Here is a 70,014-nt window from a genome sequence, read left to right as displayed (position 1 = left end):
GTAAACACCCCTACGCGGCGTCGCCGATCCGCCAAGTAGACGGCGACGACGCATGCTTTGCGCGCACGACATGAGCGAGCGAGCTGAGGGTGATCGAGACCGAGATGGAGATGGCTGATGCAGCAGCTGGGGATGTGCATGGGATCATGTGCGGCCGGGCCGGGGGGAGGGGACAGCGGCAATAGCGTCAAGCAACAAACTTCATGCTGCCCGGCCGGTGCCCCTGCCATGCACGCACTCTAAGCTCCTATAAAACCTAGCTAGCTAGCTAATCCCGTCTCGCTCACTTTTAGTCTCGATCGCTCAGTACTGTACTGATCCGATCCCACAGTAGTCGAATTAATTAAATAATTAATTAACAACCCCCAGCTTGCATTGCTCATTGGTCGGCGAAAGAATTGAGTAGGAGTGGAGAAGAAGACATCAGTGGAGATCAAGGAATGTGCGGACTCCGAGGAGCGAGCATTCGGATTTGTAAATGAGCTCCGTGCACGGACACACGCGCGCATGTGGATCCTTCGATGCCAATAGAATAGCGAGAGGGGATTTCGGTTATCCCCGCGGGCCCGGCGCGTTAGTAAATTGATCCCGAGGGAATTATAGTTAATTAGTGGCGCGCTAGCTAGCTTGCGAAGCATGTACGTACCCGTAGCTAGCTTTCCTTCACTGGCACTCATTTCTTCATGCCCTCCAAGACAATGCAAGGCCGGCCGGCCGGCCGTATGATCTTCAGTTAGCACTTAGCTGCTGTGTTTAGTATTTGTTTATGCACTGAATATACGTTGCTCAGCAGTCTGCAGCTTGAGTTATTCATGGATCGGAGGAGAGCCCTGCAGTAGTTTGAATTCCCGTCAAAGCAAGCAGCTTACTTGTAGGCTTTGAACGGATCAAACTTCAAGTAGTTCTGCATGCCAGCCCTCTGAAAGAAACGCGTGCAAAGAAAGTATGCACATGCAGCATGAGAGAGTTTAATTTCTTGCGCGCTCGGATATGAATGATGGGGATTGCTCACCGGTCTTTGTCTGAATAATTTCGACAGAGTTGGAGGAGTATATTTTTTTCCAGCAGAGATGTAGACAGTGGCGCCTTCGTTCGTTCCTTCTCGTACTACAGCTTGTGAAAACGAAAGCGGCTGCTTCCACCGTTCTACATAACTTCATCTGCTTCAACGCGTGCTTACTATATATACAGTTGAATACCCCGCGCGTTGCTGCGGGATTTCAGGGCAAAAATGTTGAAGTTGAGTGTGTTGAAAAGATAGAGTTATGAAGTTGCAGCCAATTTTAACATTGCAGATATATGGCATGTTTGTATATAAGAAATACTTAAATATGGAAGTCGATGTACATATAAGAAGTTCTAGTTGCATAAACTGATAAAAAGAGGAACCATAATAGTTATGATAAGGATGCGTAAATTTTATTCCGGGAGGAAATGGAAATATCTGCATCATTTTGTGAAGCAAGAGATTGGACTTTGTATTGACTCTCTTGGATAACTGAAGTTTCTGAATTTTTAAAAAAAATTAAGTGTGAGCAACGCAATTGTGTGAAATGTTGATAATCGGAAAGAATATATTTTGTTTAATAGTTTTATTAGTACCTATGTTTCATTGGACCAATGTAGATATTTTGAATTGGTTATGGATTCTCCACCATCGTGATCTGTATTACTGTAGTATAATAGGATGTTAGGAATGAGTGTGACAAAAATGCATAAGGGATGTCAGCACTTACATTATTTTTTTAATATTTTGTTGCTAATTCTGTCATAAAAATTGTTCATATGGCAATATAAAACCAAGTAAAAAGGTAAGAAATCTTAATGGGTTGCGGAAGGCCAAGATATGAGCTTTCATTCAGATCCAATGGTTGAAATAAAATGATGATGTGGCTTCACCACAAGTGAGAGAAATAGCTATTAATGACTCTTAGTGGGTTGCACTTATATTAGATATATAGATATATATATTCCAAGGTTGTGTTCTGAACAGAATTTTTATTTGATAGAAATTATTAATATTGTGCTAATAATGGACGTCGTCGACGGCAAAGACAAATTGTGGCATTGCTGGTCAGGTTGTGATCTGATCAGATTTTTTTATTTGATACATATGATTGTATATAATTAATTAAACTGACCATTTAATTTGTGTATATAGTACTATGTATCAGTTGGCATTTAAGGCGGCCTTGTGCGGTTTCGATAACGTAAACGCAGGAACATCCGTCAAGATGAGGGCATATATAGAATGAATGCTCTAGCATATATATATATATATATATATATATATATATATATATATATATATATATATATATATATATATATATATATATATATATATATATATATATATACGCCCCTCGCTGACAAAGCAATCACATGGCAAAGGGAAGGCACTGTCGGTACCCTGCAACTGGGGTACCCACTCCTACTATGCTAAGACTCGCGTAGTTATCCGTAACTACGCCCTAAGGAGCTGAGCAGCCGGACCCCTGGGATCCGACTCCATCTCACCGGACCAACGGTCCCGGACCCGCTTCCCGCTCGGGGACGGGTCCGGTGTCACCACGTGTCCTAGAGGTGGAAATGCTCAGTACCTGTGGCCGCGGACCCGGACCCCCGCAGGTGGGTCCGGGACTTCCACGTGCCATCCGGACTCCCGCAGATGGGTCCGGGACCTCCACGTGCCATCCGGACTCCCGCAGATGGGTCCGGGACCTCCACGTGCCTATCCGGACCCCCGTGAGCTCTCGGCTCAGCTAGCTGATCGGGAGGGGTCCGGAGCCGCCACGTGTCACGCAGACGCGGGCGCAAGCCTTCCGCTGGAAGACTTGGCCACCTACCGCATTCAATGCGGGAGGCGTTAAGAGCGCTCTGCCACAGCAGAGCCCGAGGAGACTTTCGCCAAGCTGTACTGTTGACCGCGCGTTACCAAGGTACACTGTACAGCCACTGGCGCCACTCACGCCACGCACGTCAGTCTGCTACACCAGTTAGACATGACAACTCGGCGATAGAGTATTATAACGCCTACACGGTAGACCCAACAGTCTACGCCGCAACCTACACTGCCTCAACGGGCGCCTCGCCGATGAGACAGGAGAAGACCCCCCTCGGCCAGAGAGTCTACAGGACGATGAAGTGTATCCGGCAAGAGATTCTCCATCACTATAGCACCACTACTGTCTAGTAAAATATACATCCTTGTTGGGCCCACCTGTTGGGGTCTGACGCCGGTGTACGCGTCCTCCTTGCTCTATAAAAGGGAGACGCCCGTTAGAGGAAGGCTCAAGTCCAGAGAGAGATCGCTCAGAAGGACAAGCTCTCCAGAAGCTCTCCAAAGACACACGACACACAAGCTCTCGCGGACTCTCTCGAGGCAAGGCAATACAACACATAGTGGACGTAGGGTATTACGCTCCGGCGGCCCGAACCACTTTAATCGTGTTCTTGAGCGAGATTGAACTAGTCACTAGCTAACCCCCGAGTACTCACCCTCTGGGCTTAGGCGGGTGCCTTCCGCCACCCGGCTGTGGTTTGCCGCACCACGAGCCGCCGTAGCGTAATACCCTACGTTCACTGTGTGTTGTATTGCCTTGCCTCAAGAGAGTCCGCGAGAGCTTGAGTGTCGTGTGTCTCTGGAGAGCTTTTGGAGAGCTTGTCCTTCTGAGCGATCTCTCCGTTAGAAGGAGGGCGTGCTCTCCCTTTTATATGTCCAAGGGGAGCACGTACACTGAGCGGGGCCCCGACATGTGGACCCGGCGATGTATTATACACTACACTTTGGCCTTCAATGCCTCAGATCCGGAGATCTTGTCGTCGGCTTCTGTGCGTAGCTTCTGACTAGGGATGGTCTTGAGCTGTCCTGTCAGAGTAGAGTCTAGCCTCTGCAGCCGCGCGTCGAGGTTATGATGAAGCGCCGAACTACTGACTCAGTCTACTGTAGCAGCGTGCACTGTTGCTCCAGTCAGTAGCTGGTCATCATGACTCGTCGCCCATGCACACGGCGCTGAGTCTTTAATGCTTGTCTTGGTAACTGACGAGCCGCCTCGGTAACTGGCGATCCACAGTGTGGATTGACAAAAGCTACCCGTGCCCAGAGGCAGCAGAGCCTGCCTCGACCACACGCACTTAATGCGGGTGGGTGAGGGAGCTTCCAGCGGAAGGCTTGCGCCCGCGCCCGCGTCTGCGTGACACGCGGCGGCTCCGGACCCCTCCCGATTAGCTAGCTGAGCCGAGAGCTCACGGGGGTCCGGATAGGCACGTGGAGGTCCCGGACCCATCTGCGGGAGTCCGGATGGCACGTGGAGGTCCCGGACCCACCTGCGGGGGTCCGGGTCCGCGGCCACAGGTACTGAGAATTTCCACCTCTAGGACACGTGGTGACATCGGACCCGTCCCCGAGCGAGAAGCGGGTCCGGGACCGTTGGTCCGGTGAGATGGAGTCGGACCCTAGGGGTCCGGCTGCTCAGCTCCTTAGGGCGTAGTTACGGATAACTACGCGAGTCTTGACACAGTAGGAGTGGGTACCCCAGTTGCAGGGTACCGACAGAGGCCCCCGGGCCCACATCGGGAGAGGCAACGAACCCGCAGGTGGGGGCCACTACTGTGAGCAACTTGGCTGCTTCTGGCGCCCAGCGGTGCACGCCACAAGGGTCTTGTCCTGCATCGTCCATCCTTTGGGTCACCTGCTGCATCATCACGTTTGGACCTGCACATGACTCAAGGTAGATGCTTAGTAGCGTGCCCACGGGTCCCAAATCTTGTTGGCTGTAATTCTTTGAGATAGACAGCTAGGTTCAGTGAATGGAGCTCAAGGGGCCGGCCTTTAGGTTAAGAGAAAGTCCGGACCTCCAGGTTCCCAGTCCTAGGTACTACGGCACTCATTCACAGGAGGTGGTGCGTGCAGGCTTACGGTACGGAACCAGGCTAAGCGGCTACACGGCTCCGGACCTCCCCGGAGAACGAGTGCGCTTCCCTGAACCTGCAGGTTCCCAGGGGTCCGAACCCCTCTCTTCCATGAGGGGTCTCGAGCTAAGTCACTAACTAGCCAACTCAATTCGGACCACAATCACCACACAAGAGTAAGAAGCCACGTGGGGGTTAGCGCAAACAGAATGCGTAGATTGAAATTGGAATGTAACATCCTTAGAGGCGAACTGAGAATAAACTTTTCCTCTATAACTAGATGTACATGAGATGTGCGATGTAAGCCAGAACACGGGTTTATGAGGCCGGAGCTGTCCAGACCTCCGGGCCCCCAGTCTTAGGTACTACGGTACTCGCCCTAGGGAGGTAGAGCATGCAGGCTTAGGGTACGGAACCAGGCTAAGTGGCTACACGACTCCGGACCTCCCCGGAGGGTGAATACGCTTCCCTGAACCTGGTTCGCAGAGGTCCGGACCCCTCCACGGGGGAGGCTCACCGGACTGGACCACCCGGAAGTACTACCTAGTTACAAAGGAAAATGCTTTATTCCCTGCTGGGCCTCTAAGGGTAGGACTTACAGAGATGTAGAGTCGGGGGTGCAACTGGAGTCGGCTTTCCGCCGGAGCGGGCTTTGGTGCGACCGGAGTCAGCTTTCCGCCGGAGCGGGCTTGGTGCGACCGGAGTCGGCTTTCCGCCGGAGCGGGCTTCCTCACATGAGTGAGGTATGCTACGAGCTAGGATTTGTCTCTCCGCCGCTCGAAGCTTGTGAGGGGGCCCTTGATGTGTGCCCTGACTCTTGCCGGTGAGCAGCGCGCGCCGTCGCCGACGGTGGCTACTCCACAGGCACGGTTGCCCTTGGAGCAGAAAGGCGAGAGGCGTGTGGCGCGGATGATGCCACACCCTCTGTCATCTCCACGTCGTCCACACGAATCATGGAGACGAGGAAGAGATGAACTGCGACTAGCTAAATACCCCTACCTGGCGTGCCAAATGTCGTGGTGTGGCAAACCACAGCCGGGTGGCGGAAGACAACCGCCTAAGCCCAGAGGGTGTATACTCGGGGGTTAGCTAGTTCCAGTTCGATCTCCGAGGAAGAACCCGCAGGTGGGGCCATTACTGTGAGCAACTTGGCTGCTTCTGGCGCTCAGCGGTGCGCGCTGCAAGGGTCTTGTCCTGCGTCGTCCATCCTTTGGGTCACCTGCTGCATCATCACGTTTGGACCTGCACATGACTCAAGGTAGATGCTTAGTAGCGTGCCCACGGGTCCCAAATCCTGTTGGATGTAATTCTTTGAGATAGACAGCTAGGTTCAGTGAACGGAGCTCAAGGGGCCGGCCTTTAGGTTAAGAGAAAGTCCGGACCTCCAGATTCCCAGTCCTAGGTACTACGGCACTCATTCACAGGAGTTGGTGCGTGCAGGCTTATGGTACGGAACCAGGCTAAGCGGCTACACGGCTCCGGACCTCCCCGGAGAACGAGTGCGCTTCCCTGAACCTGCAGGTTCCCAGGGGTCCGAACCCCTCTCTTCCATGAGGGGTCTCGAGCTAAGTCACTAACTAGCCAACTCAATTCGGACCACAATCACCGCACAAGAGTAAGAAGCCACATGAGGGTTAGCGCAAACAGAATGCGTAGATTGAAATTGGAATGTAACATCCTTAGAGGCGAACTGAGAATAAACTTTTCCTTTATAACTAGATGTTCATGAGATGTGCGATGTAAGCCAGAACACGGGTTTATGAGGCCGGAGCTGTCCGGACCTCCGGGCCCCCAGTCTTAGGTACTATGGTACTCGCCCTAGGGAGGTAGAGCATGCAGGCTTAGGGTACAGAACCAGGCTAAGCGGCTACACGACTCCGGACCTCCCCGGAGGGTGAATATGCTTCCTTAAACCTGGTTCGCAGAGGTCCAGACCCCTCCACGGGGAGGCTCACCGGACTGGACCACACGGAAGTACTACCTAGTTACAAAGGAAAATGCTTTATTCCCTGCTGGGCCTCTAAGGGTAGGACTTACAGAGATGTAGAGTCGGGGGTGCAACCGGAGTCGGCTTTCCGCCGGAGCAGGCTTTGTTGCGACCGGAGTTGGCTTTCCGCCGGAGCGGGCTTGGTGCGACCGGAGTCGGTTTTCCGCCGGAGCGGGCTTGGTGCGACCGGAGTCGGCTATCAGCCGGAGCGGGAGAGGCAACGAACCCGCAGGTGGGGCCACTACTGTGAGCAACTTGGCTGCTTCTGGCGCCCAGCGGTGCGCGCCGCAAGGGTCTTGGCCTGCGTCGTCCATCCTTTGGGTCACCTGCTGCATCATCACGTTTGGACCTGCACATGACTCAAGGTAGATGCTTAGTAGCGTGCCCATGGGTCCCAAATCCTGTTGGCGGTAATCCTTTGAGATAGACAGCTAGGTTCACCGAACGGAGCTCAAGGGGCCGGCCTTTAAGTTAAGAGAAAGTCCGGACCTCCAAGTTCCCAGTCCAAGGTACTACGGCACTCATTCACAGGAGGTGGTGCGTGCAGGCTTAGGGTACGGAACTAGGCTAAGCGGCTACACGGCTTCGGACCTCCTCGGAGAATGAGTGCGCTTCCCTGAACCTGCAGGTTCCCAGGGGTCCGAACCCCTCTCTTCCATGAGGGGTCTCGAGCTAAGTCACTAACTAGCCAACTCAATTCGGACCACAATCACCGCACAAGAGTAAGAAAGCCACGTGGGGGTTAGCGCAAACAGAATGCGTAGATTGAAATTGGAATGTAACATCCTTAGAGGCGAACTGAGAATAAACTTTTCCTTTATAACTAGATGTACATGAGATGTGCGATGTAAGCCAGAACACGGGTTTATGAGGCCGGAGCTGTCCGGACCTCCGGGCCCCCAGTCTTAGGTACTACGGTACTCGCCCTAGGGAGGTAGACCATGCAGGCTTAGGGTACGTAACCAGGCTAAGCGGCTACACGGCTCCGGATCTCCCCGGAGGGTGAATACGCTTCCCTGAACCTGGTTTGCAGAGGTCCGGACCCCTCCACGGGGGAGGCTCACCGGACTGAACCACACGGAAGTACTACCTAGTTACAAAGGAAAAGGCTTTATTCCCTGCTGGGCCTCTGAGGGTAGGACTTACAGAGATGTAGAGTCGGGGGTACGACCGGAGTCGGCTTTCCGCCGGAGCGGGCTTGGTGCGACCGGAGTTGGCTTTCCGCTGGAGCGGGCTTGGTGCGACCGGAGTCGGCTTTCCCCCGGAGCGGGCTTGGTGCGACCGGAGTCGGCTTTCTGCCGGAGCGGGCTTCCTCACATGAGTGAGGTATGCTGCGAGCTAGGATTTGTCTCTCCGCCGCTCGCAGCTTGTGAGGGGGCCCTTGATGGGCGCCCTGACTCTTGCCGGCGAGCAGCGCGCACCGCCGCCGACGGTGGCTGCTCCACAGGCACGGTTGCCCTTGGAGCAGGAAGGCGAGAGGCGTGTGGCGCGGATGATGCCACACCCTCTGTTATCTCCGTGTCGTCCACACGAACCATGGAGACGAGGAAGAGATGAACTGCGACCAGCTAAATACCCCTACATGGCACACCAAATGTCGTGGTGCTGCAAACCACAGCCGGGTGGCGGAAGGCACCCGCCTAAGCCCAAAGGGTGAGTACTCGGGGGTTAGCTAGTGACTAGTTCAATCTCGCTCAAGAACACAATGAACACAGCAGTTTAGAGTGGTTCGGGCCGCCGGAGCGTAACACCCTACGTCCACTATGTGTTATATTGCTGGAGTGTGAAGAGTTGGAGCTGAGTCCAGCGTGTGTCTGAGTATGCTCTGGAGAGCCTGTCCTTCTGAGCGATCTCTCCGTTAGAAGGAGGGCGTGCTCTCCCTTTTATATGTCCAAGGGGAGCACGTACACTGAGCGGGGCCCCGACATGTGGACCCGGCGATGTATTATACACTACACTTTGGCCTTCAATGCCTCAGATCCGGAGATCTTGTCGTCGGCTTCTGTGCGTAGCTTCTGACTAGGGATGGTCTTGAGCTGTCCTGTCAAAGTAGAGTCTAGCCTCTGCAGCCGCGCGTCGAGGTTATGATGAAGTGCCGAACTACTGACTCAGTCCACTGTAGCAGCGTGCACTGTTGCTCCAGTCAGTAGCTGGTCATCATGACTCGTCGCCCATGCACACGGCGCTGAGTCTTTAATGCTTGTCTTGGTAACTGACGAGCCGCCTCGGTAACTGGCGATCCACAGTGTGGATTGACAAAAGCTACCCGTGCCCAGAGGCAGCAGAGCCTGCCTCGACCACACGCACTTAATGCGGGTGGGTGAGGGAGCTTCCAGCGGAAGGCTTGCGCCTGCGCCCGCGTCTGCGTGACACGCGGCGGCTCCGGACCCCTCCCGATTAGCTAGCTGAGCCGAGAGCTCACGGGGGTCCGGATAGGCACGTGGAGGTCCCGGACCCATCTGCGGGAGTCCGGATGGCACGTGGAGGTCCCGGACCCACCTGCGGGGGTCCGGGTCCGCGGCCACAGGTACTGAGAATTTCCACCTCTAGGACACGTGGTGACATCGGACCCGTCCCCGAGCGAGAAGCGGGTCCGGGACCGTTGGTCCGGTGAGATGGAGTCGGACCCTAGGGGTCCGGCTGCTCAGCTCCTTAGGGCGTAGTTACGGATAACTACGCGAGTCTTGACACAGTAGGAGTGGGTACCCCAGTTGCAGGGTACCGACAGAGGCCCCCGGGCCCACATCGGGAGAGGCAACGAACCCGCAGGTGGGGGCCACTACTGTGAGCAACTTGGCTGCTTCTGGCGCCCAGCGGTGCACGCCACAAGGGTCTTGTCCTGCATCGTCCATCCTTTGGGTCACCTGCTGCATCATCACGTTTGGACCTGCACATGACTCAAGGTAGATGCTTAGTAGCGTGCCCACGGGTCCCAAATCTTGTTGGCTGTAATTCTTTGAGATAGACAGCTAGGTTCAGTGAATGGAGCTCAAGGGGCCGGCCTTTAGGTTAAGAGAAAGTCCGGACCTCCAGGTTCCCAGTCCTAGGTACTACGGCACTCATTCACAGGAGGTGGTGCGTGCAGGCTTACGGTACGGAACCAGGCTAAGCGGCTACACGGCTCCGGACCTCCCCGGAGAACGAGTGCGCTTCCCTGAACCTGCAGGTTCCCAGGGGTCCGAACCCCTCTCTTCCATGAGGGGTCTCGAGCTAAGTCACTAACTAGCCAACTCAATTCGGACCACAATCACCACACAAGAGTAAGAAGCCACGTGGGGGTTAGCGCAAACAGAATGCGTAGATTGAAATTGGAATGTAACATCCTTAGAGGCGAACTGAGAATAAACTTTTCCTCTATAACTAGATGTACATGAGATGTGCGATGTAAGCCAGAACACGGGTTTATGAGGCCGGAGCTGTCCAGACCTCCGGGCCCCCAGTCTTAGGTACTACGGTACTCGCCCTAGGGAGGTAGAGCATGCAGGCTTAGGGTACGGAACCAGGCTAAGTGGCTACACGACTCCGGACCTCCCCGGAGGGTGAATACGCTTCCCTGAACCTGGTTCGCAGAGGTCCGGACCCCTCCACGGGGGAGGCTCACCGGACTGGACCACCCGGAAGTACTACCTAGTTACAAAGGAAAATGCTTTATTCCCTGCTGGGCCTCTAAGGGTAGGACTTACAGAGATGTAGAGTCGGGGGTGCAACCGGAGTCGGCTTTCCGCCGGAGCGGGCTTTGGTGCGACCGGAGTCAGCTTTCCGCCGGAGCGGGCTTGGTGCGACCGGAGTCGGCTTTCCGCCGGAGCGGGCTTCCTCACATGAGTGAGGTATGCTGCGAGCTAGGATTTGTCTCTCCGCCGCTCGAAGCTTGTGAGGGGGCCCTTGATGTGTGCCCTGACTCTTGCCGGCGAGCAGCGCGCGCCGTCGCCGACGGTGGCTACTCCACAGGCACGGTTGCCCTTGGAGCAGAAAGGCGAGAGGCGTGTGGCGCGGATGATGCCACACCCTCTGTCATCTCCACGTCGTCCACACGAATCATGGAAACGAGGAAGAGATGAACTGCGACTAGCTAAATACCCCTACCTGGCGTGCCAAATGTCGTGGTGTGGCAAACCACAGCCGGGTGGCGGAAGACAACCGCCTAAGCCCAGAGGGTGTATACTCGGGGGTTAGCTAGTTCCAGTTCGATCTCCGAGGAAGAACCCGCAGGTGGGGCCATTACTGTGAGCAACTTGGCTGCTTCTGGCGCTCAGCGGTGCGCGCTGCAAGGGTCTTGTCCTGCGTCGTCCATCCTTTGGGTCACCTGCTGCATCATCACGTTTGGACCTGCACATGACTCAAGGTAGATGCTTAGTAGCGTGCCCACGGGTCCCAAATCCTGTTGGCTGTAATTCTTTGAGATAGACAGCTAGGTTCAGTGAACGGAGCTCAAGGGGCCGGCCTTTAGGTTAAGAGAAAGTCCGGACCTCCAGATTCCCAGTCCTAGGTACTACGGCACTCATTCACAGGAGTTGGTGCGTGCAGGCTTATGGTACGGAACCAGGCTAAGCGGCTACACGGCTCCGGACCTCCCCGGAGAACGAGTGCGCTTCCCTGAACCTGCAGGTTCCCAGGGGTCCGAACCCCTCTCTTCCATGAGGGGTCTCGAGCTAAGTCACTAACTAGCCAACTCAATTCGGACCACAATCACCGCACAAGAGTAAGAAGCCACGTGAGGGTTAGCGCAAACAGAATGCGTAGATTGAAATTGGAATGTAACATCCTTAGAGGCGAACTGAGAATAAACTTTTCCTTTATAACTAGATGTACATGAGATGTGCGATGTAAGCCAGAACACGGGTTTATGAGGCCGGAGCTGTCCGGACCTCCGGGCCCCCAGTCTTAGGTACTACGGTACTCGCCCTAGGGAGGTAGACCATGCAGGCTTAGGGTACGGAACCAGGCTAAGCGGCTACACGGCTCCGGATCTCCCCGGAGGGTGAATACGCTTCCCTGAACCTGGTTCGCAGAGGTCCGGACCCCTCCACGGGGGAGGCTCACCGGACTGAACCACACGGAAGTACTACCTAGTTACAAAGGAAAAGGCTTTATTCCCTGCTGGGCCTCTGAGGGTAGGACTTACAGAGATGTAGAGTCGGGGGTACGACCGGAGTCGGCTTTCCACCGGAGCGGGCTTTGTTGCGACCGGAGTTGGCTTTCCGCCGGAGCGGGCTTGGTGCGACCGGAGTCGGTTTTCCGCCGGAGCGGGCTTGGTGCGACCGGAGTCGGCTATCAGCCGGAGCGGGAGAGGCAACGAACCCGCAGGTGGGGCCACTACTGTGAGCAACTTGGCTGCTTCTGGCGCCCAGCGGTGCGCGCCGCAAGGGTCTTGGCCTGCGTCGTCCATCCTTTGGGTCACCTGCTGCATCATCACGTTTGGACCTGCACATGACTCAAGGTAGATGCTTAGTAGCGTGCCCATGGGTCCCAAATCCTGTTGGCGGTAATCCTTTGAGATAGACAGCTAGGTTCACCGAACGGAGCTCAAGGGGCCGGCCTTTAAGTTAAGAGAAAGTCCGGACCTCCAAGTTCCCAGTCCAAGGTACTACGGCACTCATTCACAGGAGGTGGTGCGTGCAGGCTTAGGGTACGGAACTAGGCTAAGCGGCTACACGGCTTCGGACCTCCTCGGAGAATGAGTGCGCTTCCCTGAACCTGCAGGTTCCCAGGGGTCCGAACCCCTCTCTTCCATGAGGGGTCTCGAGCTAAGTCACTAACTAGCCAACTCAATTCGGACCACAATCACCGCACAAGAGTAAGAAAGCCACGTGGGGGTTAGCGCAAACAGAATGCGTAGATTGAAATTGGAATGTAACATCCTTAGAGGCGAACTGAGAATAAACTTTTCCTTTATAACTAGATGTACATGAGATGTGCGATGTAAGCCAGAACACGGGTTTATGAGGCCGGAGCTGTCCGGACCTCCGGGCCCCCAGTCTTAGGTACTACGGTACTCGCCCTAGGGAGGTAGACCATGCAGGCTTAGGGTACGGAACCAGGCTAAGCGGCTACACGGCTCCGGATCTCCCCGGAGGGTGAATACGCTTCCCTGAACCTGGTTCGCAGAGGTCCGGACCCCTCCACGGGGGAGGCTCACCGGACTGAACCACACGGAAGTACTACCTAGTTACAAAGGAAAAGGCTTTATTCCCTGCTGGGCCTCTGAGGGTAGGACTTACAGAGATGTAGAGTCGGGGGTACGACCGGAGTCGGCTTTCCGCCGGAGCGGGCTTGGTGCGACCGGAGTTGGCTTTCCGCTGGAGCGGGCTTGGTGCGACCGGAGTCGGCTTTCCCCCGCAGCGGGCTTGGCGCGACCGGAGTCGGCTTTCCGCCGGAGCGGGCTTCCTCACATGAGTGAGGTATGCTGCGAGCTAGGATTTGTCTCTCCGCCGCTCGCAGCTTGTGAGGGGGCCCTTGATGGGCGCCCTGACTCTTGCCGGCGAGCAGCGCGCACCGCCGCCGACGGTGGCTGCTCCACAGGCACGGTTGCCCTTGGAGCAGGAAGGCGAGAGGCGTGTGGCGCGGATGATGCCACACCCTCTGTTATCTCCGCGTCGTCCACACGAACCATGGAGACGACGAAGAGATGAACTGCGACCAGCTAAATACCCCTACATGGCACACCAAATGTCGTGGTGCTGCAAACCACAGCCGGGTGGCGGAAGGCACCCGCCTAAGCCCAAAGGGTGAGTACTCGGGGGTTAGCTAGTGACTAGTTCAATCTCGCTCAAGAACACGATGAACACAGCAGTTTAGAGTGGTTCGGGCCGCCGGAGCGTAACACCCTACGTCCACTATGTGTTATATTGCTGGAGTGTGAAGAGTTGGAGCTGAGTCCAGCGTGTGTCTGAGTATGCTCTGGAGAGCCTGTCCTTCGGAGCGATCTCTCTGTTAGAAGGAGGGCGTGCTCTCCCTTTTATATGTCCAAGGGGAGCACGTACACTGAGCGGGGCCCCGATATGTGGACCCGGCGATGTATTATAAACTACACTTTGGCCTTCAATGCCTCAGATCCGGAGATCTTGTCGTCGGCTTCTGTGCGTAGCTTCTGACTAGGGATGGTCTTGAGCTGTCCTGTCAGAGTAGAGTCTGGCCTCTGCAGCCGCGCGTCGAGGACATGATGAAGCGCCGAACTACTGACTCAGTCCACTGTAGCAGCGTGCACTGTTGCTCCAGTCAGTAGCTGGTCATCATGACTCATCGCCCATGCGCACGGCGCTGAGTCTTTAATGCTTGTCTTGGTAACTGACGAGCCGCCTCGGTAACTGGCGATCCACAGTGTGGACTAACAAAAGCTGCCCCGTGCCCAGAGGCAACAGAGCCTGCCTCGACCACTCGCACTTAATGCGGGTGGGTGAGGGAGCTTCCAGCGGAAGGCTTGCGCCCGCGCCCGCGTCTGCGTGACACGCGGCGGCTCCGGACCCCTCCCGATCAGCTAGCTGAGCCGAGAGCTCACGGGGGTCCGGATAGGCATGTGGAGGTCCCGGACCCACCTGCAGGGGTCCGGGTCCGCGGCCACAAGTACTGAGCATTTCCACCTCTAGGACACGTGGTGACACCGGACCCGTCCCCGAGCGGGAAGCGGGTCCGGGACCGTTGGTCCGGTGAGATGGAGTCGGACCCCAGGGGTCCGGCTGCTCAGCTCCTTAGGGCGTAGTTAGGGATAACTACGCAAGTCTTGGCACAGTAGGAGTGGGTACCCCAGTTGCAGGGTACCGACAGGCACACGGCAAACGAATTTTTTGCCGTGTGTCACTCTCCAAAACGCACGGCAAACTCCAGGCACACGGCATCCTTGCTTCTTTGACGTGAGCCAGCAGAGGAAACACACGGTGAAAGTTTGGCACACGGCAAACACGTGCGTTTGCCGTGTGCCAAAAATCAAACACTCGGTAAACACACGTTTTGCCGTGTGCCTTAGTGGAGCACACGGCAAACATGTGGGAAAAAATTTGAATTTGCCCTCCAAAATTTTTCTGCTAGACACATATAATGTATGTTACTTCATTTTAAATTTTGCTATATTTCACATGAAGTTTGCCATATTTAGTACTTTAGTTTCATTAATCGAATTTCTTGGTGATTGAACTGGGAGTTTATTAAATAGTGGAATATAGTGCATCAAAAAATCATATTCATGTTATCGAGTACAATGTGAGGATATATGCCTAAAACAAAAGTAAGTTATGAAGATCTTGTTCACGACACATGAGCACAAACGTTCGAAGAATTGTTTTAAATTTTTATTAAAAGCAAATGAATTTTGAAAATTATAAAACTTGTCATGGTATTATGATTTCATGCATGGACGCTATGGTAAAAATTTGGGAAAGTTTTGCACAAGTTTTCAGTACAGATGTTAGAAATCGGAACATCTCTATAGAGGTTCCGTATATTTGTAACTAAGTCTTTACCATTTGAACTCAATGTTTGCAACGAAATGCGTGTTGACTTTCAAATTTTTCCTATTGGCAAACCATCACTTAGTTGATTTCATGCCAAGTTTTGGTTATTTTTTGGATCAGTTTGGTAATTACCAATTTATTTTGCAACTAAATAATCTCATGTGATATATATTGAATTTGAGCTAAAAGTGCATGAAATAATGTTTTGTATTACATAAAACCAGAAAAGATTAACTTTGGCAAAGAATCAAAGAAACTTTGTCAAAGGGACAAAATGTGACAAACAAAATTTACAAACATGAACTTATAGGAAAAATATTGGAACAAAAAAAAAGAGATCGTTGGTTTGTCGTGTGCCCTGCAGGAGGCACACGGTAAACTCAGCGTCGCCGACGTGGCATGTTTGCCGTGTGCCAGATCGGGGACACACGACAAACCTTCCCTTTTTGCCGTGTGCTAGATCGGGGGCACACGGCAAAAAGGGCACCTTGCCCTTATCCAAATCGAGCTCGTCCCGACCGCGCGCCTCCCGACCACACGCTCGTCCCGACCGCCTCGCCCCGCCCCGCGCCACACCGCTCCGCCGCGCCACGCCACCCCGCCGTGCCATCTCGCCCCGCCCCGCCCCGCGCCACGCCCCGTCCCGTCGCGCCACCCCGGCTGGCCGCGCCGTCGCCGCACCTCCCCGCCGCGCCACGCCCCATCGCGCCACTGCCCCGCCACCCCGCCGTGCCACCCCGCTCCACGGCCAACGGCCCCGGCTCGCCGCGCCGCGCTGCCCCGCCGGCACCGGCTCAAGCCAGGAGTACCCGCTCAAGCCCTGCCATACGCCCACGGCCAGACACTGCACAGACTCAGATTGAGGCTGCCAAGGTTATTTCTGTTTCATCCGTCGTTCCTCCATTTTTACATATGTTCACTTTGAATTCTAACCCTGGGATCAAATCCTTTAGGCCCAGATGGAAGCAGCCTTCCAAGCACGGCAGGAGGCGGCAGAGGAGAGGTGGAGGGCCGAGCGGGACGACATCCAGCAAAAATTGGATCAAGCTCTAACATTTATGCAAAGCCTGGGCTCGGCGATGGGTGTTTTGCCTCCACAATTCCCTCCGGCCCCACTTGTTCGTCGTGCAGAAACTCCTCCTACCGTAAGTGGTTTTGACTCCTATCGAGTTTCGGAATGTCTTAGTGACTTAGCATTAACCTAGATTTACTTAAAAATAATATCTTATGATACATCTACAATGACTTAGAACTTAGGCTAATGCTTGTAGTTTCATTCTTATGTAACTCAATATATATTCGCTTATATGCAGAATCAGTCGGTGGCATCCAATGATGGGCCAGTGAATCCTGACTTCTCGCCTCAGGTGCAGCAGACTCAGCAGCCTCAGCAGTTTGTATGGCCACCGCCTCAATGGGTGGCTTGGATTCAGCAGCAGCAGCAGCCAGGTTGGTCGCAGACGCCTACATGGCCGCCCCCGCAGATGTGGCCGCAGCACCCGGCACCGCCGCCACCGCCGTCGGGCCCGTGAGTTATGTTGTATGGACTTGTTTTGTACCATTTTTATGGATTTGTTTGAACTTGATTTGTATGAACTTGTATGAACTCGACCAGTACTTGTGGTTCTCGATGAACGAAACAAGACTTTATTTGTATGTGTGTATCAAATGCCTGTGATGCTTATTCGGATACATGGAATAATCATTATGATATATATGATTTTCTGAGGGTACCATATACGTAATAATCAAAAAAAATTGGTTCCGGCACCTTTGCCGTGTGCAAAAACCATGGCACACGGCAAAGGTGCCAATCTTTGCCGTGTGCAAAAACCATGGCACACGACAAAGATTTGAACTTTGCCGTGTGCCACGCCAGCAGGGCATACGGCAAAGGACTGGCAACGTCATCGTTTCTGGGTGGCAACTTTTTTTGCCGTGGTTCAATAGTTGCACACGGCAAACCCTTTGCCGTGTGCCCAATATATATCACACGGCAAAGGCCAACTTTGCCGATCTCTAGTTGCCGTGTGCGCTTTGCCATGTGCGGCACACGGCAAAGAGTTTGCCGTGAGCTTTTGAGGCTTTACCGTGTGCCCCTGGCACACGGCAAAGGGGGTCTCCCGTAGTGCGGGGTACGTACCTTTGCAAGCAAGCCAAGTAGCAGTTACCAAACGCAACACGAGGGCGCACACGCACCCTGCTGCATGCTTAATTACATCAAAACTAAATAATAAACCTAATTAAACTAATCTCTCTCTCTCTCGTGCGTGACTTCCATGCAGGATCGATCAATCGGAGTCCTGCTGCTGGTAGCTTCATTGGCCTTGGCGTGTGCTTAGCATCCATGCCAGCTGCGCCCGTACGTGTCTGGCGTTCACCAGCCAGCAAAGCATGCGTGTCTGCCAAGCTACGGCCGCCGCCGTGCATGCGATGCGACTCGTCGTCGTCTGCTGGCTGCCGGCTGCACATACAACTCCGCCCCGGTCGACCGGCCGGCCGACCGGTCGCTCTCGCGGCGCCGTGCGAGCAGCGTACGCTGTAGTTTGTTTCCCTTGACAACATCTAGAGACTAGCTAGAGAGGCAATTTTCCTCCTCCTATGTGCACAGCTAGAGAACCGGGCATTAGTACTAGACCGAAACCGTACCCTCGGTTAGTATCGGTCGGGCGCTAAGTACTGATTGGTCGGTACTAAATGTGTTTGAATTTAGTACCGGCCAAAATACCCGGCACTAAAGAGATTATTAACACCGATAGGTACTAAATGGTTTTGTGCTTAAAAATAAAGACAAAAATTAAGGAACAGCCAGGAGGTCACCGCACATGCACAAAGGCACAAGTCACGTGAATTTCACGTGTAATATGCTCATGCGCGGTCCTTGGGATTCAAAATCATGACCTCCGACCTCACACAAACCTTCCTTACCATCCCACCTATAGAGCACTTTGACTAGTTAGGAGATACTTTTCTTTTGAAGTAACCTATGAATGACTATTTATTACCAGGCCAAGACCAGGGCCGTACCGGCAAATCTGGCGAAACTATGAATTGGGCCCCTAGTAACAGACACAGCCACCGAACCAGCCAGGGCACCAGGCCACTCGCGAGCGGGACGCCTGGGCATTGCATCACTCGATCGCCGCTCGGTTGCTGCAGCCTGCGAGTGCCTAGCAAAGTCTAGAAGGCAGAAGTGCAGATGTCGCGACTCACATCATGACTGGCGAGCGGTGACGGCAGAAGCGGAAATGATAGCGTTGCAGTCTGCGGATTGGATCGAAAGACAACAATCGAGCGGCATGTTTCCTCTTCTATGGCATATTTGGGCCAGAGTTTGTTTCGTATTAGGCCAAAAGACAACTAAAATAAAGACTTCTTGAAACGAACATGGCACCATTTATGCCATTTCGAGTGATTTTGGTGATCGAATGATAACACAACACTTGGACTAATATGATTGTTAAGATGATCATTCTCAGGTTTTTAGGTTTAAGTGATGACAAAAAGAAAGAGAAGATAGGCGTACCATGACCCGAAGGGCCGCCCCTACAGGGGTTCCGCTACCCGGTTAGCGGACGGGGGTCGAGGGGGAGCCGCCCCTCGCGGGTCTCAGGGCATCGCCCTGAAAGCTCTTCGGATCAGGAGCACCGGAAGAACCGATGCCTAAGCATCGGTGCATCCGACGCTTGTCGGAAGAACCGACGCTATGATCTTTGGTGCAGGAGGGAATCGAAGCCAAGTCAGCCTATAGGCACCGGTTGAACCGACGGTCCAAGAAAGGGCATCGGTGCATTGGGCGTACTGTGTACCAGAGACGATGTCAAGTGCTCAAGAGAAGTTTCTTCAGCACCAGTTCAACCGACGGTGCATCGGAGTATTGCGTCGGTGCATTGACGTCAGCAGAAGAGAAGAAGGCTGTGAGTGACCGGTTTAACCGACGGGCAAGCATCGGTTCAACCGGTGGTCACTGTGTCAGCAGTCAGAAGTTCAACGACTACTTCGTATCTTAGAGTGACCGGATGAACCGACGCTACCCCTGCTAGAGGTATCGGTTCATCCGATGATACGCAGATTTTCTGCTGACCGTTGGAGCAACGGCTACAAAACTTGGTGGCCTATATATATGCCTCACCCCGGCCATTTGATGATTGCTGGAGTTGCTGGACATCCCACACACACCCAAGAACATCTCCAAGCCATACAAAAGCATCAAGATCATATCCTTAGCCCTTAGCACACTTTGAGAGTGTTGTGTAAAGGATTAGCTCTTAGTGAGTGAGATTGCAAGGCTTCGAGCCTTTGTGTTGTGGTTCATTAGCGAACCAAAATAAGAGCGTGGTGCGCCGGCACCTTGGAGCGTGAAGCTCGCCGGCAACGTCATCGACCCTCCGACTTGGTGTGGAGCGGCGACGACATCTTTGTGCGGGGGACGTGAAGACCTCCATCCTTTGTGGGGAAGCTCCTTAGTGGAACCCGGGGCCAAAGTGACCGTGATTGTGTTCACGGAAGAGACTTGGTGGTCGAGTAGCAATACTCTTAGTGAGTGCTACAACAACGTGGATGTAGGTGTGCCTTTGTGGCTAATCGAACCACGGGATAAACACCCGCGTCAAGAGTTTGCTATCTCCTATCCCGCTCATTAAGCTTCCGCATTTCTTACTAAGCTTTTGTGTGCCTTTACTTTCATAGAATAGTTTCTTGATAGGAAAGGATATAAGTTACTAAACTCTTTTGGGATAGGGGTTTCACACTAGAACAACCTAGTTGCACATCTAGATAGCATGTTTTAGTTTAAGTTTTGTGCAAACTAGTTGGAGCCATATGTCAAAGTTTTTATTAGTGCCTAATTCACCACCTCCCCCTCTTAGGCTAGAGCACCCGATCACTTTCACTACTATATAACTATACCTAGTATACTCATTATATTTTGGGAGCCCTTGAAATTTGGGGGCTTGTGCGGTCGCACGGCCGTACGAGGCTAAAAACGGGCCTGACCAAGACACCGACCGGTACTAAATGTTATTTTTTTAGTATCGGGTGGTGTCAGTGACCGGTACCAAATGGCCACGTTATTTTATTAGTATGGGCCAAAATGCTAGCAGTTCTAAAGGGTGACATTTATTACCAGTTTGTGTCTTGGTCTGTTACTAATGTCCACCAACGAATACTCAGTTTTCAGTTGTGGTGTGTGCTCGCGCGCTATACATGGATTGATATACACGCATGGTCACTTCAGAATCGACGACGAATTGGACGCAGGCAGCTTCGTGGACGCTGATCATCATGTCTTTGCTTGCTTGGACTTCTTGCATATATATTCGCCTGGCTCTATCTAGTTTAAGCATCTTTACATTTTCTCTATCTCTCGTGCTAATCATGCGCGAGCTTATTATTAATTGTTACATGTAGCTAGCAGGTCGATCGACGTCAGTCACGATCATATATATCTGGATGAAAATTTCAGATTTTTTTTCACCAGTTGGTAAAAACAGTGATGAGGTTAGTTGTTATATATGGTCCTCCTATGCTTCTGCGGATAATATAAGCAAAGATTAACGAACGAGTATGCTGACTTCTCCTTGCTTCAGGGGCTGTTGAGTCCCTGTCTGTTTGCCGCCGCGGTCGTCGATCTCAAGATACAGCCGTGCGATTGTGAGGGGTTTTTTGTCAAACGAATTGACACCGTTTGTATTGTTTCAAGATGCAACGACGTCATTTTCGTCAATTTGCCATATATTTACAAAGACAAAGAGTGTTTGACTAGAGCTTGAAGAGCGAGTCCGCTATGGCTTCCAGAGACCTGCCAGACGCGCGCCAATAATTGGAGTGCCATGAACAAGGGAAAACGGGGACTCATCAGAATCTTCGAGCCTGGGCCAGGTCTGCTGGTAAGAGTTGGACCGGCCGAGGAAGAGAGCAAAACAAATGTGTTGGACCGTCGTGACAGGATGCTGTAGCATCCGTATGTGCTTGCCTCCAGCTGATGTCATGATGACCGGTATAAAGCTATTGTTAAAACCCTACTACTTTAAAATTTATTATATATGTTAATCTATATATAATTGCATTTTTCTACGAAAACTTGCGTTTAGAAGAAACAGTATATATCGTGGTAATGAAAAAAATTACCACAATAAATCCATGATCCTGTTTACATGGCAATAAAATCAACGGGCGAGATTGTCACACGATGGACGCATCGGAGCCGTCCATGCCGCCTTTACGGCCGGAGAAGCTAGCTCACACCTCGCTCGCATCGCATGGTAGCCGCCGAACCCGACCCTGCCGCCGCAGCCGGTCGGCCTGGCTGTGAGTTGAACTTTGATCCGGGCGTGGCGTCAAAGCAGCTTTGACCGCACTCGATTGGTCGTCCCTCCCCTCCCCTGATCATCGACCGCGTGCCTGCTCGCCCGCGTCGCACGCAACCCGCCGGGCCAGCTTCGTCCTTGGCCGCACACGTGTACGTCGTCTTGGCTCGATCGAGAGTTAGCACCTCGCACGCCCCTCTGATCAAATCATTCTGGTTAATCAACTGACCAGGACAACGCTGATCAACTAACTCCAGTCATCTAGTAGTAGTGTAGTACTTCCACGTCACCGGCCAGTGGAGGTCAAATTACGCCGCACGGGTTGAGTTGATCATATCAGTCTTAACGCGCGACCGCTCAAAATCATGGAGACACGTTGAAGCCCTGACCCGGTTGACTTTGATGATCATGTTATCGGGTGACTAAATCTTCCTGGCTACACGACACGACCCGGCATCTCCGTGTACACCCCCGAGCTATTTTACAATTAATTATTATTAATTGGAAAGTCATTTTAAAAACTACACATGAAGCCATCTAGAATCCTAAACGAACACTCTAAAAAACAAAAAAAATCTAGAAATTCCCACAAAAAACAGAAACATCCAGCCACAATAATCAGGCAACTCTAATCATAATAATCATTGGATCTGTTATCTTTCCTGATAACTTACCCACCTCTATTATTATGAAAATAGAGTAAAGTAACCCGCTAAACATGTATCTAAATTATCCACATCTACCATTTATACAAAAATATAAAGTAACCCCATAATCTTCATGTAATTATCAACTTATGCCATTAAAAATAATGCAAATAACCTCCTAAATTTGCATATAAATTATACCAATCATGTCATTATTAAAAGTTAAAGCAACCTCTAAATCTAAATATAATTTTATAATAATAATAAAATATTAAAGTGCACCAATAAAAATTCTAAATTGCTATTTCTATCATCATTAATATGTTATTTAAGTTATTGTTTATATAATAATACTACCCACGATATGTGTCATCATGTATTTATGTATATATGATGGAAGAGATAGATAAGAATATCAATTCAATGAAATTTATTGCAACTAGATAATGATAAATATATATTTTATAGTATGTGTTAGAATATCTAATAGATGAAAGAGAGTATGATATAGATAATTATAATTATTAGCTATAAATATTATTTTTATATTAATTCTAATTAGCTTGTGCGGGAGCACAAGTTGATAGGCTAGTAAGTATATGTTAATTGTGCACACAGACTAGCTATACCAAGATTAATTTATCTCTTAAAGTGATTTGACGGATCAACATATATTGAAGAAAAGACGTAACCGCTCAAGAGTCTGACACGGCACATGTATGTGTGTGTTGCAATTTGAGGAAGAGTGGACATGCAAATTTACACTTTTTTGGTACTATACTAATATGTAAAGTTACATGGAGGCTTAGACACGTAACCACTATACGTCTATACCTAATCACTTTTGGCACGGTGACGTACTTCCATCCTAAGGCGCCCCCCTTTGTGATGTTTGTACTAGACACTTAGCGCTTAACTCGAAGAATCCATGTATTTCTATCAACATCAGGCATAAATACGCATCGCTTTACAAAAATCCAAGAAACATCAACGCCATTAAATCTAGGAAAACCCCAGGTACTGTGCGGCTATAGTGGTATACCTTTGTGTACAAGCATGCATTGCGCACGCATTGGCCTCACATTGTCACATTGATTGGTTTACTTGCCAAAGACAGTCGTCGCACAAATATCCCATCCAGCTGCTGGCTTGGCTAGTAGCTTCGCTTGCTGAATCTATCAGCTACTAGCTAGCTAGCTCTATCTCCTCCCTAAGCTACTACCTTGATAGTACGGCGGCGATCGATGGCGATGTACTTACCATGTTTGTTCACACCCAAATTAATTGAAGTGCACTCTAATTAATCATAAACCCACCTAATCAATTAACTATAGGGGAAAAAAAAACAGGCTCCCTGAATGTGCTGTACATGTGTAAGCTTTAGGCCAACATATCTTATTAGAAACGCCTCCAGAGGCACTTAGAGGTGGCAAAATCCATGTCTAAACATACATCTATCATGCAAAGACATCGAATACGCGAACTTTTCGCATCTCTTATGATAGCCGCCAGAGACGGATTTTATTTAGCCTCGCCTCTTATGATCCACATCATTATACTAACTTCAGATAATCACAAATTAATAAATACACCGGCCTCTCAAGAGGACACAACACAAACGTACACTCACTCCATGCATTTTGCAACGTGTGTTCACTCGCAAGAGGAAAAATTTAAACCGTCGTCACTGTATATCTATCTAATCCATCCCTTGAGAAGTATGGACGAACGGTACAACAACTTGTCCGTTAACTAGACTAGGGTCTAGTTTAGTTGCTAGTAAAAAACTTTACACATCAATCACATCAATGTTTGGACACATGCATGTCGTATCAAGTGTCGACGAAAAAAATCGCCTCTAAAAATAAGGGCATAGTATCCCAGCCACCTAGACCACCTAAATGTCTCGTAGTTTATAGACGAGTTTTGTAATTAATTTTGTGATTAGTCCATATTTAATAGTACAAATATGAAAAGATTCTCTTTCAAAAGCTTTAGACAAAGCAACTAAACGAGGTCCTAGATAGAGAAAACTTTAGCTGCAGGAATAGTACACGCCGGCACAACAACCTCGATCCACCCCATATGCCACTACTAGAAAATAGGCCAAAGATCCAGGCCAAAAGTACCACTTGTTGTTTGAACCGGTATTAATATAAGGCATCAGCACCGGCTGCAACACTAGCCGGTACTATTAGCCTGCGCCGAGCGCTGGCAAGATGCGCCACGGCACAAACCGGTGCCAATGCACTGACAAAGGAACCGGGTAATGCTATGAGCCGGTACCAAATGGTCGATGCATCAATGGCACCGGGTGGAGGCACGACCCGGTGCTATTGGTGCAGACATTGGTACCGGGTCACGCCATAACCCGGTGTCAATGCATGCCTTAGATATAGGTACCGGTTGGTGGCAATTGAAAACACATCTTTTGGCACCGGTTGAAATAATTGCCCGGCACCAAAACATGGCCGCCCACTTTGCATCCGCGATATTTTAAGTCGCTGTCCATTCATCTCTCACATCGATCTCTCATTCTCTCGTCTCTCTCATCTCTCATTCTCTACCTCTCATCTCTCCCACCTTATCTCCCGCGGCCGCGGAGAGGGGCGCGGGGGGCGCCGCCACCGCGGGAGCCGGCCGCCGCCGCCGCGGAGAGAGCCGAGCGGGGCGCCGCCGCCGTCGCGGAGGGGCGCGCGGGCCGACGGGGGACGACTCCTCCTCGGGCTCGTCGTCGGACGTGGAGGACCCGCAGCTCGAGCTCCCAGCGCGCGGAGGCGGAGCTCCTCCGTTCACGCACGTCGCGCCTCGTCCGCTCGAGCTCCCGGGCACGCACCCGGCGCGCGGAGGCGGAGCTCCTCCGTTCGCGCGCGCCGCCATGCCTCCTCCGCTCGTCCGGGCGCCCGGCGCCGCCCCCCGCGGCCGGCTCGACCTGGACCCGCGCCGCTTCCGCTTCGAACTCGGGGTCGGCGTTGGCGGCCGCCGACAGGTTCGTGCTCGAGCTCGATTCGGTCAGTCGGGCCATGGGCCACTCCGTCGCCGGTGATGGTTCGCCAACCGTTCCTCGTCTTCTTCTTCCTTGCAGGCTGGTGATGACGAGCGCGGACGGGGTGGCGGCCGCTCTCCCACGGGAGATCTACAACGCGCTCAAGGCGATCCGACCCCACCTGACCCGCGCCGACCTGCTGCGAGCCTACAGCGCGCTCGTCCGCGACGACCGCCAGTTCAGGTCACTCATGGCGCTGCCGGAGGACATGAGGAGGGACTGGCTGCTCATGGAGGTCCCGGACCGGGGGCATTGTTTCTTTTTTTTTCTTATTTTTTTAAATAGAGATGCACGTGGGATTATAGATTGTGAACGATTTTTTGAATGATTTGTCGGATCTATGAGTATTTTTTTGGGATCAATTCAATATTTTGTTGTTGATTCTTTTGAATGAATCTCTACTGCAAGTAGAGGATGGGATGCTAGTGGAGGATGGGAGGGGAATGGGAGAGAGTGCAAACAACAGAACGGGAGATGATGAGAGGGAACGGGCGTAGCTGCCTTACGGGCGTAGCTGCCTTTGGTACCGGTTGGAATTCCAACCGGTACCAAAGGTGGCTTTAGATACCGGGTGATTTACCCGGTGTCAAAGCCAGATCGTATTGGTCTCACTTTGGGGGCACTGGTTGAAAAACCGGTACCTAAGCTTGTTTCCAACCGGTGCTAAGAGCTCTTTTTCTAGTAGTGTGCATTGGATACTTATTTTTGCCCCTTTTTTGCTTTATAAAATAGTTGTCTTGTTGCTTTGGGTTTTTCTCCTTTCAGTTTTACGTGCATGGGACCCGGCTAAAGTGCCAATTGTGTACCAGACACAGGTACAGCGAGAGAGGTTGCTTGTGGAGTTTGCGTGGGTGCGTGCGATCGTCCGCTGTCCAGCCGTCTTAACTCGCTACACATGCGCTCTGCCTGCCCCTTTCCATGTTTACGTGTTTGTGCAGATATAGATGCGCGGGTGGTCCTTGATGATTGCTATGATTGGACATGCTTATCAGTAGGACCATACATATACAGCGACGCTTTCGTAATTACATGCTTGAAATTGGAGTATCTCTTATTATGACCTACATACCCCCAACAGAAGTGTCATGCATGATCCAGATCACCGGATCGGAATTATATTGATGAATTTATAGTTCAAACTTGAGCAACCTTAAGATTTTGTAGAGCAAAACCCCTCCTCCGTACGCAACACCCTTGGAATGGCGCCGTTTCTATTTTGGTGATCGGTGATGAGGGGTCTGTAGCTAGCAAGGTGCCATGGCCACTAGCTAGCAAACTGGGCGTCTGGGCGTAGGTTGGATTCGTTCCTTATGGTGAAACATGTCTTTCTAGGCTCAAGGTTATCTCTGGCTGACTCGCCACATATGGCTGTATATGTCATTTGATTCTTTGAGTGGTGGACGAAAAAGAAATACATACATATGGAGTGGCTTTCTATATATCAATCTCAAGATTCTTGTTGATTATGGTGACAGTTAGCTTTAGATTGGAGCAATTGATTTTTAGAGATTCATCAGCTCGTTTGTTCGTTTCAGTCTTTCAGCTTTTACCTTTTCAGTTAAGAATCCCGAATCAGGGCGTGTTTAGTTCCAAAAATTTTTTTGAAAACTTTTATACTAATTAGGAGTATTAAATATAAACTAATTATAAAACTAATTACACGGATGGACGGGAAATCACGAGACAAATCTATTAAGACTAATTAATCCATCATTAAAGGTTGTTTATTGTAGCACGACATTGTCTAATCACTGTATAATTAGGTTCATTAGATTCGTCTCGCGATTTTATCTGGGGTTATGGAATGAGTTTTGTCAGGTATTCACATTTAATACTCCTAATTAATGGTCAAAATGTTCTAAGTTACTATAACGCGCGAAAAAATTTAGGAACTAAATAGAGCCTCAGCTTAAAAATCGAAACAAACAGGGTCCTTCATAAATCGAGAGATTCTAAATTCTAATCATGGATTTTATTGGGAGAGAGAGACAGAGAGACAGGAAACTTTGGCAGGCTCAAACAGCCATTTCTCCTACTAGATTCAAAGCAGAGTAAGGGCGCGTTTAGTTCCCCCGCCAAAAAATTTTGAATGTCAAATCAGCACTTTGACCGGATGTAGGGAGGACTTTTCGGACACTAATTAAAAAACTAATTTCAGAACTCCAACATGCAGACTTTCAAAACCAGGAGGCGGCTGGTGTTTCGTACGTGTTGTCAGGAACAGAACAGCTGGTGAGCACTAGAGCTATATCTGAAATAATCTGCCACATCGATGTCGTCATCTAGTGAGAACAGGTTGACATTCCCCTGTCTAGTTGGATAGCTTCTAGCCCATGATCCACGTATCCAATACAATATTCCTAGTACAAATTCCTCAAAAACCAACGGCCTTGTTGGGTTCCTTCAATATATATACAATATTCCTAGTACAAATTCCTCAATACCAATTTGGGCGGCTCATAGAATACTTGTACTGTTCCAAGGTTCTCTGAAACAGGGAGATATAATAAACAAGAAACGGAATGGCTTCTTGCACTTTGTGGATGTCAGCCAGCCACTATATTATATTTATATTTATATATATATACAAAGTGTTGTGCAAGTGAGATCTTTCAGGACCAGACAAACAACTGGATATGCATGCATGTTACCACTACTATTCAAGAGGAGGCTCAGCCTAAGCTAGCCACCTAAAGCACATTTGTAGTCTTGGTAAAGCTACGCAAGGTGGGGGCAGTATATTTGGGGGGAAGAACATGATCTTGGCAAGATGTTATTCTACTGGATGCATCCATGGGGAGAGGAGAATAAGATAGATGGCCAAGTTGCCAGAAGATGCATGCCCTTTGACTCGAAACTACCAGCTGATGAAGGTCGGATATAGGTCGCATCCCTGGGTAAGCTAGCAGCCAACAATGCACTCCACTGGGGATCGAGGAACCTTTATTAAAAGAAGATAAGTTCATAGGGGTTGGATGTGCACACACTTGTCCCCTCTTGAAGCAAAGGCAAGGACAAGCCTAACAAGCTTCAACAGTACTGGCCGGTACCAATGGCTGAATTGGACCGGCCAGTCTCTCCCGAAGTGATGACCCAAGTCAAAGCAACTTGTTAATTGTCTGGATTATACATGTATGCTTGCTTAAAAGGAGCAGATAAAGCAATGGCTATATATCACTTGGTGCTTTTTTTTTTTTGGTGAGGGGTGTTGTAGCCGTCCGGGGCACTTTTGCAGACAATGACATAGCTTAATTTCAGGTCGTCAGCCTGAATTCTTTTGTCTCATTTGAACAGTTCATCTAATTTCATGGAAGGAGATGAAATTAATAAAAATTCCCATGCCCAAAAAGGGAGGGTTATACGCAACTAATTCACCTTGATATATAATCATTTTGTACTGTGTCATACCCTATATGTGACAAATTAAACTGATGAGTCGTCGGTTCGAGATTGGATTTGGTTTATTAGTACTTTTTTCTTTTTGTCGATTTATGGGTGGAGGACTACCATTGCAGATAGCTAGAATGATCGGACAATAATTGTATAGGAAAAGGAGATGAGTACGAGTCCTATGATTAACTATGGGAGTTGCTTAATGATCTGGGCTGCCCCCGTGGCGTTTCGCAGCATTGAAGCAAATGTCCGTCGTCCTCATGACAACTGCGGTTTGTTGATGCATGGCCCTTCCGCCAACACATCGTCCTTGGCTCGTTGCCCTTGCCAGCAAAGTCGAGGTCCCGTTGCCATTAAGGACATGCATGCTTATCTTCCTTCAAACTAAGATGCCGATCCAGCAGAAAACTGAATTATTTTGGTAATATGAAATTTTCATTTGATATGATATAAACGTGTGCGTGCGCACGCATGTGTGTTTGTTTGAAGGTAAAAAAAAGATTTGAGACATTATTAACACACTCGAAACAGCAACAAAGTTCAGATATTTCTAAATATAGTTTACCTAGTCAATCTTGATGATTACTGTTTTTCCCACAAAAATATTTTACTTTTATACACATTGATGGTTAATAAGATTTGTAAATCTTAACTAATCAAACATATCCCAGGAAAATTACAAGAAAAAAATAAAAAAACACACGATACCTAATAATAAAACAAAAAAAAACAATTAGAAGTTTCTGCACTGGAAAGCTAGTGAGCACCAAAAGAGTGGCCTACAATAACCCATGCACATATTCAGGTCAGTTGAACAACCAACACCGAAATGTGTTCATTCCTATCCACAACAACAAAAAAAGGTGAGAGGATTTGATCTGAACATTTTCAGTGTCATAATATACAGATATGTGTGTGCCCGGCCGGGTAGTAGGTCAGTTCATTTACTTTTAAGACACACAGCCATGTCACAAAACGAAAACACATCAGTGCATAGAACAGGTCACAGAACCCAAACATACTGAACAGAACTTCGATGCTAGTTTAGAACAGCCACGAGTCATCCATTACAATATATAACAATAGTGACATAGATATGAATTGCAAACTAAATAGATAATAATAGTATTTAGATAATGATAAGCCTTCTGTCATCCTCCTCAGAACTTCATGTCCATAGTTCTCCAAGCAAATCTGTGAAGAAATGAGAATGGGTTAGTTAAGTTGGCAAAACTATACAAGAGGTTAAATTAACAAAATCTGAATGCTTCAGTTTCAAAAACAAAATCTTAATGTATCTTGAACATGAAGGCAGTTTATATGTATATAAAAAATCACAATGCTACTTAATTAGTTCGATTCCCAAACTTTTGCCAAATGTGATCAATCAAATCAGATTGTAGTTGCCTATGAGCTTCACGATCACGAATCTCGGTATCCCTCTGTAGAACATCCTCCATCACCGGATCATGTCCATGAGTAATTGTAGCGGCCTGAACAGTAGACGTGGTTGCTTCTTCGTTCAAGTCAAATGAATCGTTCTCTATATCCTTCTCGACCTCGATTATCATGTTGTGAAGAATTATACAAGCTAACATGATATTATGAAGATCCCCTTGGTCATATAGACGTGCCGGATTACGTAAAATGCGAAAACAAGCTTGTAAAATCCCAAATGCACATTCAACATCTTTTCTTGCCCCCTCTTGATGTTCTGAAAACAGCTTGTGCTCAGCTGATTGTGGTGCACGTATGAACTTGACAAAAACAGCCCACTCTGGGTATATTCCATCTGCAAGATAATAAGGTTTGCTATATTGCCTTCCATTCACAAAGTACTGCACCTGGGGAGCTTCTCCTCTTAACTGATCGACGAACAAAGTAGATTGATTCAGCACATTGATGTCATTGTTGGACCCCGCCACTCCAAAGAAACCATGCCATATCCATCTGTCATGTGAAGCAACAGCCTCTAGAATGATGGTTGGCACACCATGATCACCACGAGTATACTGCCCCTTCCATGCATAGGGACATTTTTCCCAGTGCCAATGCATACAGTCAATGCTCCCTATCATGCCTGGAAAACCACGACGCTCACCGATATCCAACAATCGTTGTACATCTTGTACTGTTGGGCGTCTCAAGTACTCTTCACCGTATACTTCAATGATACCCTGAACAAACTTCTTCAAGCATTCCATACTAGTACTTTCTGCCATCTTCATATGCTCATCATACTGTTCTGCAGGACCGCCAAATGCTAACTGACGCATTGCTACAGTACACTTATGAATTGGTGTGAACACGGGACGATTCAGAGCATCCAACCTTAAGGTGAAATACTCAGACCACCCACTCAAGGCCTCAACAATCTTCAGAAAGAGGGGTTTCCTCATCCTATATCTTCTACGAAAATCTTTCTCATCATAGACTGGATTAGGAGTGAAGTAGTCATCTAATAGTTCCTGTTGGGCTTGTTCACGAGGCCTATCCACATTCCACATATCGCCTAGGACCACGTCGAGTTCTTCCACCAAGTATGACATCAACAACAGACTGCATTTCAGATACTAGATGATCACCAAACTCATCTAGAATTTCTTGCTCTTGAAGATAGTCATCCATGGAGTACAGATCAGCAGGATCGATGCTACCATCTCCATCCATGGCAACAAAGGATCTTGGCAGAATTGTGGGTAGTAGAGGATAGTAGAAAGGGGCGCAGCGAAGAGATAGCGGCCGTGGCTGTTTGTATTCAGATTTCCATTCAGACTTATTGTGGCTGTATGTATTCAGACTTATTATGGCTGTTTGCATTCAAACTTGTGGCTTTATGTATTCAGACTTATTGTGGCTGTATGTATTCACACGTATGAACAAAACAACAAAACAAACTCTTAATTAGCAGGACAAAGTTTGTCGGAAAATGAACAGTCATTCTTTTTTATGATTTTATTATAACTATAAGCACTTGGACGTTTAAGAACATGCATATATTCGCATAGACGACCTTCTACTGTGGTAACAAAACGGAGGACCAATGGCAACAAACATTATTCAGTCTTAGAAACAAACACGTATGAACGTAAGGAATCTTAAAGAAACACATCGAAGGAGTAAGTTGTGGTATGTTTCGAAGAGATGTAAAATTGTAATGACACGGTTTCAAATAGGCGAATTGTAATGACAGATAAGTGAACTAGAAAAATTGTAATGATCTACACTACTAGAAAAAGAGTCATTCGTCCACGTTCAATTAATACCGGTTGCTTTTGAGACGGTACTAATGTCAATTTAGTACCGGTCATATAGCACAGTGTCCCCTGGAACCATTTAGTACGGGTTTGTAACACCACCCGGTACTAAATGTCATCATTTAGTACCGGTTGATGTTACGAGCCGGTACTAAATAGCTCCCAGGCCCCCAGCCATTTAGTACCGGGCTATAACACCACTCGGTACTAAATTGTGGCATTTAGTACCGGTTGGTGTTATGGCTCGGTATTAAATGGTTATGGCCCGGTACTAAATGGTCCCTCTCAGTTACTTTAAAACAATAACATCTTCTATGTATTCACATGTGTTGTGAGAGTGGGATGGTAGAGGAGGCTACTCGAACCCCACGGCGTGCGCATTTTTTGGCTCCACAGCCGGTACTAATGGCCCTTGCGGCCCGGTACAAGTGAGCTTTTTTCTAGCTGTGCTAATTAACCCTAAAAAATAACCACATTAACGAAATACACAAAATTTAAATGTCGGACCTTGAGGTTTAATTTGGTTCTTCTTTAATTAGTGGGCCAGGGCTATAATCACCTCCGCTAGCTAACCATTCGGTTCTCGTACGACGACAAAGCTTGAAGCCTCAGGAGGCAGGCAAGCAAGCGCCGAGGTCAGGCTAGAAAAATTGAAGTTTCGCTTGACCACTCCATTTCCAGAGCAATTAGGGCCGTCAATAACTAGCCTCTTCTATACGTCTGGTCCAAGACGCGCGGTTTCGTCTACACCGTTCAGAGCTGCGTCCAAATCCGAAAGAGAGAGCCGGCCTCTCGCGCATGTACAAAGTAACTGCCATCCTCTCACTTCATTCACCGCTAGTTTTTCCAGTGACATCTTCTAATCCACGAATTCACCTTGTTGGCTCCTCTGCCGGCCGTTACCTTTTCTTTGCAAGGTGGGTTTTGCTTCTTTTTTTTTCCCCATAGGGTTATTAATAATTGCCAATATGGAAAAGGCAAGCCACAAATCACAAATTAAATATCTCTCAGTAATGCAAAATAATGCATTTGCATACTCCTTGAAGATACAGTATCTGGCAGCAGCAGCAGTAATAATAGTCGAATTATAGTAGATTGGAGTAACGACTGAGTAATTAATTCTCTACGTCCTTTTCTTTCCTATGCAGGTGCCAATTTCTATGCATGGTCTAACTCCACGCTTGTCCCCATGTGAATGAGAAATTCCTTTTGGTGTTGAATAATGACTATGCACGCATGGAAAAGCTATTTATTGATTAACAATATTATTATATATAGAGATAATGGCGTACAAGGTGGACGATGAGTTGTATAAAGTAAAAAATATTGTTACAGTAATCACGTGCTTCTACGGCTCTCTTCGATCGCTTTGAGAAGGTATTAGGTTAAAAAAACATGCGGAAAACGAAGATTGAAGCAGCAAAGAAAAGGAAATGATGGCATGTACGTACAAACAAAAGTTCACGTCACGGACCAACTCAATTTGCCTTTTTGAACCCTGTGGACGCTGACGAGTTTTCATATCCCACAGTTTGCAAAGGGCATGCATGAAAACTGCGGGGGTATAGCTGCTGCCTGCCAGCCTCAAAGGGGAAAAAAAAGAGGACTGAGTACTTAATGCAAATCTATCTTCTTTGCCGGATCTTTTCTTTAAAACAAATTATAAATGCGGGTGGATCGAAACAAAATTTCTGGAGAATTATTTAAAGACATTGTTAACCAACAGATCAAGCAACTTAAAATGGGGGCATGTTGTAATTCGTGACTAGTAAACAATTAGCTGTACGGACCAGCCCAATCACAGATGACAGGCGTTCAATCAATCTCTCCTTCCTGGAAAGCACTTCAAAGCGAAGCCAAAACGTCACAAGGGGGAACGAAATTTCCCTGGAGCTGAAAACGTAAGAGCAAGCTCTCACGCACATGTACATGAAAACTCGTCTCTCCTCCTCAAGCATCATTTGCGCGGAACGGACTCCGTTCCGTTGTGCGCAGAAGCAACCACTTCCTTGGAACCAAAACCATCACCAGCAAAGTTATTGTTAACGCATCAAAATTAAGGAGGGGCACCGATCGAATTAGGCAGGCAAAGCTTCAATTGTTAGCAAGATACCAATGCCAATTAATCAAGCAACAAGCAAAGGCTTTTGTTGTGCCAAACCTCAATCCACGAATCAGAGGCCCCCAATGAATCCATCCACATGCGTGCCATGTTGGTGCCATGCCGAAACTATCTCATCCACCGAGTTATCCATGTCACCAACCCCAGTTTTAGTGTTACCAAACCGTGAGGACACAAGGAACAAACCCCCTGGCCCCAGCAGCATCTCTCTCTCTCTCTCTCTCTCTCTCTAGTGTGAGAGAAACAAAACCAGCAACAGATCAAACAAACAACCCAGCAGCCCAAGCAAAGCAAGGCAAAGCCAGGATGCAAATTGCAGATTTTGCATGCAGAGGAGAGAGAGAGGGGGAAGACTTAAAAGGCTGCCAAAGATAGAGCACACACTAACGATAATCATGAATGGGCCCAGTTCCCAGTGTCCCACCACCATCTCTCCATCTCTCTCTGGAGAAACTGGAGGAGGATGCTGGAAAAAACAAAAGAAAATGCCTCAAAAGCGACGAGAGGGAGAGAGCAAGAAAAGCTGAGGAGAGAGAGCGAGGAAAAGGACACGAGCGAGAAGGGTGGGAGAGTATCAAGAAAGGGAGAGGCTTTGCATCCAAGCGTGCTCCACCCAGGGTTTACCTTTTCGTTTTTTTTCCGAATCCCGCCATTTGCCGGAAACGAAATTTCGGCCGAAATTTCGCCGAATTTCGCTAATTCCGAACGGAAAGAGAATTCAAATTCAAAAAATGAAATTTCGGTGAATTCCGACCGAAATTTCGGTGATTTCGACCGAAATTTCGGTGATTTCGACCGGAAAATGATGTCTGTTGTGATTTTCGTATTGTTCCCGAGGTCAAATGAAAAACTTTTGAATATCAACTTTGTTCAGTTTTTCGAGATCTACAACTTTTGTTTCAGGAACTTTTTCATTTGAGCAATGGTTTGAAAGTTATTTAATTATTTCAAAAACTACCAATTAAAAGTCTTGTCATTTCATGTGACAACTTTCATTTTCTCTCTTAGGCCTCAACTGGACTTTTATTATTCTTGTTATGGCGGATATTCCTATAAATTTTTAGGGACATTAGTTGATCCAATTGAAAGTTGTTTTAAATCCAGGACAAACATGATTTGAATTGGTTATCAATTCATGTGACAGTGTTTGAATTTTTTGTTTGATTCAATTTGTATAGAGAATTGTTAAAGCATTCTGAAAGGTGTGTTTTCCGGCAGTTTTCTAACGGAAAGTTTTTCCCTGCTCTATAGATGGTGACAATTCTCTTGTGGCCTAAGATTTTGGTCACATGCATGTTGTGGATGCAAGAATTTGACCTTCTCTTCTTATCCTCGGGACTGGAATGGCGTCGGAGGAAATTCACTGGAATAAGGTTACAGTCACCGACCTACTATTGCAATGCAAAGCTTTCTTCCACGAAGTGGGGGCAGATCAAAGGCCACAACTGACTTAATCTGCAGTTGCCAATGGAATTTAACACGTATCAGCAATGGCCACAACTTCAAAAAAAAACTCCCAAGTCTCCACAGTTACCGGCTACAAAGCTAGAAGAAGAGCCAGATCGAGGGCCTGGTTAAGAATAATAGACTACAGCAGACAGAGGGCTTTAGCTGCCATCTCATTCGATCTCACCGCTACATACAAAAGAAAAGAGCTGCTAGATGATAATATAAAAGCAGATGCAAAAGGCAAAAGCGAAGCAAGATTGACGACGAGCCTAATTGGACAGCACGAGGAAACCAGATCTACTAGTCTACTGATGAGAGTATAGTCCACCCGGGCCGGCGATGGATCATCATCCTAGTTGTAGGTATGCATATGAAATTGAATAGGTACCTCACCAATATCATGATAAACCAAAGTCTAGTTGAAGTCGAGGGGGGAAAATAAATTTTTGCACATGAAATGACGAGTCATTCAAATTACGATTTCAAATGTTAATTTTAGCCTAGCAAATGATCCTAGATTTGAGTGTGTTCTAGTCCTATTTGCTTAGAAAAACACCTAGTTTTTTATCATATTTTTTACATATTTTTTTACAAATTTTTTTGAATTTTTGAATTTTGAAACGAAATTTACCGAAATTTACCGAAATTTCACTTCCAGGTAACTACCGAAAACGAAAAAAATACCGAAATTTCGCCGAAATTTCACCGAAATTTTGAACCCTGGCTCCACCTCAAGCAACCCCCCTCTCTTCCTCCCTCCTCCGGTCAGCGTCCCTGTTGACCGTGCAGCGCCACCCCCGTCGCAACGGAACGGGGGCTCTCTTTCTCTCTCCTCCGCTTCCTCGCGACCACGCAGCCCACGACGGCCCTGTCCTCCGCCTCCTTCCTATATATAACTCCTCCCCGCCCGCCCTCACCATTACGGACACGGACACGGACACGGACACGGACACCCTCCTTTCTCTCCCTCTCTCCCCCCTCACCCAAGAACTGCAACCGCGCACGGCTCGCCACGAGGAGCCTGCGTACGGGGGCGACGCCGCATCCAGACACGCAGGCCATGAGGACGAGGCGCGGCGCGTGCTACTCCTGCCACGCGGAGGCGGCCGACGGCCCAGACGCGCACCGCCGGAAGAGGCGCCGGACGGCAGCGGCCGAGGGGTCGCCGCCGCCGGCCGGCTGCCGCGGCGGCGGCGGCCTAGGAGGCATGTTCGAGGAGCTGCCTGACGATCTCGTCGTGTCGATACTGCGCGACGTCGCGGCGTCCGCCGGCTCGCCGGCCGACCTCGCCGGCGCCATGCTCACGTACGTGGTGCTGGAGTTGAATCGAGGAATCGTTGAATTGCCTGCTGCCTGATGGAGTTCTTACGGTGGGGATGGTGGTGTGCAGGTGCAAGAGGTTCAGGGAGCTCGGGCAGAGCAAGGTGGTGCTCGCGCGGGCATCGCCGCGGTGCCTCGCCGTGCGCGCCGCGGACTGGTCGGACGACGCGCACCGCTTCCTGCAGCGCTGCGCGGACGCCGGCAACCTCGAAGCGTGCTACCTTCTCGGCATGGTAAGGGCGCGTCCTGAACATGACTTAATCTCTGGTCTCTGCCATGGTGGTGGACGGTGCTGACGGTGCTCGTTCGCTCGCGTGTGCTGCAGATCCGGTTCTACTGCCTGGGCAGCCGCGGGTCCGGCGCGGCGCTGATGGCGGCGGCGGCGGCGGTGGGCGGGCACCGCGAGGCGCTCTACTCGCTGGCCGTGATCCAGTTCAACGGCAGTGGCGGCGGCAAGGACGACCGCGACCTGCGCGCGGGCGCCGCGCTGTGCGCGCGCGCGGCGTCGCTGGGCCACGTGGACGCGCTCCGCGAGCTCGGGCACTGCCTCCAGGACGGCTACGGCGTGCGCCGCTCCGTGCTGGACGGGCGCCGCCTCCTCATCCAGGCCAACGCCCGCGAGCTGGCCGCCTCGTCGGCGGCGGCGGCGGCGGCGCCCGGCAGCAACGGAGGCGGGAAGGGGGCCCCGCGGCGGCACTCGTGCCTCCTGAGCGACTTCGGGTGCGGCGCCGCGGCCGCGGCCGCGGCGGGGGAGGCGCACGCGGCGAACCGGTTCCTGGTGGACTGGTTCGCGACGCGGCCGCTCGCCCAGGCGGCGGCCGGCGCAGGCGCCGGGACGGGCGCGGCCTCGCCGGAGGACGACGGCGCGCTGCGGCTGTGCTCGCAGGCGCTGTGCGGGCGGCCCGAGACGCGGCGGCACGAGTTCCGGCGGTGCTCGGTGTGCGGCGTGGTGAACTACTGCTCGCGCGCGTGCCAGGCGCTGCACTGGAAGATGGCGCACAAGGCGGAGTGCACGCCCATGGACCGGTGGCTCGACGCCGCCGGCGCCGCGGCGCACCCCGACGCCAACGCGGCGGCGGCCCCGGCGCTGTGACGCGCCGCCCTGTGGTGGCGTCGTCCGTCCGTTTCCGTTTCCGTTTCCGCTCACTCTTGTTTGCACTAGCAACGCCAGTTTTTACTGCTCCGTTCATTTCTGTCGCTGTCGTTTTTTTGCCCCCTCCCTGAACCGGTTCCTCTGTACGGATGAGTCTGCAGAGAGACTCTCCTACTGACCTGTGACCCGGTTCCCTGCTCGCCCAGCCGAGACGTGACGTGACGTCGAACCCCGCCTGCCTTTCTCGTGCGGCGCTCGGCATGCCTTGCCTGCTTCCCCTCCTGCGCTTTCTGTTGCAAAAGGCGGGGCGAGAAAACGCCTGCTGCAAAAGCGAGTCCGGGACGGCGGCCATCCCGTCCGCCTTTCGCAGCCCACGGCGAAACCTGCGCGCGCGCAGTAGTGATCTCCTCCAGTCCGCTGCCGGCGCCGCTTTGATCGCGTGCTGGTGGTGTGGCTGGCTTCCCGTCGCGTGGCTGCGGAGCCCGGATGTTGGCGACCGGCCGGGACGCATCTGCACCCGCGGCGAGAGACAGACAACGAGGAAAGGGACGGACGGACGGGCACTGGGCACGCGCAGGCTTCCCGTTCCTGTCATCGTCCCTCGCTCTTCCAAAATTCCCAAAATTTAAAGCATGCGCCGTGGAAGTCGTGGGCGGGGACGGCGACGGGTCCCCGCTTTTCACGCCGGCGAGGTGACCACCGTCTCTCGTTGCCACGAGACTAGCGTGATACTGATACCCCACTACGCAGTCGCAACTATGCAGCTGATGCAACCATGCTGTTCCAAGGTCGCTCCATCTCGCGCCCATGCCCTCCCCCATAAAAGCTGCTGCCGGTCGGCCGGGGCCGGTCAGCCGGTGTGCGCCGACCGCGACCGGGGGCACGGCCGTCGCCCGTCGCGTTTCCTTTCCTCCAGCAGTTGCCGAGCAAGGGGTCCATCCAGACCAGGACACAGTGGACGACGGGCTCTGACCGGCACATGGAGGGAGGGGGCCGGGCCGCGTGTGCCCCACCCAGCGACCGACGGTTCCTGGTTGGCTCGCCGGTTGCCGCCGCCGCTGCTGGCCTGCTCCGTCCGGCGCGGCGCAGTCCGCCAGACTGCTGCTGCTGCTGCTGCCACTGCACGCCACGGTGCGTGCCCGGGGCGGTTCGATCTGATTGCTTGCACAGCCGCCGAGCCGGTCCGTGGCCTGGTGAATGGCGGGTGCGTGCACCGGTCGCGGGCGGGAACAGCGGGCCATACCAGTGCTTGTGATGCAGACGCAGCAGCACGTACATGCAGCACGGACCGAAGCCCTCTGCGTACGCTGCAGGCCTCGCGCCGATCGACTCGTCTGTTACTAGAAAGGTGCGCGGCCCGCGCAGGACTCGTAGTTAAGGATGGATATGTATTTGTATCCGCTTAAAACGCGTCATATGAATGTATTCGAATTCGATTTTTAGAATTTTTTTATCCAATTTCATATGCGTATCCGGAATAAATATGGAATATCCAGCTTATCCGTATCCGTAAAGAAAAAGAACTAGTGAAACAATCTTAAATTTATCTCTAAACCTAATTACTTAATGATGTATACTATTTAAATTATTTAAAAAGCAAGATGACAAATAGTATCTTTATTTAAATTAGTAATGATATAAAATTAACTTTACCTATTTAATATATTTATTTAATGTCAAAATTATTTTATATGAGTCAAATTAATTATTTGTTTAATGTTGAATTCTTTATATACATCTTAATTATTAAGTATTTATTTATTTATTTATTTTACAATTAAAATAGCTTTATATATTTAATATAAAAGCTATACATAGATAATTATATTCTTTTTTATTAGCTATCTTCTAATCCTTTACTCCCTACTTGTATAATAATTCAAATCTACTATAAAATTATTGACAAAATAAATTGATACTCGTGATAGTGCTATGTTTCAAATCGACAAGGTATCCGGATTCGAACTATCCATATTCGCATTCGTATCCGAATTAAAATGCGACAAAGGTGACATCCAGATCCGATTCCATCCATATCTGACCCGAATCCATCCTTACCCGTAGTGGTAGTTGGTATTGTAGTGTCATAGATGATTCAGACTTTAGTTTATACACAATATAGTGACTATTGTATATAGGTAAATATACATTCTTTTTAAGCAATGTATGTAAAACAAATATTTCAGTTCGTTATTTTTGCATAGGTATCATAGTCTACAGTCCGTTGTTGCACTAGGTATACACTTTGGGCACTCCAATGTCATGACGCTATTATTTAAGTAACATATAATTTTGTGTATCGAGATGAAACTATGATATTTTTTTGCTATATTTATTGCGGTGGAAGGAGGGGGTAAAATTGTTCATTAGGGAAGGCGGAACATAATTAGCCGGAAGCTTAATGCAATTGCGAGATGACGAGAATTTGGCTCTCAATCATGTGAAAAATAATAGACGTGATGGTATTTATTTGAGGTAGTAGTGGTTATATTAAATTATGATGTGTTATTGTAGAGGTAGAATGAGAAGCCATAGAAGAGCGGTGGCAAGATATTATATTTCTAGCAAAGTAGTATCTTATGTTGCCACGGTACTTTATTTATGAAAATAGTATCAGTTTTAGAAATGATGTATTTCTATAGGGTTCGTACATTTTTTTCGTTATAAGAATAGGGTATCAGATTGTGGCGAGTTAGTTGCGTAAGAATGGAGATTTTTTTGGAGAATAATTTCCTGAACTGCAGGTTGATTTTTAATAAATGATAGGGAGCATTTGTGCAATGAGTTGGGAAAGCGTTTTGAGTTTCAAATATTTCTATATAATAAAATTGTAGTTTTTAAATTTCTGATCAAATTTTATAATGAACAACTTTTGATTTCAACATGTTTTGGTGTTCAAATTATATATATAATGGTGTTCATGTAGAAATACCTGAGAGAGGATCAGGATGGCGGGTTGATTTATGATAACTTAAGGTTTTCTTTGAAAATTTTCCTGAACCGGGAAGGTGGCGTCAGTTCATTGGTACTGGTGTTGTCCAAAGAGCATGTCAAGGACGCAAGAATGAAATGTTCACGAGTCACGACCAGTTGAACCGACAGTGTGTCGGCTCAAGCATCGTGCAATGACTCAAGCAGGAGCTGCTGTCAGAAGGTCTAACAGCTAGCTTGGGTTGTGTGACACGTTGAAATGACGCATGTGGTCGATTAAACCGACACTACTGCAGAATGAATAACAGTCGATTTTGACATGTTTGAGTTGTGATTCTAGCTATTGGGTTTGAATGGCCGATCATCCGTTCTTTGAGAGGATAGTCCGCAATAACTCTGTTTTGTCGGGTTTTTCAGGTAACAGCTAGTTTGTGGCCTTCCTATATAAATAGAAGTGGTGGCCGACCATTTGAAGCTGCGGAGCACCTTGGGGGACTTTAATGTCCTTGTGTGAGAGTGCTTGGGTGCCCTCCAACTCACTTGTGATTAGAGCAAATCATATCCGCAAAGTGAAGAGTGATTCTAGTGTGTTGCATTGAGAGATTGTAAAAGATTGCACTAGGTGATCGAGTTGCAAACTTGTGGTGCTTGTTATTCTTGGAGGTTGTCACCTCCTAGACGGCTTGGTGGTGGTGGTGTCTCCATAAACCTTGCAAGAAGATTGTGCAAGGCTCCGGGACCGTGATTGTGAGGGGTGTTGTGCTCGCCCTGTGGGAGAAGTAAAGAGCAAATCTAGTGGAATCGAGGTGCGAAGAGCACCAAGTGGTCCGGCCGGGTCGAGGGTTAGAGCTTGTGTGAGCACTCCATGCGGGAGAGTGTGACTTGAGAGTCACCACTAGCAAGAGTACCGACGGCATCCTTGAGCTTGCCTCAACGGGGATTAAGTGGTTGGGAAACCACCGAACCTTGGGATAAAAATCACAGTGTCAACTTGTTCTTCCTGTTGGTTTACAATTCCTTTCACTAGCTTGTACTTACTTGCTCATATACTTGTGGTAGTGTCGCTACGGGAAATGGATGACTACAAAACTACTCGATTGCTCGTTTGTTGTGCGCTTGATCGGATATGGTCTAGCATGCAAAGACTCGAGGATTTAGACTGGTTCGGGCCTGAAATGCCCTACGTCCAGTATGGGGGATGGTGTTCTCGCTCTATTGCTCTCGAGCCCGAGTGCTCAAAGTTCAGAGGGGAGCTTACAAACTGGTCAAGCAGTGTCGAACCCGTGGGAGTCCAACCCTTTCCTACGTGGGGGGCTTTCCCTTTTATAGTCCAAGGTGGGGCCCCCGTTTATTTTTATCTAGCGCTGTGTCTTGGCACCGTCGGGGTGCGATTCGTCCTTGTCAGTCGTCGGAGCCCACTCGGTCGGGAGTGGGCAGGCTTGATCCTGGCGATCTTCTCGGGCGACGTGTTCTCCGGTACTGTCCCATCTTGGCTCAGTCGGGACGGCGCGACACCTTGGTTGGTCACTCGGTGGTCTCCTCCGGTCTTGTCCGCCGGAGCCTATGTTCCTTATCCGCGGGGCTATCTCACGCCTCCCCTGCGTACCTCTTGTCAGCTGGACGGCGCTCCTGGTGAGGGGTGTCTTATCGAGGTCTGGCCGGAGACGTCCGGTCACACTCACTGGTGTAATGAGATGGTGCGCAGAGGCAACCATCATTACAGTGAGGGGGGCAGCATCTGTGGATGCCCCCTCCCGTTGTGTTGCGGGGCCTGTGCGAGCGGCGCTGTCCCCTTGTCAGAGAGTCCTGCTGGCTAACCTCTTGCCGCAAGATAAGGAGAGCTGGCTTCTTGGGGCCTGCACGGGGTGCATCTTGGCCGGCACACCTATCAAGAGGTGCGGTGTTCTTGGAGCGCACGTCCTGGGTCTTCGGCACGACTCTGACCCGGGTCGTTTGTCGGTGTTTACCACCAAGCCTGCTCAGGGATACCCTTAGCAGTAGGGTTTGTAGGTAGGGATCAACTGCTCTAAAACTCGATGGTACAAGAAACACAAAGATTTAGATAGGTTCGAGCCGCGAGTTTGCGTAATACCCTACGTCCTGTGTTGTTTGTATTACCTTATGTATTGATGATTGTTTGGAGGGGGTCCCTGCCCACCCTTATATATCCGGGGGGACAGGGTTACATGGAAAGTTCTAGCCGAGTACAGTTGGAGTCCTACTACAATACAATCAGGTAGTTTCCTTTGTACTGCAGCTAGTTCTACGCCTATTCGGGTAGTTACAAAAGAGGTAAGGTACATTCATGAGCTATCCCTTACTCTAGAACATTCTATATCTATAAGCAGTCCCGCTGTCCTGGGTCTGACAAGCCCCCGAGCTCTTCGTAGCCAAGTCCTGCAGGCGTCGAGTACTTGGCTGGGCGTCTTCAAGTACCTCAAGTTGTCAGAACATCCTTCTGGTTGCTTCTAGTCCTTCCTTCAGATACGTCGAGTAGTCCTTCAAGTACTTCCGTTTGCTTCGAGGCTGTGAGGTGCTCAAGCCCCAAAATCTTGATCATATATGGTGCGCGAAGTACTCGCGCTCCATACGAAGTAGCCCCCGAGCCTTAGGTTGAATCGCAGAATCAGGCTGGGGGTCACTTCAGTCTTTTTACTTCTTTATTTTCCAAAAAAATTGAAAAATAAATCTCTGATGCCTATATCCCGCAGCCCCTGAGCCTTAAATCAAAATCCCTTTTGCTGCGAGTAGCCCCCGAGCGTAGATTTGGAATTAAGGATTTAAGACGTGGCATCAGATTTTATCCTTCAAATTATTTACAGGATTCATTAGATCCAAAATCCGAAAAGACCTCTTTTTCGGGTAAAATCCCAGAAAAATGATACAATTAGATCCGCCACACTGATTGCACCCGAAATAACTTCAGGAATAAAACCCGGGATGTACGGCTCTTTATTCAGTGCTCACATGGGACGTTACTATCTGGAGAATCTGCATTATTGCAACTTTGACTGCGTCCGTGAATGCTGCCATGAATGCGTCCGTGAAACGTGCACTATTGATTCACGGGTTCTCCTCAGTAAGCCCCCTTGTGTCTATAAAAGGCAGGGGAGAGGCCCTTAGCCGAAGCACCAAAGTTTAGCAGCTATAGCTTTTCCTTGGTGTTCTTGCTCTCGCCCTCTTGAGATTTGTGTAGTTCTTCCCAGCAAAAGATGCTAGAAGAGAACTTGCGAGTGACAAGAGAAGTCTCTGCTGCCTCCTCCTGCATCCCCAATGTTCTCATTGGATCCATGCTGGACATCATGTCTTTGCATCTTCCAATGAGGCAGATTTGGGGTTGCTGGGTTGAGTCTTGTTGTGTCACATCCTTGGGGTCGCCTGTTTCTGAGTGCCCAAGAACTGACATCTCTGACGGGGAAGCTTAATCTTGTCACAGCATATTCTGGGAGAAGGAGAAGTTTCTCCAGAAGATGCTACAAGAGGACTTGCGAGGTGATTACTGTAATATGCCTCCATACTCTTGAAACTTTTCTCCCAGAATACGAGTATCATTATTCCCTAAATGGGAATAACAAGTTTGTACTTTGTCATGGCCTCGGGCCGATCTAGCTGCAGCAGGCGTCGACTAGAAGCTCTCAAGAGATCCAGGCGTTATGCATGCAAGCCCGAGTCATTTGTAAAAGTAGAAAGAAGTACTCGAGTTGTAATATCGAGTAGTTGCATTGAGTCGAGTACTTTTCCTTATTCTCGAATATAATCCCAGTCGAGGAGTTGACTAGGGATGTGAGTGTTTTCTTTTTCCAGAATGTAATCTTTTGGAGAAAGTAATGTCTCAGAAAATCCCATTTTATCCACAATTTGCAACGGACTGTTGGCCTGTTGGGTGTTTTTACCATGTTGCCACCGCCATTATAAAACGAAACGATAACATAGGTTTTACCCCACCGGCCGCCACTTGTTTTTATTGTTTTAGATCTGTCTTTGCTTTCAAGCTCCCAGATTCAAAGCTCTTATTTCCTTTTGTTCCTCACTTCTGCCCTAGGGTTTCCGCCAGTGTATGCGCGTGAAGCGATCCGTAAATTTCCAGATGGTCCCCAAGAAAGCGACCAAGGGGAAGGGTGTGGCTGCAGAGCCAACCCGTGATGAGGGTTAGAACACAAGTAAGTGTTCTCAATCTGACTTAGATTCTCTGATGTTGCAGGGTCTTTTGGTTCCCAGATCTATTATCCAATGGCGTCCTGCCTTGGGTAAAGATCATCCGTATGAGAATACGGGGGAAATCATGGCTTTTACCTCATACTTGGAACGGGGATTAGGGTTTCCGTGCTCTTCATTCTTTTCTGGGCTCCTGCGCTACTACAGGATCCAGTTGCATCATCTGACCCCAAATTCCTTTGTTCATATTTCCATCTTCGTGCATTTATGCGAAGCTTTTCTGGGCATCGAGCCCCATTTCGAACTCTTTCGCTTTCTTTTTCATTTGAAACCGCAGCCCGACAGATTCGTCTTAGATGTAGTAGGGGGCGTGGGTCTCCAACTTAGGCAAAGAAGAGATAGAGTGTATATCCCTTATGACCATAGTAATAAAGTAATCGAATGGAAACCTAAGTGGTTCTATGTCGAGAACCAGTCGAGAAGTTTTCCATCCATTACTCCCGGCCCTTCAATCCAATGGGTCGAGTGGAATAAAAAACCAGTCGACGAGAGTCAGATCTCTAGACTACTCGAGCGGATTGCCATCTTGAGACAAAACTTGTTAACTGGACAGGCGGTCATATTTGACTGGATGAAGAGAAGGATCTAGCCATTGCAGGCTTGGGAATCGCTTGGATTCCAGTATCAGGGAACAATTGATCCATCAAGATACTCGAAGGAAGAGATCTCGGATGATATAGTTTTTTGTCGAGTACAACGACTTCTGAAGAATGTAAAGAAAATCCCAGTTGTTCCTGGTACATTTTCTGCTGCGAATCCGCCGAAGCAGGTACTTGATAAGAGTAGTCGATACGTAGAAATCGAGTACTTTACTATAGTGTAAATCTGATAGGATTTGCTTTCTGTAGGAGGATGTGGATCGCTTTAAGAGTAGTCCTTCGCTACCAGGCATTTGTTCGCCCTTTTGTTCTTCTAATTTCCTCGATCTGTTAATCAAATCTTAGTATGCTCATATGAGGTTTCATATAAACAGTACTGATGTCCAGACTTGGTTGTGCAGATGAGGCAGCATCTGGGGAAAGGAGTGATGGGGAGCACAGCCCCACTCCAAGTGCTGATACCCAGACCGAGAGCCTAAGGAGTACTCGGTCAGTAGCGAGGAAGCGTAACAGCTCCTCCCACACTGCTAGCGACAGGTAAGTAGCTAGTTGTTTTTGCAATCGAGTACTTTCTAGTTGTCGATTTGCAAGTTTTGATTTGTGTTTTTGCTTTTCCAAGTCTGACAGCTAAGATGCCATGGACCTCAGCATCTGGGGATGATGCTGCTGTGGAACAGACAGTCCCCTCCACCACAGTGGACCCGTCGAGTGGGATCGGGGCTACTCATTCAACGAGTAGTTCTGATGTAAATATTACCGGCGATGCGGGTAAGCAGGCCGTGATCACAAAGCCTGCCCGCAAATTTGGCATCAAGGGGTTTACCCTAATAAGAGCTCCTACGTAAGTTCTTTAGAACTTGTATGTGTAGGATCTGTTTGAATCTAGTAGTTTATAACTACTGTGTCTTTGCAGAGATGCAGTCCTGGGAGAAGACGTGGGGGCTGAGAGCCACTCGGCTTCTCAGCTGGGGCTGGGAAGCCCCCCGAGTACTCCTGAGATGAGTGCTCATGATGCGGAGGCAATGGCCAACGCTGTGCTTCTAGATTCTCCACTGCTCGATCCTGAGAGGGCTAATGAGAAAATCCCAGAAGATGGCGGAAGCGGCAGGCTTCCAGGAGAAGGAGAAGGCGAGAAGCTTCCTGAGAGAGGCGATGATAAATAGTCTGCGGAGACCTCTGCAGGTAAGCTTGTAGTGCCTTATAGAAAGGTATCCTTTTATTTGCCCTTAGTGTGATTAAGTAGCATGTTCTTCCTGTAGATTCCCAAAACACAGGGAATACTGTAGGGAGGATTGACGAGATGCCCAAAAGGGCCATAGCTGAGGTGCTGTCGAGTACTTCCCAGGTCATATTGGGAAGTGTCTTGCCACGAGAGAAGGTGGAGCTTGCTTTCAAACTGCTGGAAATAAGTAGTCGAATACCTCGAGTACTTTTTGTAGTAGATCGAGTGGTATACTGATCTTTTTTGCAGGAAGCATTGGGACGGAAAGGTGGCCAGTCCCAAAATGAGGCAGAGCAGAATGCCCAGAAAGAGAGGGTTAAGACGCTCTCGTCTAAGAAGACTGCTCTTGAGCAAAAGCTGAAGAAGCTCTCCCAGTCTAAGAAAGGTTAGTCTTTAGCACTTGATTTGCATTCGACTAGTAGGTCTGCTTGGTGTTTATAAGTTTTTTCTTTTTAATCGAGTACACAGCTTGTGCCAAATCTTTAGAGATTCAGGAAAGCTTGATACTGGATCTAATGATACTTATGTACCGCAACGCAGATGAAATAGAGAAGCTCAAGAAGATCAAGGAGGACTCTGATCGGGAGGCGGCGTCGACTCTCCAGCAGCTCAAGACCTTGTCGGAATCACGAGACTCGATGCACCGAGAGCTCGAGGAGCTGAGAGAAGTCAAGGATGCCGCACTGGAGGTAGCCGAGGCCATGGATATCCCAGTTAGGGATGCAGATGAACCGCTGACGCTGGCAGGGAGGCTTCGTAGGATGCCTGGAGCCTTCGAGAGGTTTGTCTCCCACATTACCCGTCAGTACGTAAGTCACGTGCTTGGGCTGGTGAAGTCTTATTGGCCAACCACTCGTCTGGATGCCCTTGGACGAGGAGCCAAAGCTGACTATACGGAGGATTAGTTCCGCCAGTATTTGGCGGAAACTTCCAGGGTGGCTGATCAGATAGTAGAATCCTTGAGCAAGGCTGAGTCTCCTTGATCTTTTCTTGTAATTGAAATGGCGTGTGGGCCGGTAGTACTGTGAAACAAATACTGGATATTTGTTGTAATGTTAAGTACTCATTTAGTATTTGGATTATGGAATCCTTTGATGTGTCGAGTAGTTGTACTCGAGGTCCTGAGTGTAGGCAGCATCGGGCCCACTCAGTCATAAAAGCAGATACAAGGAATTGTATCCGTAGGTGTCTTAATAGGCAAGGCATTCTCGATTAGGGTCGAGTTTTTATTATTCTGGACTGAATTCGTGGTGCTAACCGGTTAGGATTGAATCCTTCGGGATTAACCAAGTGGGAATAGCACTTAGAAGGTGAAAGAAGCCGTAGCTTAGAGTAGATTTCCTTTTTTGGAGGAAATTTTCAATTAGCACACAGCTAATGCGGGCTTTGTTGTCCAAATGGGGGAAGAACTCTTATTGAGTATTTAGGAGGTATAAGAAGTTTCCTGATAGATAAGAAGACAGGCAGCTCTCGACAACTACTCAGAGTACTAAGGGAGAACAGGAATTCTCTTTGTATCTCGAGCAAGCGAGTAGTACCCGTCAAGTACTCGAGGTAAAAAGATTCTGTATCGAAGATTCCCATAGTAAACTAAGCAAGCGGGAAACTTGTGTCGACTTATTTTAGAGTATCAAGAACTCATCTGTACTCCTTGAAGGGTTTACGTAGTTGACCAGTTAGGATAGACCTTGTTTGGTTACCCAGATAGTATGCAACTGTTTGCGAGAGTATCCCAAACTATACGATCGTATCGAGTAGTATGTCCTATTAATGGACTGGATTGATTTCTAGAATAGGACTATTAGGATTGAACTTCGTCGAGTTAACCAAGACGTGAATATTCTAGAAACATCCTAAACTTACTCGAGCAGGGCGAGTAAGGTGTCCTACTTGAGGACTTGAGTAACTCTAAGGCAAGTCTGTTAGGTACTAACCCCGTCGAGTTATCCAATATGAAGGTGCCGAAAGAGTATCCAAGACCTACTCTAGCCAGCGAGTTGGGCGTCCTTTAACCAAGGACTGGAGTAATCCGTAAGACAGAACTGTTAGGTACGAACCCCGTTGGGTTGCCCAAGACGTAAATGTCGAAGGGATATCCAAAACTTACTCGAGCAGGGCGAGTAATGTGTCCTTTTAACCAAGGACTGGAGTAATCCGTAAGACAGAACTGTTAGGTACGAACCCCGTTGGGTTGCTCAAGACGTAAATGTCGAAGGGATATCCAAAACTTACTCGAGCAAGGCGAGTAAGGTGTCCTTTTAACCAAGGACTGGAGTAACTCTTAAGGCAAGTTTGTTAGGTACTAACCCCGTCGGGTTGCCCAAGATGAAGGTGCCAAAAGAGTATCCAAGACCTACTCGGGCAGGGCAAGTAGGTTGTCCTTCCGGAGGACTAAAGTGTCTTTTAGGACATAACTGTTAGCTACGAACCCCGTCGGGTTGCCCAAGACGTAAATGCCCAAAAAGCACTCGAGTATGAACCATAAGAACTACTCGATAGCTGCTGTAAAGCTGAGCAAGGCTTTCGAGATGGGGTATTGGTTGTGTGAGCGAGAACCAAGTAGTCGATATATGAGAAATCAACTTTATTTGGATTTGTCGAAATTACGATAACTGTAAAGTGATAGACTTTGACTCTTAAGACCTACCCCTTGCTCGTTGGACGTGAGCAATGGTTTACATAACTGAATAAGACTTTATTCGAAGAAAGAACTTAGTCGATATGATGGTTGACTAAATTCGAGGTAGAACTAGTCGATGTAGAGGTCGACTAGATTATTGGTAGGGTCTCCTTCAGGAGAGGTGCCCCAAGGGCCTTGCGGAGTGAGTCACACTGGAAGATCGTGTGAGAGCTCTTTGGGTGGATGAAGCACTTGCGTAGCAGTACTTTGTTGATCCTGTTTCCGCTCTGAGACGATTCACCTTGATGCTGGGTGCGTGGTTTACCCTGAGGACGGGCACTAATGGTTGCCGGCTTGTGCTTCTTGAAGGATGCGGAAGCCTTTGGCGGGATGCGGTAGTTGGAAGAAGGGCTGTACACCTCGACTTCCTGCCGTTTCTTTCTCCTTGAGATGATGATGTTGCGCGCATCACGCCCAACATTGATCACACTGCGGAGGTCGCAGTTGGAGTAGTCATAGTTGTCGTCTTGTTGTTCTTGTAGGGTGTTAGTGAGGTGCTGATGCCTGAACGCCCTCTTCTGGTTGAGCTGGCGACGACGTTCGTAGAGGTCTTCTGCTGGATTCTGCTCGTCCAGTTGGACGGTGACAGTCACCGCTGGAGGAGGAGGAGGAGCAGGTAGATCCTCATTGGTGGTAGCTTGGGCTTCTGTGATTGTAGGAGGAGTAGTTTCGATGTTGTCAGAAAGATACTCGTCGAAATCATCAGAATTGTAGTCGTCGAGGTTGAGACACTCCGTAGGATCACCCTCAAGTTCTTCGGCGATACAAACCATGAGGATTTCACGGCAAAGGTCTTGAACTTCTTGGTCTTGTTTGCTTGAGGGTGGATCTAGAGGAGTGCTCTGTTGGTAGGGCAGATCCGCTGGCTGTGAGCCGGAGGCGTTGGGATCTTGTGCCTTCCTGAGATGCACCGTCCGTCCTTGCTGCATATATAATCAGGTTAGGGAGGGAGTCCTGATCGGACTTGAGATTCTTAGCCGAGTTGGACTCGACTTGTTTACTGTACTGGATTAGGTTATCCTGCTGATCCTCCGGATCGGAAGAGTACTCGGATTCGGAGTTGGTTAGCCCACCGATTTTAGAGTGTGTATGCATTGGGTGAGCGAGAAGCGGTATGCCCATCTCTACACGGAGAGCGTTCTCGTTCATCCAGTGTAGCCATGATTGGGCATGAGTCAGCCCCTTAGGCTCCTTGATCTAGGGTTTATCATAAATTGAATCACTGGGTTGTTCTGGAGCCTTGACTTTTCCTCTTTTAAGCTTGGCCAGTTCCCAAAGAGCGTCAGCATGCTCGGCTGGTATGGCCATAGCGTCCATGAACAGTTCGACGTTGTCTCACCACTCTTCAAGATCATCGAACGGTTCAAAGTTCTCGAGGCCGTTCATGAAGCGATCAAAGTCCTGATCGAACTTGGACTCAATTGATTTCGGAGTCTGAGTGTGAGCAGGTTTCGGTGAAGGGCTCTGAGGTATCCTGGAGATAGACGGTCCCATCCAAACAAGCCGGGGGTTTGTCTCACCAGCTCTCCCACAGATTCCTCCTCCCGATTTCTGCTCTTTGTTTTGCAGAGTGTTTCAGCCACCTTAATGCAGTCGGCAAGCTTTGAATTTACCCGATCGATCCCTGAGAGCATATCGCCCGACCTCTTTTGCGATGGGTTTAGTGCTTTAGGGTTCTGCTGTGGCGCAGATGGGCTGAGAGCGGTTTCTGCAAGTTTAATGCAGCCCTCTATCGATCGTGAAACTTGATCCACTCCGGCGAGTAGTTCTGAGTTTTTGATCTTAGGGCGTTTGATCGTCTTGAGATGAGCCAGGTATTTTCCAAGAGTTTTGGAAAAGTGAGGCTTTTCAGAATCAGAATTTGTGTCGAACTCGACCAAACCAAGAGTTCGGTTTTGAGTTGTCACGTTGCCCGGGTTGTTCGAGTCGAGTTCGGGTGGAACTGTTTTCTCATCGAGATCCGCGGACTCGCGGATGTCGGCGAGTTGGGAGCAGATTTTCGATCTAGGCGAGTTAGGCGTGACAAGGTGGCTGGAAAAGCCTCCCGTTCCGTCAGCCGTGCAAGCCCAGGAACCGAAAACGAGGGTCGTGCCTTCTGGCACGCTGCTGGCGTTGCTTGATCCGGCCATCGAATTCGTTAGTGAACTCGCCGAATCCCCTACCTGGCGCGCCAGCTGTCGGTGTTTACCGCCAAGCCTGCTTAGGGATACCCTTAGCAGTAGGGTTTGTAAGTAGGGATCGACTGCTCTAGAACTCGATGGTACAAGGAACACAAAGGTTTAGACAGGTTCAGGCCGCGAGTTTATGTAATACCCTACGTCCTGTGTGGTTTGTATTGCCTTAGGTATTGATGATTGTTTGGAGGGGGTCTCTGCCCGCCCTTATATATCCGGGGGGACAGGGTTACATAGAAAGTCCTATCCGAGTACAGTTGGAGTCCTATTACAACACAATCTGATAGTTTCCTTTGTACTGCAGCTAGTTCTACGCCTATTTGGGTAGTTACAAAAGAGGTAAGGTACATCCATGAGCTATCCCTTACTCTAGAACATTCTATATCTATAAGCAGTCCCGCTGCCCTGGGTCTGACAGCGTTAGGTCGGGGGGCTGCCACGTGTCCCGGGAGGCCGGGCTCCCGAACTCGTTGCCTTAGAAGCGAAGGCAGCTTCCCACGCCGGTTAGTGGGCCGTCGCATTTCATGGCCCGGCAAGCCTGCTGGGCTTCCAATCGTACGAGTCTGGCCCACTAGGGATACCAGGTTTATACCCCTGTTAGAGGCCCCCGAGCGGCTCTAGGATTTTTTAATGATCGTGGAGCCGCTAGACTTGGCCTTGATGACTCCTGACCGGGGCGTCCCATCCAACTGCCCGAGCCCTCAGCTTTCGGCGTGCGCAAGAGACGGCGTTATGGGGTCTGGCCCGTCTTGATGGTCGACTGGGGCGCTGGCGCTGTAGAATCTCGAGGCCGGTCGTCGCTTCTTATCGTTGTACCACGGACGCCTCGTTTCCCCCCATTCGGGGCCGCCTCACATTGGCGGGTCGTGCGGCGATCGTGCCCCGAGTGGCGTGGCAGTTGCCTGGCGTGCTGGCGCCCTCCCGTCGGCATTCAAGAGGGGGTTCGGTTAGGTGAGGGCCCTTGGTGTGCCCCATTTTGGCTGACCTGCTGAGCGCTGGGCCCGTTTGCGCCCATGTTTGCCTATAAATAGAGGTACTGTAGATACATGGTTCCACATAAGAAAGCGGATCATGGAAATCCCTTTGGTAGTTTTCTTTCTCATTCCCCACACCCGTCCTCCAGATGAGAGTGGGTACGGCTTATTTCTCTGGTGCTAGAAGAATGCTTGCGAACGGCGGGGGATCTTCCTCAGGCATGAGCTCGCCAACGAGTTCACCCCACCGACCGCTGCCCGACGCCGAGGAGTTTGAGGGCTTGCTGCTGGAGTTAGGCAAGCCAGGCCACTGGTCTGCCGGCTCCCTTGCCAATCGGCAAGGGGCCCTCTCAGCTTCTGGCGGCCTCCTTGGGCTCCTCCCGGCACCGGCTTGGAGACTTGGTGGCGGTGTGGCCCTTCCCTGCCATGGGGGTCGCCCTTCTGCGTCCTTCTTGCGGCTGCCGCTCCCCCGAGATCTCGGGTGGGCATCTCACGCGTCGTCGACGCGGAGTCACGGATCCGCTGCCTCATCTTCCAGCTATGGTTGGAAGGCTGCACAACTCGGTGTTGTGTATCGTGGCAGTGGGGGACAGTTACAGGCTCCTATCTCATCAGGCAGGGTGGTCTTGCAGCCAGGATGGGTCTCCGCGCCTCCCTTTGGTGGCGGGCAGTTAGAGTGGTGCGACTGGAAGGCGCCGTGGCCAACGAAAGGAGATCATGGCCCGTCTTCCAATGCCTGAGGAAGATACCCGGAAGCAGGCGACGGCGGGGGTTTTTGGGCTAACCTCAGCTCCATTAAACTCCCCGTCATCGGCATCATCTGCCTCCACCTCCGCCAGGGGTTTTTCGGCGCGACTGATGCTAGGAGAAGGCTTGCGAGGTGCTACAAGAAGTCTTGCGACGTTCTTTGGCCATGTCCTCCATCTTGCCAGGTAGCAGTTGTTGCCTTAGCCCTCTTTTGTTGCTCCCTTAGTGGGAGTAAATGGATTCGATCCATTGTATCTGTTGTTTCCCTGAGTCGAGGGCAGCTAGTTTTCATTTGATGTATGGCTTTCAGCCGATCGATGTAAAGAGATGGATGATGAAATACCCTCGGGCGTTTTCATTTGTTGGTTTTTCCGCATTGTTTTTTCATTTTCATGCCTCAACGATGAACGACTCCACTGCGATCGGTAGCGATCGGAGGAGGTGAACCCTAACACTTGACCTCGATGGCCCGGAATGGCGGGTTCGGTGAGCTTGGTAACGGGTACGCCCATTTAAGGACAATCCGAGTGAAGTCCGACCCTGCCGCAGACGACCGGGTCGACGGATCCCCATTGGGAGCACTCCACTGCTCTACAGCCTGCATCCCAGTCAGATATCCGAGCCGTCAGCCAGCTCGGGGGGCCTAGTTGGCCTCCCCCCTGGAGGGGATTCCGTGGAACGCTAGAGGCCGGATCGGACAAGAAAATTTGAGATGACCCGACTGCTGCCGGGGCAGGTCGGGCTTGGGCCGCTTGGCGCTCATCTCGGTTTTTCTTCCCTGGCTCTTTGAGTCAAGTCAGCGCGGAGCCCTCAGCGGACTGGCCTTCGAATCTTGAAATCGAATCGTGCGGTTGCGATTCGTTTGAGACATGGAAACATTTCGCCGCCTTCCCTGCAGTTGGAAACGAATTGACAACAGGGATTTAATTGGAACTGTAAAGTACGCACCCGTGGAACCGATGCGTCGGTTGCTGTGGAGAGGCCCATTTGTGGCGGCTCATGTCTCGAGGCGTCGCTTTGCTCGGGAACCGCTGTGGGGTGATGACGATGATCGCCAATTTAATCATCTGCCTCCTGTCGCCTCGTCTCCGTCGTCACTACTGCATGCCAGTTGCTCGGAGGAAAACAGAGAGAAAGAGGGAGAGCAAATGCCATGGTGCCGCCGCCGCATTGGCCTCCGTCCGTCTGTGCACCGGGGTGCACCTCGGAGGAACCGACCCCGGGTTCCTGGAGACGTCCAGCGCGGCGGTTCGTCGGCGGACCATACTGGACTTCGCCGGGTTCGGGCGGGTCATTGCGGCGGAGATGGACGTCGACGACCTACTGCGACGCAGCGCGGACCCGGAGCTAGACGGCGCGTAGGGTCCTGGCGGGACGGTGGCAGAGCGCAGGGCCGGCCGGCAGCCGATCTTTTTATTTTGTTTAATTATAAAAAGTGTGTAAGTGTTGTACCCCGAGCCGTTCGTGCGGCTTGGGTGAACATCTGGGGCGTTCACTATGTGCGTGGCGCCCTTTGCTATGTTTAAATTTGTGTTTTCTTTTCATTTTTTTTCTTCATTTTCCATCTCGCTCAGGTTCACTTTTTCGGAAAAGTTCTGGCGTTTGGTTTTCGATTTGGTTACGAGAGTTTCTGTGTGTTGTGTGATGAGAGAAAACTAGTGTGTGCGTGCTGCACGGTTCGTCCTAGTGAGGCCCCCGAGCGCCTTGGCCTGAGAGTGCTCAGGGCAAGGGGCTGTAGAGACGGGAAACAACGGAAAGTAGGATGGTCGAAGACCATGGTCTGGCCCCCCGAGCGCTCCGAGCCAAATGTGTTGTAGGTGCCTGGTCGGGAAACAACGCCTTGGTCAGAATTTTACCGTCGGAGTCTTTTAGCTTGTAGGTGCCTGGTCGTATCACCTCTGCGATGCTGTAAGGTCCTTCCTGTGGTGGTGAGAGCTTGTGCTTGTCCTTCGTCGTCATGACCCGTCGCAGAACCAGATCTCCGACCTGCAGCGTCCTCTCCCGTATGCACCTCTCGTGGTACCTACGTGAAGTTTGCTGGTAGCGGACCGATCGGCGTAGCGTAGCTAGCCTTGCTTCCTCCAAGACTTCCATGGCGTCCCTCTGAGCTTCCGCTGCCGTTGGCGGGTCAAAGGCTTTGACTCTTGGCGCATCGTAGTCCAGATCGGAAGGCAAGACGGCTTCGGAGTCGTATGTTAGGAAGAAGGGTGTTAGTCCTGTGGACCAGTTAGGTGTGGTTCGCAAGCTCCAGAGCACTGCCGGCAGCTCTTCCACCCAACGACCCGCGAACTTTTTGAGCTTGTCAAAAATGCGCGGTTTGAGCCCTTGGAGGATTGGGCCGTTAGCTCTTTCTACTTGCCCATTTGTGCGCGGGTGTCCAACCGATGCCCAATCAATCCGAATCCCATATCCTTTCGTGAATTCTTGGAAGTAGTGACCTGTGAAGTTGGTCCCGTTGTCGGTGATGATGGAGTTGGGCACGCCGAATCTGTACACGATGTCCAGGAAGAACTTGGCAGCTTCCTTGGAGTCGATCGTGGTTATCGGTTTTTCCTCTATCTTTTTAGTGAACTTGTCAATTGCGACAAGTAGGTGCGTAAACCCTCCTAGTGCCTTCTTGAGTGGCCCCACCATGTCTAGACCCCATACGGCGAATGACCATGTTATGGGAATGGTCTGAAGGGCTTGGGCCGGCAGGTGGGTTTGTTTGGCGTAGAACTGGCAGCCTTTGCATGCATGGATGATGTCTTCCGCATTGCGCAGGGCTGTAGGCCAGTAAAATACTTGTCGGAAGGCCTTTCCGACTAAGGAGCGTGGTGCAGCGTGGTGTCCGCAGATCCCGGCGTGTATCTCGAGAAGGAGCTCCTTACCCTGGGCAATGGGGATGCATTTCATGAGAATGCCAGTCTCTGAGGGGCTGCGTTTGTAGAGCTCGCCGTCGATTACTGCGAAGGTTTTGGCTCGTCGGGCTATCCGGCGGGCTGCGTTGCGGTCCTCAGGGAGGACTTCGTGGAGGAGGTAAGCCAATAGGTCGGCTCTCCAATCTGTGTTGTCTGCCTGGCTTGGGTCGGATTGTTCTGTAGCGAGACAGGTTGGGCCCCCGGGTACCTGGTCAGGGGCTGGGTCGGAGGGAGCGTGCTCTGTTTTTTGCGCATGCTCTGCTTCCTCTGTTTTTGCTCTGCCAACGGCCGGCTGCTTCTCTCGCGCCGACGGCGCGTTCAGGTTGTTGACGAAAATGCCGCTGGGCGCCGGCTTGCGCTCAGCGGCCAATTTTACGAGAGCATTCGCGTCGGGGTTTTGCTTCCGTGGGATGTAGTGGAGCTCAGACCCTGGAATCTCCCTTCTAGCTTGCGGACTTTTTGGCAGTATGCGTCCATGAGAGGGCTCTCGCAGTTGGAGTTCTTCCTGACCTAGTCGACTACGAGCTTGGAGTCGTCGTAGATGTATAGGCGGGTTGCTCCGATGTCGATGGCTATGAGGAGGCCGCTGATGACTGCTTCATATTCTGCAACATTGTTGGATGCGGGAAAGTGGAGGCGAACTACGTACTGGAACGTGCCTCCTTCTGGGGAGACCAGGACGACCCCGGCCCCCGCGTCGGGTCCCATGACCGACCCGTCGAAGTAGAGGGTCCAGTATTCGTGAGAGATTTCTGGGGTCGGAGCTTGGACTTTCGTCCACTCGGCGATGAAATTGGCCAGGGCCTGGGACTTTATCGTCGTGCGTGGCACGAACTTGACGTCGTAGCCCATAAGCTCGACTGCCCATTTGGACGACCGACACCTCGTGCTCGGTGAAGTAGTGTTGCAGCTTCTTGGCCATCATGACGACGGCATAGAGAAGTTTTTGCGTCTGCGGGTACCGTGACTTGGTGTCAGTCAGCACTTCGCTGACGAAGTAAACGGGTCGTTGGACCTTAAGGGCATGCCCCTCTTCTTCCCTTTCGACCACCAGGGCGGCGCTGACCACATGGTTAGTGGCTGCTAAGTCGAGCAAAAGGGGTTCGCAGGGGTCCAGTGCGATGAGCACCGGTGGAGAGGACAAGAGGGCCTTGAGGCGGTCGAGGGCCGCCTGTGCCTCCTCTGTCCAGACAAAAGTGTTGGATTTCTTGAGGAGTTTGTACAGCAGTAAGCCTCGCTCTCCTAGCCGGGCGATGAACCGGCTGAGCGCTGCCAGGCACCCGGTTAACCTCTAGACACCCTTAACACCACGGATGGGCCCTGTGTTGGTGATGGCTGCGATTTTGTCGCGGTTGGCTTCAATGCCACACTCGGACACCATGTACCCGAGAAGTTTGCCCTTGGGCACACCGAATGTGCATTTCTCAGGATTCAACTTGATGTTGAATCTCTTGAGATTTGCAAATGTAGCGCTCAGGGTGGTGACCAGGTCGTCCGCGCGGGGTGTTTTGACGACGACGTCGTCAACGTAGACCGCGGCCGTCGCCCGAGGCGGGTCCGGCCGGTCGGGGTCGATCGGCGGGTTGATCTGGTCGGAAAAGTAGGCTTGCATGCATCGCTGGTATGTTGCCCCTGCATTCTTGAGACCAAAAGGCATCGATACATAGCAGTATGAGCCAAATGGTGTGATGAAGGATGTCGCGAGATGGTTGGATTCCTTCATCACTATTCGGTGATAGCCCAAGTAAGCATCTAGAAAAGACAAGATTTCGCACCCGGAGGTGGAGTCGATTATCTGATCTATCCTAGGTAAAGGAAAAGGGTCTTTGGGGGCAAGCCTTGTTCAGGCTGGTGTAATCAACACACATCCTCCATTGACCGGTTTTCTTTTTTACAAGGACTGGGTTAGATAGCCAGTCGGAATGGTATACTTCTTTTATGAAGCCGGCAGCAAAAAGCTTAGCTATCTCCTCTCCTATGGCCCTGCGCCTGTCGTTGTTGAAGCGGCGCAGTCGTTGCTGGACGGGCTTGGATCCCGGCAAAATGCGGAGCTCGTGCTCGGCGACCTCCCTTGGGATGCCCGGCATGTCGGACGGCTTCCAGGCAAAAGTGTCCTTGTTGGCGCGGAGGAAGTAGATGAGCGCGTGTTCCTATTTGGCCGGCAGCTAGGAGCCGATCCGCACCGTCTTGGTGGGGTCGGTGTCATCGACCGTGACCGACTTGGTCTCGTCGGTTGAGACGAAGGCCGGTGCCTGGCTAGGCTTTCCATGGTCAGGGCGGCACTCGACGGTGGTGGCGCGAAGCTGGCCAAGCTCAACCGAGTTTGCCGCGGTGGTGGCGAGGTCATAGTACTCACAACTGCTTACGTAGGCCTGTTCGAAGGAGCCGCTCACGGTGATGACACCGCTCGGGCCCGGCAGCTTGAGCTTGAGGTAGGTGTAGTTGGGCACCGCCATGAACTTGGCGTAGGCGGGGCGCCCAGGAATGGCATAATACACCCCTTCCAGTCCACCACCTCGAATGTGAGGGTCTCGGTGCGGAAGTTGGATTTGCTGCCAAACGTGACCAGTAAGTCGATGTTGCCGACCGAGTATGCCTTCATGCCCGGCAAGATGCCGTAGAAGGGGAAGAGGGATTCCCGCAAGTAGGCTTGTGGGATTCCCATGGCTTCCAAGGTGTCGATGTAGAGGATGTTGAGACTGCTGGCCCCGTCCATCAGTACCTTGGATAGACGCATGTTGCTGACGACGGGGTCAATGACAAGGGGATAGCTCCCAGGTCGTGGGATGTTTGCCGGATGGTCGTCCTGATCGAAAATAATGGGCGTGGACGCCTATTTCAACTTTCTAGGAATGGAACTTGCGGCAGCACATACCTCGCGGAGCCGAACCTTCTACAGTCGCCTGGAGCACTCGTCCTCCGAGCCACCGATGATCACCAAGCATGGATCCACGTCCGGGAACTCTCCTTCCGCCGGCTTCCCTTTGTCCTGGTCGGCGTCTGGCCTCTTGTCGTGGCCGTCACCGTCGGTCTTGGCTGTCCTGCGGAGGAGGCGCTTCATCATATCACAATCCTTGAACTTGTGGTTCACCGGATAGCCATGGTTGGTACACTGCTTGTCCTGGCGCTCAGTCGCCGCGACCTCGCCAGCGGCAGGTGATCGGCGGTTCTTCTTGTTCTTCCTGTCCTCGCAGCTCGAGGAGGGCCTGTCGCGGTCACGCCACTTCTCTTTCGCCGCGTGCTGGTCGCGTTCGAAGACGGCCCCGACTGCTTCCTCGCCGGAGGCGTGGTTGGTGGCGATCTCCAGGATGTCGTGTGCAGTGCGCAGCTTCTAGCACCCCAGTTTGTGGACCAGGGCCTTGCAGTGCGTCCCGCTGAGGAATGTGCCGATGACGTCGGCGTCGACGACGCCCGGCAGTGAGTTGCACTGCTTGGAGAAGCGCCGGATGTAGTCGCGCAAGGACTCGTCGGGCTCCTGTTTGCAGTTCTTGAGGTCCCAAGAGTTGCCAGGATGTACGTACGTGCCTTGAAAGTTACCGATGAACACTTTCCGTAGATCTGCCCGGCTACCGATGGAGTCGGTGGGCAAGAAATCCAGCCAAGCGCGGACGTTCTCTCCCAAGCATATAGGGAGGTACTGGATGATGAAGCGGTCGTCGCTTGCTCCTCCGACCCGGCATGCAAGCCGGTAGTCTTCCAGCCACACGCCGGGGTTCGTATCCCCAGTATACTTCACGAGGTTCGCCGGCGGTCGGAAGCGTTGGGGGAAAGGCGCCCCCCAGATCGCTCTGGAGAAGGCGTTTGGCCCAGTTGGGTCCGGGCTCGAACTTCGGCCACGATCCACGTCGGGGTCGCAGGGGCGACCCCACGCCGGAGCGGTGAGCGCTCCGGGTTGGGCGCATATGCCCGCGCATCTTCTGCTCGTGCGGCCGCGCGGTCGACGTCGGCGTGGTGCCTCGCCTGCTGCCGGCCTCAGATCACACTGCGCGCGTCGTAGTTGGGACCGACGCAGTCGTGAATCGGTGGCCTCGGTGGGAGAGGAGCGGATGCCGCCGCTGGGGCTGGTGCGCTGCCCAAGTCGGCCTGCCGCGCAGGTGGGGTGCGCTGCACTTCGGATGGCTCCCGCCCACCGTGGCTCGCACCGCCAGCGGGACACGAGGCAGCGGCCTGCCGGCGGTGTAGCGAGGAGCTCTCCGCCTGCTGGACGGCGGTGAGTTCCACCAGGTTCCTCACCTGGCGGTGAAGGTCCCTTTGGGCCGGATCCTCCAGCTCTGGTAGCGTCTTCAGGAGGATCGTGGCCGCTGCGATGTTTTGGCCCGCACGGAACTCTTGCGGGAGTTGCATGCGGGCGTCGTTGATGATGTCGTGGTTGACCCCAAGTGCGCGCCGACGCGCGGACCCCGCGGGGTTTATCCCTTTTGACTCAGAGGGGGCCCGTGGGGCCTATTCCATGGGCGGAGGCATTTGCTGGCGATGGAGGAGACCTTCACCGTGGTCCTATGCGTTGGCGAGCGTGCGCTCGCGGTGGTCCGCTGGGGCGTGCGTCTGCTCGGACGGCACCACCTCCAACGGCAGGTCGCCGTCGGCCATGGCGCACATGCACGGCGGCGCGTATGTCCCCTCTAGGCGGCTATCCCCCATGCTAGAGGAATCACTCAGGGGATCCTCGAAGCACAGGAGGTCGTGGACAGAGTCAGGGTAGCTTTCCGTCATGCCCACGAACTGTGACGCGGGCTGGAACCCTTGGGCGGCCTTGCGCACCTCCCGAGCGTAGACGCTCGCAGCGTTGCGTAGGCCGAACGGGAGTCGCTCTGAGAACGAGCGGGGTGTCGGGAGCGGAGGCCCGCCCACGAGCTGTCGAGAGATGTTGGCCAAAGAGAAGAGGACCAAGTTGACGTCCTCGACGGCGGGGTTGGAGGCCATCATGGGCGCGATGCGGCGGAGCACCGCACGGGTTGGCAATGATGGCCTGCGCTTCTTGATGCGCCAGCGAACTGATCGCCAACGCCTCAGGTCGCGAGGCTTGGTGTGAGCAGAAGGCTCCTGTGTCCGCCGGAGCGGCCTCCTTCTCATGGAGGTGCAGTGCACCGAGCTGATCGGTGACGAACTCCAAGCTTCCGAACTGGAAGGTCTGGGATGGCGGGAACGGTGGAGGCGCCCACAATCCGTCGCGGGGGATCGTGGGAAACTCCAGGGAGCCGAAACGGATCATCTCGTCGCGGCTCGCCGCGGCTCGCCGCCGGAGCGATGAATGGGGTGATCGAAACCATCCGATCGTCAAAGCAGTGAACGCACAAAGCGCTCCCCACGGATGGCGCCAAAACTATCACTGTGGGAAATGGGCGACTACAAAACTACTCGATTGCTCGTTTGTTATGCGCTTGATCGGATATGGTCTAGCACTCAAAGACTCGAGGATTTAGACTAGTTCGGGCCTGAAATGCCCTACGTCCAGTATGGGGGTGGTGTTCTCGCTCTATTGCTCTCGAGCCCGGGTGCTCAAAGTTCAGAGGGGAGCTTACAAGCTGGTCAAGCAGTGTCGAACCCGTGGGAGTCCAACCCTTTCCTACGTGGGGGGCTTTCCCTTTTATAGTCCAAGGTGGGGCCCCCATTTACTTTTATCTAGCGCTGTGTTTTGGCACCGTCTGGTCCAAGGTGGGGCCCCATATACTTTTATCTAGCGCTGTGACTTGGCACCGTTGGGGTGCGATTCGTCCTTGTCAGTCATCAGGGCCCACTCGGTCGGTCGGGAGTGGGCAGGCTTGATCTTGGCGATCTTCTCGGGCGACATGTTCCCCGGTACTGTCCCATCTTGGCTCAGTCGGGACGGCGCTTGTCAGCTGGACGGCGCTCCTGGTGAGGTGTGTCTTACCGAGGTCTGGCCGGAAGCACACTCGCTGGCGTAATGAGATGGTGCGCAGAGGCAACCATCATTATGGTGAGGGGGGCAGCGTCTGTGGACGCCCCCTCCTGTTGTGTCGCGGGGCCCACGCGAGCGGCGCTGTCCCCTTGTCAGAGAGTCCTGTTGGCTAAACTCTTGCCGCAAGATAAGGAGAGCTGGCGTCTTGGGGCCTGCACGGGGCCTATCTTGGCCAGCACGCCTGTCAAGAGGCGCGACGTTCTTGGAGCTCACGTCCTGGGTCTTCGGCACGGCTCTGACCTGGTGCGTTAGGTCGGGGGGCTGCCACGTGTCCCGGGAGGCCGGGCTCCCGGACTCGTTGCCTTAGAAGCGAAGGCAGCTTCCCGCGCCGGTTAGTAGGCCGTCGCGTTTTATGGCCCGGTGAGCCTTCTGGGCTTCCAATCGTACGAGTCTAGCCCGCTAGGGATCCCGGGTTTATACCCCCGTCAGGTAGTGAGTTGTAGTTGCCCTTGTGTAACTAGTTTACTTGTGTAGTAAAGTAGTTTCTCTTTTTTTGCGCGAGTTAGCTTGTGTAGCTAAGTTGCCTTGCTTAGCTTAGTTTGTGTAGTTAAGTTGTTCCGAGCTCTCTAGTTTAGCTTGTGTAGCTTTGCTGGCTAAGAAGCTCTAGTTGTGTCTAGGCTTTGTGCGCTTTTGCATACTAGTATGTGTAGGAGCTCCCTCTTTACTTGAGTACTAGTGCATAGGTTTGTGTGACCATGCAACCTAGTTTTGCTTAGGTGAGCTCTACCTTGTCCTGCACCTTAGTTACTCAATTAGATTCTTTTTGTATGGTGTAAGTAATAGATAGAGGGGTGTAGTCTTGACTAGATCGATTAGTTCAATTTCACCTTTATTTCAGTTAGCCAACAACATTTTAAGTTTTAAAAAGGATTATTCATCCTCTTCTAGTCCACCATCTCTCGACCCTACAACTACCTTGTTACGACTTCAATCCAGTCGCAAGTCGAGGCTTAGGCATCCCCCTTTAACTGTTAATGTTGAAGACTTCCAACATGGCCAACTCATATAGTGTGACGGGCAATGTGTACGAGGCCCGGGAATGGATGCACCGGCGTATGGCTAATCCGAGATTACTAGCTATTCCTGCTTCATGTAGGCGAGTTGTTGTTTGATTTTGTTAAAATCTAAGGGTTTTAATAAATGAAATTCTTGAGAGTGGATTAGGACGGTGGGTTGATTTTATAAAAGCTTAAGCATTTGTTTTCAAATTTCCCTGAACCGGGAAGGTTGGGCTGTAGTTGATTTTGAGAAAAGTTGTGAACTTTTATGCAAACTTACCTGAGAGAGAGGAAGTCGGATTGCGGGTTGATTTCACTAAAGATCGAAAACTTTTTTTGCATGATCGTGAAACTCACGATCCAGACCGTTCGTCCGACTGATCATACGACTGGGAACAGTGGGCGACGTGGCCTCGCTGGCTGCCCTTCTTTTCTGCAGCTTAACCTAGTTTTGTTTAGATGAGCTCTGCCTAGTCCCGCACTTTAACTGCTCAATTAGATTCTTTTTGTAAGGTGCAAGTATTAGATAGAGGGGTGTAGTCTTGGCTAGACCGATTAGTTTAATTATGTCTTTGTTTCGGTTAGCTGGAAACGTATTAAGTTTTAAAAAGGACTATTCACCCCTCTAGTCCACCATCTGGACCCTACAGCTACCTTGTTACAACTTCAGTACAGTCGCAATTCTAGTCTTAGGCACCCCCTCCTTTTTACGGGGTGATGACTTCCAACCTGACCAGCTCATTTAGTGTGATGGGTAGCGTGTACGAGACCGGGACGGATTCACCAATGTATGGCTGATCGGCGATTAGTAGCTATTCTTGTTTCATGCATGCGAGTTGTGCCTTGATTTAGTTAAAATCTAAGGGTTTTCCTAAAAGAAATTTTTGAGAGCGGACTAGAAAGGCGGGTTGATTTTATGAAAATTTAAGTTTTTTTTTGCAAATTTTCTTGAACCGGGAAGGTTGGACTGCGGGTTGATTTTGAGAAAAATTATGAGCTTTTCCGCAAACTTATCTGAGAGAGGAGGCCGAACTGCAGGTTGAATTTGCTAAAGATCGAGAATTTGTTTTTGCAAAATGATCAGGAAACGCATGATCTGGACCGTTTATTCGGCTGATCTGGAAACAAAAGACGATGTTGCTGGCTGGCCTTCTTTTGTGCAGCTTTCGTAGCAAGAGAATTGTACGGTACCAAAGATGCTCCGGCTGGCAATGGCAATGGGAAGTGACAAGCTCATACCCTTGTCTTTCTCTCTCACCGAGAGAGTACGCATGGTGGGAGAAGCACGGAAGCAGAATCTGTCGTGATAGAGGGCAGCCACTCTACTACTCCCTATCAAAAAACGAAAACAAAAAAAAAACAAAAATGTCCTACATGTACTACTATAACTACACGGTCACCGTCAGCGAGCAGCCGCGGATCAATAATTCGCCGGCGCCCCCGGCGGGGCTAGGCTGAATTCCATACTAGATGAGTCCACGGCGGACACGCGGCTGCTTCCCAGCATGCGACACCCGGCGACGTTCGGTCCGTGTCGCCCCCACCGTCTCCGGCCACCTCAACGGCTGGAACACCTCACCGAGCTTCCAGACGGACCCTCCAATCCCCAACACCCCCCCCCCCCCCACCCCTACCCCCACGGAACGAGATCCTCTGCAGTCGATGGATGCTGACTTTCCTCTGCAGTCGCCGTGATCCACCGTCCAGCAGCAATCCAACGCCTCGCTCCCAGATGGCTCGCGCGCTGCTCCGTGCAAGAGGCTGGCTCGCGTTTTTCGACAGAGCTCGCTCGCGGCCCCTGGGTGACGACGGCTCGATTCCCCTGTCCTCTTCTCCTGCTTACCGCTCGCCGCAGTCGCGCCGGCGGAGGAGGCAGCGGCGGGCGCGCGGCGACGGGCGAGCAGGGCTCGGGCGGCAGCTGGAGCGAGGGAGGGCGGAGCAGTGCGCAGCCGGTCGGGGTTGAAGGAGAGGTCGGCAGCGGCTCCATCGGCGGCAGGCGAGATCCCGCGGGTGAGCAAGGCTGCGGTCGAGCTCCCTCGGGAGGCTGAGCTAACACAAGAGGCTGGGTCACTCGCTGCCGGCCGGTGTGCGCATTGCCAGCGAGCTACCACGGGGTGGTGTGCGCATTGCCAGCGAGCTACCGCGGGGTTCTGCGGGCGGATCGTCCGGCGGCCGTGTACGCGTTGCGCTTGCGCGCGCATGGCGCAGCTGTCGCCCAGGATCCCGTCCGCGGTTCACCACTGGCCGGAGGGGGGCCACCACGAGGCCGCGGCATGGGTGGACGACTTCGCCGAGTTCGCAGCGTCGCGGCGGGGCGCGCGCACCGCAGGTCGCTCAGCGACTCGGTGGCCTTCGTCGAGGTGGCGCCCGCGGACAGCGCGGCCGGCGAGTTCGAGCGCCTCGACGATGACCAGCTCAGGTCCATGTTCCCCGACGAGGCTGGCGGCGGGTCGTCGTCCGCGCCGGGGTCCGAGAATGGCGGCAGCAATGACGGCGGCGGCGATGCCCCCACGGGCGGCGCCACCAATGTCTGCGATGACGAGCGGAACGAGGCCGCGGATGCGGAGGCGCCAGCGACGGGGCAGGCTGCCGCCTCCCCGGAGCTAATCCGGGACCCCAAGAGGGCGAAGAGGTGAGCCCGATCGAGCCCATGCCTGCAGACGCGTCTTGTGCAAGTGCAAGCAACCACAGCTAGCTTGCTGTGTAGCCTCAAATGCTTGTCGAATCGGCAGTCCTTCGCCGTCGCTGCAGCAGTAAGCATGAGAAGAGGACAGGGGAAGGGGGAATCGAGCCGTCGTCAGCCGCGAGCGAGCTGAGCCAGACTCCTGCAGGGAGCAGCGCGCGAGCCATCTGGGAGCGAGGCGTTGGATTGCTACTGGACGGTGGATCACGGCGACTGCAGAGAAAAGTCAGCATCCGCCGACTGCTGAGGATCTCGTTCCCCCACACACACCACCACACCGCACCTTCCGAACCCATCCCCCTTGTTAGAAACGATCCCATCCCCTTGTTAGAATTAAGTTTACCAGTACTAAAAAACTGTCATTTGTATCAATCAGCAACCCCCTATTAGTACCGGATAGCTGACCGGTACCGCTTGGCCGGTACTAAATGATATGACATTTAGTATCGGCCAAGCTGTCCGGTACTAAAGAATTTCTTAGTACCGACCTGAACTAAAAGTCTTTATGTACAAATGCAGCAGTTTTTTCTTTCGCGCCTCTTTTTTCGTTTTCGTTTTCATTCAACACCGACCAGTACTAAAAGCCTTTAGTCCAAACACAGCAGCTTTTCCTTTCGCGCCTCTTTTTTTCTTTCACGCCTCTTTTTTCGTTTTCGTTTTCATTCTCATTTGTTTCTTTTTCCTTTCCCACCACACCGGTCATCACAATCAAAAACTCACATCACAATCACAAATATGACAATCACAATCACAAGAATACATTTCACTATCACAAGAATACATCTCACAATCACAAATTTCAGAAAAATACATCTCACAATCACAAATTTCAGAAAAATACATCTCACAATCACAAATTTTAGAAGAATACATTTCAAAATCACACATCTGGAGGAGGCAAAGCAGGAGGCAGCCCCGCGCGCCGCTAGGAGGCCGGCCGGCGGCGTGGCCTGGCGCGCCGCTGGGAGGCCAGCCGAGCCCCGCGCGCCGCCTGGCCCCGCGCGCCGCCGGGAGGGCCTAGCCCCCACGCGCCACCGCGCCATGCTCGACGCCAGGATGCCGCCGGTGGCCTGCCTGAGGAGAGGGGGGGAAGAGAGAGGATGAGATAGAGATAAGATGTGGCGTGAGTGGTGGTGGATTTAAGGACGACGGTGCTGGTGGCTGAGAGATTTAGTATCGGCTCCAGTCTCCAACCGGTACTAAATGGAGATAATGCAATTTAGTACGGGTCGAAGGTACCAACCGGTACTAAATAGCTTCCAGGGAACCTCTATACCGACATTTAGTACCGACTGAGACTACAAGCCGGTAGTAAATGAGCTTCTATGGCACTGTGCCTTCTGACCAGTACTAACGCCGCATGTTAGTACCGGCCGAAAATATGACAGGTACTAACGTGTTGGACGAATGCTGGTTTTTCTAGTAGTGTACAGTGATCAACTAGTCAGTGGTGGAGACATAATGGAGTTTAGGAGGGACTCTCCTTTTCTTCTTCCTCCTCCAATCTCTCCTTCCCTCATTTTTCTTCCTCAAATTTGTAGGAGAGACTTAGAGGAGGTTTCATGGGATTTCCAGCGGTAGGAGGGGCTCGAGTCCATCCAAACCCACCGCTGGATCCACCCCTGCAACTAGTTGACACCTCTTCATGGAGAGACACTGTTTAGTAGATAGACATTACCTTTCACGAAAGGATCTAAACCTTTTGCAAAGAGATCCGAATCCCGAATTGAAAAGACATCCTTTGGACACACTTTTCATCATTTTACATTATTCATTCAATTAATCAATAAATTCTTTATTCGTTCCATTTTAGTTTCTACTTTCTAGTTTCAACATCCCTTATCCTAGCTTTCCAGCCTCCAGAACGACGAAAAAGCGAGGCCGCTGGGTGCTTGGTCAAGGGACGGAATGCATGCATGGAATCGATCGAGCAACAAACCGGCATGGGGCGCCGGCCCGGACCGGACCGGTCCCCCGCAAGACAAAGACAAACCCCGTGGCATGCCGCGCGGCGGGCGGGCGGGCCATGATGCGCGCGACCGAGGGCGCCGGCCGTGCCACTGCCACTGCCACGAACAGCGAATAGCGATGCATGCAGGGCCGCGCAGCTCAGTTTATTTCCATGGTCCTGAAGCAACCGATCATGCGAGTGATCCGTCGTCTTGCTTTTCAGCACTTGTTCCAGCAACCAGTGGATGGCGATTGGCGACTGCCGAACCGGTGGCCGGACCCACCACCGTTTACCGCGCCATCCGTCACCGTAAAAACCATGTCGACCCCGGCCATCTCTCCGGGGTTGACCAGGGTCACCCCGGACCAGGAGGGTCCGCGTGGCACCACCGAAACCACCACGCAACCACCTCGGGCCACCCGGGCGTCCCCATGGGATACCCTGGGGCACAAGGGCCTGCCAGACGACCCCGGATCACCCCGGGACGCTCCGAGGTCGCCCCAAAGCGCCTTTGACACTGGCGGGTTCCTCAAGGCCTACTGTAGTGGGCCCGATAAGCCGCTTGACCGCCTGACAAGGGCAGGGCAGGCTAGAAGACAACGCCCACCATGCAAATGGGGCGTTCACACAAGTTAGAGAGAAGACAGTTGTGGTCTATAAATAGAAGGTCTCTAGACATGTGAAGGGACCGGGCCTGGGCTCCCCAACTCGTGATCATCAAAGAACCAATCACAATACACATGACGTAGGATATTACGCCTCCGGGTGGCCTGAACCTGTCTAAAAACCACTGTCTCAACTCGCTTCCGTAAGGGAGATCCTTGCGCAGTTTACGCCCCTGGCCGAATCTCTAAACGGGGGTTCCTACGAATCCCTGTTAGCGGTGATCACCCACCATCAGCAACACACGAGCATAATTGCCTAGTGTTTCTAAAGTAAGTAAGGTTTCCACATAAGTTTTTTGTTTGGTCCGCCTTGTATCATTGACTGGTGGGCCTTAGTCCATCTGGTAAGTGAGTCGGACCATCCCTCCATCACGACTCGATCACGTAGGTTCCTACAAATTAACACACGGACAATTATACGTACCCGATACTTATACCAACTTTGTAAGTAGCAACGTATGATAATAATTGCCTAGTACTATAATAAAAGTTGAAAGAAGTGAAACACTTTCTCACCAAGATTAGACTCACAAGGAAATCCCACTTGTCAGGCCAAATTTTTGATGAAAGAGAGCGTAGATCCACACCTCGGTTCCTCGCTTCCGCCTGGCACCAGGCCACCTCCCAGCTCCGGACATAGTGAGAGATTTTTCCCCTCCATTCTCTCCACCAGTTTTCCCTAAATCTCTAATCCTAACTTTTCTTTACTGCAACCTAATTTGTTAGCTAGTTTTGTTGTTAGATTTTAGCATGATTTAGTTCAATTGATGTAGGTTGTAGATGTATGCTGTAGAAATTAAGGTTGTATTACATTGTCGGTTACTCATTCATGTATTATGTAGACTTATTATACCATTTAATAGTTGTGTACTGAATTATTGGATAATTTTATAAAATTTTTACCAAATTGCTAAATAAAATTTACCGATTAGTATATAAAATTTGAATTTGGCATTACCCCATACAAAAATTCTAGCTATGCCACTGCGTGCGCGTCACCAACGGTGCCGCGCCGGCCGAAACTGCCCAACGGCCGGACCGCCGCTCCGATCGCTCGGTCCACACGACTATTCCTAGGGAGCCGTCGTCTCCTGGATCACGGGCAGCAGCGTGCATTGACGTGCACCGAAGAAGGGCACAGGAATTAAGCATGCAACCTGTGTACAGTAAGTGTACTGAAGAAGGGCACCATTTTGTTTGTTTTCCCTTCTACCGATCGATCACGTTTAGCTAGATTATTATACTCTGAAGCCTTATCGAGTAATTTTGAAGCCTTATCGAGTAATTTTATAAGCCTTATCACTTTTTCGCTTCTCGTAGTTTAAATGTCTTATACGGTTTATCATAGAAGTGAAAATAAGCAAAACATTTCCTG

General features: G+C 51.0%; 5 protein-coding genes, 1 long non-coding RNA gene and 1 pseudogene across 6 annotated transcripts; 3 read left to right on the top strand and 4 right to left on the bottom strand.

Annotated features, from left to right (window-relative positions):
* Positions 1-1,397: 1,397 nt before the first annotated feature.
* Positions 1,398-1,715, bottom strand: LOC120684003. The gene is made up of 2 exons (XR_005679022.1): positions 1,603-1,715; positions 1,398-1,507 (listed from the first exon to the last, which is right to left on the bottom strand). It is a non-coding gene; the product is annotated as an uncharacterized LOC120684003 (long non-coding RNA).
* Positions 1,716-16,254: 14,539 nt separating this feature from the next.
* LOC120684018 (endoglucanase A-like) lies at positions 16,255-17,058 on the top strand. Its single transcript, XM_039966103.1, has 2 exons — positions 16,255-16,490; positions 16,659-17,058. The coding sequence occupies exons 1-2, from the start codon at positions 16,305-16,307 to the stop codon at positions 16,875-16,877; spliced, it is 405 nt and encodes a 134-aa protein (XP_039822037.1). The 5' UTR covers positions 16,255-16,304; the 3' UTR covers positions 16,878-17,058.
* Positions 17,059-30,085: 13,027 nt separating this feature from the next.
* LOC120681059 lies at positions 30,086-31,138 on the bottom strand. Its single transcript, XM_039962608.1, has one exon. It carries the CDS (start codon positions 31,136-31,138, stop codon positions 30,086-30,088), a length of 1,053 nt encoding a protein of 350 aa, XP_039818542.1.
* Positions 31,139-36,475: 5,337 nt separating this feature from the next.
* Positions 36,476-38,081, top strand: LOC120683941 (F-box protein At1g67340-like). The gene is made up of 3 exons (XM_039966031.1): positions 36,476-36,872; positions 36,958-37,120; positions 37,213-38,081. Exons 1-3 carry the CDS (start codon positions 36,628-36,630, stop codon positions 37,978-37,980), a joined length of 1,176 nt encoding a protein of 391 aa, XP_039821965.1. The 5' UTR covers positions 36,476-36,627; the 3' UTR covers positions 37,981-38,081.
* A 17,160-nt stretch (positions 38,082-55,241) lies between these two features.
* On the bottom strand, positions 55,242-56,156 carry LOC120681058. Its single transcript, XM_039962607.1, has one exon. The coding sequence runs from the start codon at positions 56,154-56,156 to the stop codon at positions 55,242-55,244; it is 915 nt and encodes a 304-aa protein (XP_039818541.1).
* A 2,431-nt stretch (positions 56,157-58,587) lies between these two features.
* On the bottom strand, positions 58,588-59,159 carry LOC120681057. Its single transcript, XM_039962606.1, has 2 exons — positions 58,938-59,159; positions 58,588-58,848 (listed from the first exon to the last, which is right to left on the bottom strand). The coding sequence occupies exons 1-2, from the start codon at positions 59,157-59,159 to the stop codon at positions 58,588-58,590; spliced, it is 483 nt and encodes a 160-aa protein (XP_039818540.1).
* A 6,308-nt stretch (positions 59,160-65,467) lies between these two features.
* LOC120681437 lies at positions 65,468-66,044 on the top strand (annotated as a pseudogene).
* Positions 66,045-70,014: the final 3,970 nt, after the last annotated feature.

The sequence above is a fragment of the Panicum virgatum genome, chromosome 7N, assembly GCF_016808335.1.
Source record: "Panicum virgatum strain AP13 chromosome 7N, P.virgatum_v5, whole genome shotgun sequence".
In the NCBI taxonomy this organism is placed as follows: domain Eukaryota; kingdom Viridiplantae; phylum Streptophyta; class Magnoliopsida; order Poales; family Poaceae; genus Panicum; species Panicum virgatum.
Note: the sequence above shows the minus strand (reverse complement) of the source record. Positions and strands in the feature narration are given on the sequence as shown.

Excerpts from the sequence above, each read along its gene's own strand:
- LOC120684018 (XM_039966103.1), top strand. The coding sequence starts at position 16,305 with ATGGAAGCAGCCTTCCAAGCACGGCAGGAGGCGGCAGAGGAGAGGTGG. Across the intron at positions 16,491-16,658 it reads GTGCAGAAACTCCTCCTACC|AATCAGTCGGTGGCATCCAA; the intron begins GTAAGTGGTTTT and ends GCTTATATGCAG.
- LOC120681059 (XM_039962608.1), bottom strand. The coding sequence starts at position 31,138 with ATGAGGAAACCCCTCTTTCTGAAGATTGTTGAGGCCTTGAGTGGGTGG.
- LOC120683941 (XM_039966031.1), top strand. The coding sequence starts at position 36,628 with ATGAGGACGAGGCGCGGCGCGTGCTACTCCTGCCACGCGGAGGCGGCC. Across the intron at positions 36,873-36,957 it reads CTCGCCGGCGCCATGCTCAC|GTGCAAGAGGTTCAGGGAGC; the intron begins GTACGTGGTGCT and ends GGTGGTGTGCAG. Across the intron at positions 37,121-37,212 it reads CGTGCTACCTTCTCGGCATG|ATCCGGTTCTACTGCCTGGG; the intron begins GTAAGGGCGCGT and ends CGTGTGCTGCAG.
- LOC120681058 (XM_039962607.1), bottom strand. The coding sequence starts at position 56,156 with ATGGTGGGGCCACTCAAGAAGGCACTAGGAGGGTTTACGCACCTACTT.
- LOC120681057 (XM_039962606.1), bottom strand. The coding sequence starts at position 59,159 with ATGCGTCTATCCAAGGTACTGATGGACGGGGCCAGCAGTCTCAACATC. Across the intron at positions 58,849-58,937 it reads CCGAGACCCTCACATTCGAG|CTCAAGCTGCCGGGCCCGAG; the intron begins GTGGTGGACTGG and ends ACCTACCTCAAG.